The sequence below is a fragment of the Nicotiana sylvestris genome, chromosome 2 (assembly GCF_000393655.2).
Source record: "Nicotiana sylvestris chromosome 2, ASM39365v2, whole genome shotgun sequence".
In the NCBI taxonomy this organism is placed as follows: domain Eukaryota; kingdom Viridiplantae; phylum Streptophyta; class Magnoliopsida; order Solanales; family Solanaceae; genus Nicotiana; species Nicotiana sylvestris.
In genome coordinates, this window is record NC_091058.1 from 77,303,347 (window position 1) to 77,375,435 (window position 72,089).

General features: G+C 37.7%; 3 protein-coding genes across 3 annotated transcripts; all 3 read right to left on the reverse strand.

Moving 5' to 3' along the window:
• Positions 1-39,176: 39,176 nt before the first annotated feature.
• LOC104241037 (pathogenesis-related thaumatin-like protein 3.5) lies at positions 39,177-42,084 on the reverse strand. The gene is made up of 3 exons (XM_009795942.2): positions 41,730-42,084; positions 40,930-41,638; positions 39,177-39,785 (listed from the first exon to the last, which is right to left on the reverse strand). Exons 1-3 carry the CDS (start codon positions 41,788-41,790, stop codon positions 39,632-39,634), a joined length of 924 nt encoding a protein of 307 aa, XP_009794244.1. The 5' UTR covers positions 41,791-42,084; the 3' UTR covers positions 39,177-39,631.
• A 6,032-nt stretch (positions 42,085-48,116) lies between these two features.
• Positions 48,117-49,262, reverse strand: LOC104241036 (cold shock domain-containing protein 3-like). The gene has a single exon (XM_009795941.2). It carries the CDS (start codon positions 49,102-49,104, stop codon positions 48,316-48,318), a length of 789 nt encoding a protein of 262 aa, XP_009794243.1. The 5' UTR covers positions 49,105-49,262; the 3' UTR covers positions 48,117-48,315.
• A 732-nt stretch (positions 49,263-49,994) lies between these two features.
• LOC104241035 (ferredoxin--NADP reductase, leaf-type isozyme, chloroplastic) lies at positions 49,995-52,915 on the reverse strand. Its single transcript, XM_009795940.2, has 9 exons — positions 52,612-52,915; positions 52,293-52,527; positions 52,073-52,206; positions 51,692-51,770; positions 51,434-51,525; positions 51,260-51,337; positions 50,751-50,813; positions 50,418-50,652; positions 49,995-50,285 (listed from the first exon to the last, which is right to left on the reverse strand). The coding sequence occupies exons 1-9, from the start codon at positions 52,714-52,716 to the stop codon at positions 50,218-50,220; spliced, it is 1,089 nt and encodes a 362-aa protein (XP_009794242.1). The 5' UTR covers positions 52,717-52,915; the 3' UTR covers positions 49,995-50,217.
• Between the last annotated feature and the right edge of the window lie 19,174 nt (positions 52,916-72,089).

Sequence of the window (72,089 nt, forward strand, 5' to 3'; positions counted from 1 at the left end):
CATTTGCGGAAGAAGAACTAGAAGGTTTAAATCACTTCTGCGATTGATTTACCGTATCTGCGGTCGCGCTTCTACGCTTGATGTTCGCATCTGCGTTCCCGCTCCTGCGCTTGGATGTGCGCTTCTACGGAGTAGCCAGTCTTCACCAAAACTCGCTTCTACGAGCTTTCGTCCACATCTGTGGAACCGCACGTGCGAGTATTATTCCTCAGGTGCGATCAACGGGCTTCAGCTATGGACAGTCCTGGTGTTTCATATTTTCTCCATTCCAAACCCACAAATACATGACCTAGCTTATTGGAAACACATCTTTGGATTAATCTTCAGTCTCTTGACTAGAGAAGACAAGTTTGGAAGCTAGGGTTCTTGCACACACACTTGGGTCTTAAATATTTGAAGCTTTTGGTTGAGAATTTCATACCCATTTATGTTTATTTCTTCATGTTCTTACTTTATATTATATATCTAAGTGTGTAGTATTTTTTCCAACACTTGAATCTTGTTTATGGAAATATTCATATTTAAAGTGTGGATTAAATATCTTGTTGTGCTTATGTATTGAACAGTTTTTAGTTATATTAAAGTGAGTTATTGTTTTTTTAATTATTCTTGTTCTTTAATGCTTCCAAAGGGATTATCTAACTCTAGGACTCGCCCATTTACTTCGAATTAATTTTGGGAAAGATAAATTGGGGTTGGGAAAGATTAATTAACAAGAACTTGAGGCTTTAACCCTAATTTTATAGATTCTACCTAGGGATAGGATTCAACTACTTGTAACCATAATCAGGTGTGCTTAATCTCTTAATTATTTTAGGAGTAATTCAATTAGGAAGTTTTGTTAATATTTGGAAAAAGCTAATATAGAATTATTACCCGAGGCTAATTAATATAAATTCGCTCATATTTGTAAAATCATGAAATACCTTGGATTGTTACATGGGTGTAATTCCCAATGTATTCATGCTTGTAGCCATTGATCATTTTACTTGCTTTCTAGGTTAGTTTACATTTTCGCAATTAGTTATAAATATTTTTTCAAAACTTTCCAAGTGTTTGGATTAGCATAATAAATGATAATTCTCTTACAAGCTTAATCGCCTACATATTGTTCTCTGTAGGATTCGACCCCGACTCATAGTTGGGTAAATTATATTGCATGCGACCATGTCCATTTACTTTTAAGTAGTGGATTTGGACATCATCAAAATTGGTGCCGTTGGTGGGGAACAATTTGGCATATTTAGGTTGTTTGAGAAGTAAGTGTACGTGCTTTGGTCCAACTTATGAATATTTGTGTAATTATTTTCCTTATCTTGGTTTATTTTTCTTGTTTGTTTCTTGTTTATTTTCTTATTTTTGAAAAATGGCATCATGTAATAAAAATTGGTCGGATGGTAGTTGTTCATACTTTGATGACCCTCGTACTTATTGTGGAGGATCACACTCTTGGAAATATTATTTAAATTCTCCAGGGGGCCGATTGTGCACACAATCTCAAACCCATGAGTGGAGTATTTGTGATAAGTATGATCGTTAAAATGGTCATTGGGATCATTGTGCTTATTTGTCCTTCCCTTCCCTGAACCCCCACTATGATGATTATACTTTTTGTGACAACAAGTACAGGGATATGGAAGTTGAAGAAAGTGAGCACGGTCAAAATGGAGAGTTCAAGCTCATCATAGAATTCCTACTTGAAGGAGGAAACAAAGAGAAAAATGCCTTGGAGGAGCTTTTGAAAAATAGTCTCCAAAATGATTTGGCGCTTGAAAGGTTAAACTTACAAATCAGATAAATGCTTGAAGCTTTAGAGGTCCAAAAAGGCTCGAAAGTGAATAATAGCCAAGAACCTTCCTTAGAGGTTGAAGCCAAAAATCCTTCTTTGGCACTTGATCCAAATCAAGAAGAACTCTCAAATGCTCAAAATGAGAGGATGTTGCTCATGTTGGAGGCCATTCTTGAAAATAAGGAAAAGCACAACTTTGCACTCGAGGACTTGAAACAAGTTTTGACTCAGAATGATGAGAATATCTGCATTTTGGAACATCAAATGAAAATATTGGTTGAGGTTCACTATGCCCACCAACTTGAGAGTGTGGAAAGAGGTCAAGAAGAGTCAAATTTCGAGGAAGAACGTGAGCTTTATTATGAGGAATCAGAAATTGAATATCCGCCAACCGACTTCATACATGTTAGTGATGCCGAGAAAAAAAATGAAATTAGAGTCAACCGATGTAATTGAAAATATGGTTGAAGTTGACTCTAGTTCGGGGGAAAAAAAGGATGTCAAAATCCGGAAAAAAAAATTGTAATTTGGAGACTTGATGCCACATTCCAAGCATTTCTCAACACTGGAGTTATGTGATGATATGAGAATTGAACTACACGAATCAATGAGGGATTGCAAAGAGGAAAGGCAAATGTCATACATTTTACAATTTGAAGGCACAAAAAGGCAAAATGACATTCCTCACATGAAAGCCAAGAAATGCAAAATGCAAAAATTAAAGTTTAGCTTGATCATCTACTTACCACCCCGTCACTCATGGTCACAAGCTTGATTCCAAGTTAGGTTCCCAATTCATATCATCCAAGTGGCAAGAAAAGTGATAAAGTTTATTCGAGCCGTGCCACAACGATAAATGCGGTGCTTGGTTGGGAGGCAACCCATCGTTTTCAAAATTTTTAGTAGTTTTTGAAATTTTCTTTTTTAGAATAGTTTACTATTTTATTTTTGACTAATCTGTGAAGTTTCATATTTTTTGGAGTTTAATTTAGGAGTTTGAGGTGTTGGATTGCATAAAAACAGTGGCTGCAAAATCTGTGCACCTGTCATCTGGTGAAAGCGTATCTGCAGAGTAATACTCACAAATGTGGCCGCACAGAAGTGCCAATTGGAGCGCATATGCGAGAATCTCGCAGAAGCGGTTCACTAACCGCAAAAGTGCAGGCATAGAGGCGGTAAAATCCCCCAGAAGCGACATGTCGGGTGAGTTTAAAGAACCAAACCCTCATTTCATCAGGTAATAGTCTAACTCTAATTTTTTCTCAAAAATAAAAACTTCCTCTCATCTCTCACATTCATCTCCACTGCCCGTGCACTCTACTGATCTCACACAAAATAACTCAGGTAAATCTTTATCTCTACTCTCCTTCTCTTTTCTTCTTCTTCTTCTTCTTCCTGATATTTTCTTTTTCTTTTTCTTTACTCTCCATGGCTTCTTTTCGCACAGTCCCGCTTCCCCCCCCCCTTTTATTATCAATGTTAGTTTTAGGAGTGAGAGATATTGGTTGAGAGTATATTATTATGTGTTGTTGATGATGAAAAATAATTTTGGGGGAAATCTGAGTACCCAATTTGTTTAAAGAAGCATAACTTCTCGTTGCTTGTCGTTTGTTCGACAAATTGTCCGAAAGAAAGTTTTTTTCTAAGTACCATAAAATCAGGGTTAATAGAGTCGTATGTTCATTTAGTGCACTAATTTAGAATTCTTGAGTATAAATTATGTGCTAAAATCATGCTTAGAAGCGAAAAGAGTTGAAACTTTCTGGGCTTTTGAACCCTCTGATGAACACCGCAGATGCGGCATCACACCTGCTATGTAAATTTCGCAAGTGCGATATTTGGTCAGCTAGGGAAATTTTGCAGAAGCGAATGAAATTTCACAAAAGCAGAACCGCACTTGCATTGATTTTTTCGCAGGTGCGGTAACTCGCAGATTTGGCAAAAAATAGTGGCTTTGCAATTTTGGCTTGCTGGGCCCGTTCAGCTTGATTGTCTGGCCTACTTGCATTGTTTTGAATTGCTTAACATAATTATAATTCCCGAATAACTTGATTTTGATTTTTAGGTACTTTAAACTTCAAAAGTGGACCCCAACTTGAACGAAAATGCGATGTTTAATCATGAAATTGAAGAAGAAGCTTTAGAGGAACACTTTGACAATGAACGCTTCATGTCTGTTGATTGTCATCACCGGCATTATGACAATCTTATCACAAAAAGATCGTGCTTGAAAAGGGGATCTCCAAGGATATATTGGCCAAGCTACTTCTAGATTTTTATGGCCGTCTACAGACCACCGGCTGGTCTTGTTTCATGCCTGCTCCATGCAAATCCAATGAGGAGTGGGTTCTTGAGTTTTACGCAAACCTTAAGCATACAAACTTCGACGACCCACAACTCACCATAAGAGGAAAAATAGTAAGGTTTGGGACTGAACAAATCAATAATATTCTAGGGCTTCCAGACCATCCACTTGAGCCGGTGCGAGAAAAGGATCATTACGAAAATGGAGATTGGCTAGTCTCTAAATTTTATCCCGCATGCATGAGAGCAAAGTGGGCCAACAAGAGAAAGGGTTTGAAGTCTATCGACTTCACAACTGAAGCCAAGATGTGGCTTTACATCATCTTCAACAGAGTATCACTATGTGGAAATGTTTTGGATGTTTCATATGGCAGGGCCTTGATGATCGCATGCATACTTGACGGCATTTATATGAATGTTGGCTATTATATCATTCAGGAGCTGAAAGAGTATTTGCTAGACGACAGTTCATGCTTGATGTTTCCTTCACTGATTACAGAGTTGTGTCGGAGGGCAGGTGTTGAGGTGCGTAACACCAATCGTTGGTTACCGACCGACAAACCCTTTAATCCGTTGAGAGTAACAAATGAGGGTAGTGTAGTAAAGAGTAAGAAGATGAAAGTACACTGTTGTCGTACTAGAGTCATCCTCACAGGGAGCATTGCCTGAGGGACTATTTGGGATTTTAAACTCGTAGCTTGGCGCTATCCATTACTTAGTGTCACAGCTCTCTAGTGGACCCTCACGCCCCCAGCGTAGGCTCGAGTATTTTACCAGGGAAGAAATATAGACTTATCAAGATTCACAGAAAAGCAGGCAGAGTCTCATGAGAAATTGGCAGCTTTTGTTAGCAGACTCAAGGCAGTTTATGGAAACATGGCCAAGGCACATGTAGATCTTTAGACGGACTTCCAAAAGGAGAAAGTGAGAAATAATAAGAAGGGAAAGTTTATGACAAAGATGTGGAGAGGCATCAATGCCATCTTCAAATGGGGGCAGCCAAACATGAAGATACCAGTCGAGGACAACGATGATAGCGAAGAGTATTCCTTCATGTCGAATGTTGCTGGTGATGATGCTGATGATACCGATGATGATGAGGCCAAGAGTTCTTCACGGAAGTGATTAGCCTTTCTCCCGCAGTCTGCTAGTCTGATGCAGACCTCAGGGAGACCCTTAAACTACTTTTATTTTATCTTGATATTGTGCAATGAGGACACTGCAGTGTTTTTCGTTAGGGGCGACTTTAGGGAGTATACTTTATTTGTACATTGATGCTTGACTTGTGCTCTTGCCGGGCTTATGCTTTTGTATGGATATTGTGTCCCTTTGTCGGGATTGTTTTACTATTGCTTATCATGTGCTCTTGACGAGCGTAGTTTGTGATTGGTGATATATTTGTGGATTAGTCGCTTTTGTTATTCTATTTTATTTTTCTTTATTTTTTTTCTTTAGTAGTATTTAGTTTATGTTATTTTTGTTCCTTTAGTATTAGTTGCTTTTGTTATTTTATTTTCTTTAGTAATTTTTAGTTTATATTATTTTTATCTCATTAGAAGTAAGATATTTTTCAATAAAGTTTCTTGGGTTTTCTTTATGCTACGGATCCTTTCCGATGAATATTTTTTTGTTGAACCGGGCGACTTTCCCTATGATGGATGGCGTGATGACTTTCTTAAGGGAATCAGTCTTATTTTGTTATGTGGAGAGTTTTGGATTGTATAAATTAAGAGTACCCCTCTGAACTTTGATTGTAAATTGAAAAAAGTAAGTTGCATGGGAAAGAATAATTTTTGTGATAACTTTTTAGCTCATTTGGTGACTCTATGCCCACTAGTTGGCATGATATTGCTCACTAGTTGGCATAAATAAAAGTAAGTTGCATGAGAAAGAATAATTTTTGTGATAACTTTTTGGCTCATTTGGTGACTCTATGCCCACTAGTTGGTATGATATTGCTCTTATTGTTCTTATTAAGAAGTGAATTGATCCATATTGATTAGTTCATGTGCCTTGTGTGTTAGTTTTTGTTAAAAATAATTCTTGTGCTTACTTTTATCATCTAGAACTTGTCCAGTTGGTCTTTCAATGCTAATGTTAATTATGTTTGGTTGGAGAGATAACCTTAGGCATTTTTGTGATCTTTGAAAAAATCTCTCTAGCCTTTTGAGCCTACCACTGCATAAATATTATCACTAGTATACCCCATTTGCGCCTTTAACTTTTTCTTTGGCTACCTCATTACAAACATTTATCCTTTTGTAAAATAATTCCCTCTTTTGAACCCGTCCCTTATTGAATGATTAAGAATGAGGTTAAAAGCCTAAGTTGGGGATGTTGGTTTTAATTGAAAATTGGTAAGGTTATATATTATGTGTAGAAGCAAATACCTCAAAGTTGTTTATATGAAGATATTCAAGCTCCAAAAGAAAAGCAAAAGAAAATATTTTTATATATACCAAAAAAAATGTGTAGAGTCTTGAGAAAATTTGAGCGGTAGTTTAAGGTGGTTCTATGTTGGTAACTAGAGGTCAATAAGGGCTATGTGGTTTAAAAAGAAGCAAAGTGCAAAAAGAAAGACAAATGTGAGTAGTGTTCAAGGAGGGTGTAGTCACTTGTATCCAAAATGCTTATCCTACCATTCCCTAAACCTACATTACAGGCTTAAAACATCCTTATGTATCTCCAACCGAATGTTCTTGAATAGGCGACGAATTAAAATAAGGGCAAGCTTATGGCATGATATTTTATAACACTTGAAATTCTTTGTTGAGAGTGAGTGTCTTTGTGCATTTGTCCCTTATGTTGTTAATGTAAATATGGTGATTTTGAGACTTTCTTTCTCGTGAGGGCATATGGATTGGTGATATTGATGTATTCCTAATTGAGTAAATTGAGCATATGTAATAGACTAGTGCTTTTGAGTCACTTTTTGAGGCTTGGTTTTTGTCACTTGATTATTTTGAAACTCCATTGTGTTCTTGAGATTGTTTTAAATGAGGGAGTTATTTGGTTGAGATTCACATGCTTGCGCTTAATTATTAGTACCAACCAAATCCATAAGTATGGTGCTTGATTGGAATGTGATTTGTAAATGATAGCAATGCTACTTATACTTTAAATGGTAAATCCTAATTGAATTATTGGATTTGATTTGCTTGAGGACAAGTAAAAGCTTTAAGTTGGGGGTGTTGATGAGTGGTGTTTTTACCATTTATTTTAGTATCTTTTCTTTAGTTTTCATATCTGTTAAATATGATATGAGGTTGTTTATGGTGTGCATTGCTTGATTTTCAAGTAAATGATACCATGAAGAGAGTTGAAATCAAGTGAAGTGGAATTAAGCAAAAAAGATAAATAAAAGTATAAATTCCTTCAATGATTCTGCATCTGCGGAACACGGTGTGGTTTTGCGACCTCGCATCTGCGAGGAAATGGTCCGCATTTGCGGAAGAAGACCTAGAAGGCTTAAATCACTTCTGCGATTGATTTACCACATCTGCGCTCGCGCTTATGCACTTGATGTTCGCATCTGCATTACCGCTCCTGTGCCTGGATGACCGCTTCTGCGGAAAAGCTGGTCTTCTCCAAAACTTGCTTCTACGAGCTTTCGTTCGCATCTGCGAAACCGCACGTGCGAGTATTATTCCACAGGTGCGGTCAACGAGCTTCACTTATGGACGGTCTTGGCATTTTATATTTTCTCCATTCCAAACCCACAAATACATGACCTAGCTTATTGGAAATACATCTTTGGCTTAATCTTCAGTCTCTTGACTAGAGAAGACAAGTTTGGAAGCTAGGGTTCTTGCACACACACTTGGGTCTTGAATATTTGAAGCTTTTGGTTGAGAATTTCTTACTCATTTATGTTTATTTCTTCATTTCCTTGCTTTGTATTGTATATCTAAGTATGTAGTATTTTTTCCAACACTTAAATCTTCTTTATGGGAATATTCATATTTAATGTGTGGATTAAATATCTTGTTGTGCTTATGTATTGAACGGTTTTTAGTTATATTGAAGTGAGTTATTGTTTCTTTAATTATTCTTGTTCATTAACGTTTCTAAAGGGATTAGTTAACCCTAGGACTCGCCCATTTACTTTGAATTAATTTTGGAAAAGATAATTTAGGGTTGGAAAAGATTAATTAACAAGAACTTGAAGCATTAACCCTCACTTTATAGATTCTACCTAGGGATAGGGTTGAACTACTTATAGCCATAATCGGGTGTGCTTAACCTCTTAATTGTTTTAGGGATAGTTCAATTAGGAAGTTTTGTTAGGCTTTGGAAGAAACTAATATAGAATTATTACTCGAGGCTAATTAACATAAGCTCGCTCATATTTGTAAAATCATGAAATACATTGTATCGTTACTTGGGTGTAATTTTCAATGCATCCATGCTTGTAGCTAATGATCATTTTACTTGCTTTCTAGGGTTAGTTTACATTTTCGCAATTAGTTATAAATATTTTCTCAAAACGTTTCTAAGTGTTTGGATTAGCATAATAAGTGATAATTCTCTTGCTGCCTAATTGCCTACAAATTATTCTCTGTGGGATTCGACCCCAACTCATAGTTGGGTAAATTATATTTTATGCGACAGTGTCCATTTACTTTTTATTAGTGAATTTGGACGTCATCATCACCTACAGTGTTCGTTTACGCTTTGGAGAAATTCAGATCGAAAGTAAAGTGGCTGCCAAAGATTAGATCAAACCCGAACACTAGGAAGTCCGACGCCCTATGTGAGTTCCACCAAGAATGCGGGGAAAACACAACATTGCATTGCCCTCAGACAGGAAGTGGTAAACATGTTACGGCAAGGGAACCTCAAAGAACTTTTAAGCGATAGGGGGGGGGGGAGACCAACTTCGCCAGAGTATGTGAACGTCATGGCCCACCAAAGCCACCATCACCAGATCGTACCATCAACATGATCATCGGAGATGGCGATGATGCCTCTGTCAACGGTGTGAAGTTCATCACCACTCACAAACTTAAGTGATCGATCACCCGCGAACGGTATGATGGACTCGAAGAGAGTATCATCTTCGACGAATCAGATACCGAAAGTTTGACTTTCACTCACAATGACGCCCTTGTTATTACTTTATGTATTTTAGATACCGATGTCAAACGTATCATAGTAGACGATGGAAATGGTGTGTGCATTATCCATCCCCGAGTCCTTACCCAAATGAGGCTCGAGGATATGATATACAATGCCATAGTGGAGTGAAAGTAACTCTAGAGACAACATTCCACATCATGGACCAGGCCACTGCATACAATGCCATAGTGGGTCGAGCATGGATACATCCTATGAGAGTCGTCCCCTCCAGCCTATACCAAGTAATTAAATTCCCAACTCCATGAGCAATATTCAGTATACATGGAGAACAACTCACATTCTGGGAATGCTACAGCATTGCCTTAGACAACATGCTCACCTGACAAATAAAGGACAAAGAAAAGGAGGCATGTCAATCAGCAGGGTCGAGGTCAGAGCATGATGAGATTAGGGACAACATCAAAGATCCCAACATGGTCGAAGTTGCAGGATCGACCATAGAATACCTCGACTCCGTCAATTGAACCCCAACGACCATAGAAAAAAAGACTACATCGGGTGTAAAATTCAAGAACCAGATAAGTTCAATCAATTCTTAATAGCTAATGCATTTGCTTTCAACCACGCAGATATACCAGGCATCCCAAAGAAAATCTCCACGCACAAATTAAATGTCGATCAATTCCACCCCCAGTGAGATAGGTTAGGCATAAATTCAACTCCATAATATACGACACCGTGCACGAGGAGGTGGAAAAACTATTAGAGAAACGCTCCATCAGGGAGTCTAAGTACCCCAAGTGGATTGTCGACGTAGTAATGGTCAAAAAGAAAAATGGGAAATGGCGGATGTGTGTGGACTTCACAGATATGAGCAAAGTATGCCTGAAGGATTCGTTCCTATTACCTCATATCGACCAACTCATCGACGCAATAGACGGGCACGAATTATTAAGTTTCTTGGACACTTACTCGAGTTATAGACAAATCTTGATGGAAGAAGAAGATCAGGGAAAGACCACGCTCCTCACCCACTAAGGAACGTTTTGCTATAGGGTCATGCCGTTTGGTCTATTGAACGTGGGGGCTACGTATCAAATATTGGAAATGAGGATGTTCAAAGACCGGCTCGGTACAATCATGGAGGTATACATAGATGATATGCTGGTCAAATCCAAAAGGGTAGAAGATCACATCGATCATTTGAAAGAAACTTTCGACATACTCAGACGATACGAAATGAAGCTGAACCAGGAGAAATGCAAGTTTGGCTGCCTCGGGAAAATTCTTGGGTTTCTTGGTGTGGTAGCGAGGGATTGAGGTCAACCCCCACCAAATCAAAGCTATCGAGGGGATACCTGACCTCTTGACCACCAAAAAACAAGTCTAGAGATTAACTGGTCGCATCTCCACCCTATTAAGATTTATCTCGTGGTTGTCGGATAGATGCCATAAATTATTTGGCGTATTCAATAAAGACAACAGCCTCGAATGGACTTCCGAGTGCGTCCAAGCTCTATGAGAACTAAAGGCATACCTGTCATTGCCGCCCTTGCTTTCAAAACCCGAACTTGGGGAGCAGATCCTTGTTTATCTAGCCATATACGAAGTACCACTAAGCGCAATCTTGATCCGCGAATACAAAGGTATGCAATCTTCTATCTAATACATTAGCAAAACACTTGTTTATGCAGAGACAAGGTATCCACACCTTGAAAAATTGGCTCTGGCCTTGGTCGTAGCTTCACGAAAGCTTAGACCATATTTCCAATGTCACCCCATCTCGGTCGTCACAACCTTCTCCCTGAGGAGCATTTTGCATAAACCCAAGCTTTCGGAAAGGCTGGCCAAATGGGCCATCGAGCTAAGTGAGCATGATATCATGTACCAGCCGCGAACAACGATGAAGTTACAAGTGCTCCCCGACTTCTTCGCCTACTTCAGCGCAAAAATAATGCCCGAAGCCAAAAGGGAAGCCGTCCAAAATTCCCTAAAAACACAAGAACTCTGGGTCCTATACACCGATGGAGCATCCAACGCATCAGTGTCTGGATTAGGACTCGTACTCGAGGTCTCGACAGGCGAAGTAATTTGACAGTCCATAAGGTGCCCGAATATAACTAACAACAAGGCCAAATATGAGGCCGTAATTGTAGGGTTAGGGCTAGCACTCAAATATGGGGCAAAATGGTTGAAACTCCACTGTGACTCCTTACTTGTAGTCAGCAAAGTCATAGGGACTTTACAAATCAAGGAGCAAAGATTGCAAAAATACAAATAGAAATCTGCAAGCTATTATCTCAGTTCGACAAATGCCATCTCAATCAAATCCTACGAGCACAGAATGCTGAAGCAGACGGCTTCGCCAAACTAGCCGCAATGACCAAAAACATCATAACTGGAGAAAAAAGCGTAGTCCACCTCCTCAACTCATCACTACACCAAATCGAGGTAAGAACCATAAACTTAACTTGGGACTAGATTAACTGTATTATAGTAGTTTTGCAGGATGACTCACTCCTAGGCGACAAAAAAGAGGCCAAAACATTAAGAATGTAGGCGGCCAGATACAACCTCCTCCATAACGACCTGTACAAGAGGACTTACGGTGGCCCTCTAGCAAAGTGGTTGGTCCTGAACCAAACCCAGCACGTCTTTGAAGAAGTCCATGAAGTCTATTATGGAGCTCACTTCGGCAATCGAGCACTAGTAAGATGCCTCATACGAGTAGTATACTACTGGCCCACCATGAAAAAGGATAACACAGATTTTGTGAGGAAATGCAAACAATGACAAAAGTACACACCAATGATTCACCAAGCAGGCGAGCATCTCCACTCGATCACTTCCCCTTGCCATTCATCAAATTGGGCATGGACATCATGGGCCCCCTCCCAGTAGGCCGAGGTAATGTACGATTTCTTTTGGTTTTAACTGACTATTTCTCTAAGTGGGTAGAAGCAGGAGCATTCTCCCAAATATGGGAACAGGAGGCAATCACCTCTATAAGGAGAAACATCATCTGCCGGTTTAGCCTTCCCAAAGAAATCAACTGTGACAACGGACCCAGTTCACAGGAAAGAAAACTGTCAAATTCTTCGAGAAATGGCATATCAAGAGGATACTCTCGACCCCATATCACCCTATGGGTAACGGGCAAGCAGAGTCCTCCAACAAGTCAATACTAAACATCATGAAGAAGAAGCTTGAAGACACCAAGGGATTGTGGCCGAAAATACTACCAGAAGTATTATGGGCCTACCGAACAAATCTGAAAGCAAGCACAGAAGAGATACCCTACTCTTTGTTTTATGGTACTGAGGCAGTAATACTGGTCGAGGTCGGGGAACCTAGCCTAAGATACTCCCATAAAAGTGACATTAGCAACAATGAAAGCAGAAGGCAATATCTCAACAAGATAGATGAACAGAGAGACATGGCCTATATAAGAATGGTCGCCCAAAAACATCAAGCAGAATGCTATGTTAATAAGAAAGCAAAGGTTCGGCTGATTAAAGTCGGGGACCATGTACTGAAAGCCAAAACTCTAGCGAGCAAAGATCCCCGAGAAGGAAAGCTGGGAACGAACTGGGACGGCTCGTAAAAAATTATAGCAAAAGCAAATAAGGGTTCATTTTGACTAGAGACAATGGATGAAAAGATACTACCAAACAACTGGAATATCAGCCACCTCAAATACTTTAACTTCTAAGAGAAAAAGTATCCCCCAAATCGTACTCTTTTTCCCTCACTTAAGTTTTGTCCCATTTGAGTTTTCTCAAGGAGGTTTTTAACGAGGCGACAGAGGGAATGCTTCGAGTCAAAGTATTCAAAGGTTGGGCTGTGATTACCATTTCATTACCTGACCTCTCAATACACTCCAGGTCAACCAATGGAGGGACTAGATAGACATGGACTGGGAGTAGGACTAGAATGCCAACCAACCCCCAAAAATTTGTAAATTTCTCCAAGTATGTAACCAAAGCAACAATGTCGAAGCAATAAAAAATTTACGCTTATCAGCACCCCTCTTCCATGTTAAGGTTGCGTTTGACTCCGCTCGAACAAACACCTATCGGCCCTCGGCCGCCATCTAATAAAAGTTTATGTTCGACCCCGATCGAACAAACACCTATCAGCCCCCGGCCGCAATCTAATAAAACATTATGTTCGACCCCGCTCGAATAAACACCTATCGGTTCTCGGCCATTATCTAAGGAAAGGTTACATTTGTCCCCGATCAAGTAAACACCTATCGAGCCTCGTCCATGCTTTAATAAAAGGTTATGTTCGACCATGCTCGAACAAACACCTACTGGCCCTCGATCGTGATTTGATGAGAGGTCACGATCGATTACAATCAAACAAACACCTATCGTCCCTCGGCCACATCTCAACACAAAAAATTTAAAAAACAACACATAATCGGCTACAAGGCCACGACCAGCTAAAAGACAACCCCACTAAAGGAAAGAGCGAAACAGGCAAACAATAGAAGCAAAAAACATACAAGTACAGAAAGTAAACCACATGATGGGAAGAAGATGCAGAAACAACTTTGATATTTCATACTTAAACATTTTACAAAGGCTCATGAAGACGCCAGCAAAAATACAAAAAAAATTATAAGGAAAAAATAAAACTACCAATTGCCACCATCATGATCTTCAGTGACTTCACCATCTTGGCCACCGATGCCCTTTCCATCTCGGTCCCCCTCACCATTGCCGCCTTCACCCTCAAGATAAGCGGTATCATATCAGGCGTCCTCTTTAGGCCAGTCTACGCCCTTATCATCCCCCTCACTGGCCTTAGGTAAAGTAGGATCATACCCGCAAGCGACTAGAGCTTCAAGAGCCTTAATACGAACACCAACTGAGCCTCAGTGTGAATCCTTTCCTCATATGATTCCTGAGGAACATTGGGAAAGTCAGAAGTATGGGAATAAGATGGTTGTACAAGTAATTGGGCCTTCTCAGCTTCCAAACTCCTCTTCCCTACTCCTCAACATCCCCTCAAGGACGCTACACTTCTCGATGGCTTTCACCAGCTCATCGTCTTTCTCCTTCAACTCATCACAAAGGTCCTACATATCGCCGCCTTCATGAAGGGACACTACACTTCTCGAAACTCTCAGTACTTGCCGCGATACTCGAAGTACTTATTTTTCAACCTCACAAAAATTTCTCTACGCTTTTCTTCCCTCTAGGTGCTCTCAATCTCTAAAATCAGCATCTGCAATTACGAAAACAAAAGAAGCAAGTCAAAAATGACACACGCTAAGAAAAATAAAGACAAAAAAGAAAAGAAGGACAAAACACCAAACACTCACTTTGAGAGCAAGACCGTCAATGCTCCTCGACAAATTGTCGTCATCTAACTCTTTGAGGGCCTTACCCTCTATCTCAGAACAAAGAGGGCCGAGGTTAGGGACTATATCGTTTTCAGCAAGTCACGATCCATAGGGATCGCAATGGTTCTCGTAGACCCCTCCAACCTTATCTCAATTAAGTAAACCCTTCCCCCATCATCTTTAGGTCGTCTGCGTCAACGTCCAAACCCGACTTATCACCCTCCTCAGTGACACCTTTGCCTCTCTCGTTGTCCGGCAAAGAAGTACTAGCAACAGGTCAGGAAGTCGATGGTTCATCTCGCCTCGAAGTATCGAGAACGTCAGTGACCGGTCCTTCTGCCTCCATCATTGTAGAAGGAAGAGTCCTACCTACATCGACTTCTACCAACCTCGAAATCTCGGGCCCTAGCCCGATATCATCTCTGATGAGAATGGTCGTTGTCTTGCGGAGAGAAAAAATCACCCTCTCTTAAGTCAATGGCTCGGGTGACCCCGCCGCCTACATCTATAGACCTCCTCTTACGAGGCACCAAATACCTATCACCATGAAAAGGTCCATCGTCCTCACCGATAAGACAGAACAACTGAGGAGCCGAGGTTTCCACAGCCGAAGAAAGGAAAGATTCAGAAGCAGTCGCCATTAAATAAGGGACCGGGGCACGAATAGAAGCTGTCATAGTAGAAGAAGGGGTGGGAGCCGAGGACGTAGTGGCTTTCCTTTTCCGGAATAGGGGTGCAGGAGCTTTCGACCTCCTCGAGTATCCCCTGGCCAATGCTAGGAAAAACAGAGGGAAAGGGGAAGGTAAGCAAAAGTAAACCAAAGAAAAAAGAACTAAGACACTAGTAATAAAGGGAACTTACCATTCAAGGGAGTGTAGGACTGGACTTCTTGAAGAAATCGGACCACTCACGGAACCCTATGATGTGAGGGATGAGCCGACCAACCCAGTCAGAAATGTCTTCCACCTAAGGAGGAGGCGAGGTCTTAGCTGCACTAGGAAAAGACAAGAGGTCAAAGACCGCGATCAAGTACTGGAGAAAATTCAAATACCTAAATATAAAGGAATTAGGTACTTATGAGTTTAATTCCAAGCTTTAGGAAAATCGTCAATGTTGGCCATCACGTTCTCGGTTCTGACGAAGAAGAAGTTTAGCCACAATTGGCCATTAGCTTTGTCATCTATCTTCACCACCAAGCACTTACCTCCTCAGTGGTGATGGTTCAACATCATTCCCCTATAAAAGCTAGGGGCGAACAGATGTATTAAATGCCGAAGAGTTAGTTCAATCTTGGCTAGCTCGACAAATTTGGTAAGCATTCGTATAAGCTTATAAACGTACATCGCAAGCTGAGCTGGCCAAACACCGTAATAACGATAGAATTCCTCCGCTAATGGAAGGAGAGGAAGAGTGTAGCAACCTTTGAAGGGATAGGCATAGAAGGGGCGGTACCCAAGACGGTATACCTGCACCGCATCCTACCCAGCCGAGATTAATTCAACGTGATCGGGAAGGCCGAACTTGGAATTAAGATCTCCCAATTCCTTCTCCGTCATCACTGATCGAAAGACACCAAGGTCAGAATCAGGTGATTTGGAGAAATCAGATCTAGTATCAGGATTGCGAGGAATTATCTCCTCCACCAACGGGAAACTTTCGTCCTCGACAATGGTGGGAGAATTCTCCCGTGGGGGGGGGACATCATCTCCAGAGGGATTCCATCACTTCCCTCACTAGACTCAGAAGGCATATTAGACATGTTTTGAAAAAAAGAAAGAGAAGTATCGAGCGATGATGAACTAAGGGCAATACAAATCACTGGAGTAGAGAGGAGAGGTTTAAATCAAGGAAAGAGCAAGAGAGTGATATAGGGTTTCGAAACAACAGAAAACTTAAAACTTCAAAATCACGCCCAAATACCTCTATTTATAAGGATCTTGCCACCAGGATCATTAGTAGCACCGGAACCAAAGTGCCAGGATCAATCAGGAGTCACACGCGAAAAAAAGAAATGCATCGGGAATATACGTCATAAAAACACATGATGTCATCCTAATTAGTGGACAACATTACTCCAACGAATCGATCGGGAAAATCGAAGCATTTGAAATGAGCGGCCCGTATAGGGCCATGTTGCCAGTTCGCCATAATCACTATGACCTACATAGCTCCCTCGATTATTTTGACCATAACGAACAAAATCCGCTCATCAAACCCGCCTGAAGCTGGCCTCAATAAGCGGAGGGACTAACTGTATGGGTCAAAATATGTCTTTAGAATATTTGAGCCAAGAAAGCAATAAGGAAAGAGTTCCCAAATCTTCATTTATCCAAATGGCCCGAGAAGCAGCAAAGTCTGTGGTCGAAGAGTCAATGAGAGTCGTAGTATCAACAAGGCTCGAGGTCGAGATCGAGGACCGTAGATGAAGCTGTAACAACTCGTTTTCAAGATAAGATATTAAAGAGAATATTCTAGTGGATATTCTCAAGACTTGTACTATTAGGGTTTCTTAGGAATATGTCCCATATAAATAGGAAAAGAGATAATGATAGGGGACAAGGGATATTCATTTGTAAAGAACACACTTTGACTTAAAGATTCGGCTTTCATTTGCTAAGATACAAACATCACCTTCTTACTGAGATTCTTGTTCATACTTTTCCATCAGATCCGAGAATAACACGAATATTCAAGGATTTGTCTATCATTCATCATTGTTAGGAGGAACATCCACTTATACCCTCCTTTCTTGGGTGACCCATTCACTGTATTTACTTAAATGTCATTTATTGCTATTCTTTATCATTAAATGCTATTTTATACATCCGGTTTCTAGAGTATTTATTGCAAGTTATCGCTATTATTGGACCAGATCAATGTAATATATGTTGTTTCTTTAAAATTTTCTTCTAGGGATATTAGTGTTAGCTAAGATTAACCCTTAAAACTATAAATTTAATTATTTGAACCAATTTATATTTTTTGGTCAAACAGAGACCATTACTAGTAACTAATGAAATATTGCCGCCTCCAGCATACTGTTCGCCAAATGTTATCTGTTGCGACCAAAAATACTCACGCAAGTATACGTGGTCGTCAAGAAATAGAGTAGCGAGTAGAGTATCATTCCCACAAAGACTTATGATTAACTTTTGACTGATTCAAACTCAAACAACTTATCGATTCAAGAGATTTCTCACAAAATATATAAGTTACTAATTTACTACCTAAAACTATCAAGCAATGAAATAACCAGAAATAACCCAAAATACTTAAGCAATTTAGGATAACTATCAGTAGAAGGGGATATTCCAGGGTCACACGTTAGCTAACAATCATGTTATGTTCTTGGCTTAAAATGACTAATTGATTCATCTGGATTGTTGATTGACAGGATTGATATAACTAATAAGAATCTGTCGAGTTCTTACTTGCTTATTCAAGCTAACTTAATGTCTATATGTCTATGGAATTAAGATTGACAAGAATGCATTTACAATTCCTGTATTTCAACCAAGCAAGGCAATTAGGTATATGTCTATCCTAATTGCAAATCTGTTCCCTGATGCCCATGTTCAAGATTTTGCTATACTTAATTCAATATGCAATCTAGAATTCCTACATTTGAGTTCAACTCTAGATCTGTAGATAGTATTTCACTGTTAGCTACTCAGTAAAATAATTTAAACAGAATTAAATGAACAACCCAATATGATAAACTCAAATTCGTCAAATTAAACTTCAAACATCACATTTATGTAGCACCCATGACCCCAGAATATTAGGGTTCTTAGCCACTCATGTTCGCACAATCATCAAAAATAATGTTTTCAAACATAAAATCAATGAATACTGAAAATGAAATGGAAGAATTTATCAGATCCGTGCTCCCGAGTATTTCGCACTTTTGTTTTCCTCTCCAAGTTAGGACACCCCCTCAAAATCGTGTTTATTTGTGTATTTATATCGTGTAGAAATAACCCCGGACGAATCTACCCTTTCCAAGACAAAGTAGGAAATACACTGTAGTTTATTTTGCACAGATGCATCGCACCCTGCAGCACGCCTGCGGAGTTTATCTGCAGGGGTGCATTTTTCTTTGTCATGCCATTTTTACACTACCGCGTCGCGCCTTGCGGCGCCCCACGCAGCACGGCAGTGTTAATTTCTCAAAGTGAAATTGTTTCATCCCCTTGTATCATCCAGACTTGGTACACAACCACCGAACACGATCCTGGCTTAATTTATTGGGCTTTTACTCAGACTTTAAAGCTCCAAATTGATAGATTTATCTCCAAATTAACTTTTGAACTCGGAATCACTTCCTGCAAGGCATAAAACACTTACTAAGTGTAATTCACTATTATTTAAGCTCAAACACACATAAAATGCAATAATTAGAGTGTAGTACTACGGCTAAAATACGGGTTTCTAGTCTAGCATCAATACCCCACACTTAGACCATTGCTCACCCTCGAGCAATTAAACTACACTTCACCTAGGGGTGACTTTTTCATCAAACAACCTCCCTAATGCGCCATGTCAAGAATATTTAAAGTAGACTAAGCACCATATCATAACATCCCACCCTCAAGACTCGACTCAAAAGTACCACGCATTTTTCATAACCTGCTCACTTACTTTAATACAAAGGTCAAAGACGTTACCTTACCTTCGCAAATCATGTGCCCTCTTGCAAACAATAAAGAGTAGTTCCACACACAATATCGTTCAAGAACAATTAGGAAGTCAAGATAGAAAGAATTTACTCATTCTCAGAATCAAAATTCATGTGCAACAACGTATCATAAGTTTATCGGTAGTGTAATACTCTACTGATCGAGCTCATTCAATAAAGGATCAAGTAGGACTTTAATTGATTGTAATGTAGGCTGAAGGACGGCAGGATACATATAGATATAGTGGCTACACCTCCCTGAACACTTTGATACATATACAATTTCACCATTTAAATCCCACTCTTATGTCAAACCATAACTCCACCTTCACATTAATATACATTAACTCCCTGCTTCTTTAAGCACAATACATCAAGAGTTACCACTATCAAGGAATTTTTTTCAAAACAATGCAACTTTTTTTCCTCCTTTTCAATTCCAGTGGCTCTTACTTTTTTTAAAACAGTGCACTTTTCTCCTTATTTCATTAGTTCCACTCAACAGCCAAACCAACCACCCACACTTTAACTTTTACAAAGTTCATTTCAATTCAAGTGCTCACAAGAGGTACAAGGTTCAAACATATGGTCAATTCAAACAATTGGGTAAGGCTTGTAATGTGGTTGCCAAAAAAACATGATTATAGGCTCAAAAGGGTTAACTAAGATACATAATAATTAGGTGAGTAACGGACATATAACTGGTTCAACAAAGAAATTTCTATATCACTTCCTAGACTGAATAAGACTACTATTTTTCTTTGCACACACACGGGGCAAGGTCTAGACATCAATTGACATGCATAAAATATCACAAAAACCTTACTCACACATTGGCACATAACACACTCAGTATTGGACTCATCAAAACACTCTAGTCAAAGTAGTTAAGCACAATTAAGCTCATACAATTTAAGGCACTTATTTAAGAGTCAAGAATTGAACATAGATATCACAACTAAGGCACTTACCAATCTCAAGCCATATGCACTCAAGGAAAATTGATTCTTTAAATTAGCACTCTGACTCAAGATTCTTTATTCCTATAAAATAAAAAGATTTAACTACACCCGATTCAAGAAAAACCCTTGAAAAAGAACCGTGGCACAAAGAAAAACCAAGGGGAAATTGTTACACTACCTAAAAAATATAAAATACTAAAATAAAAGACATATTTTTGGATTTTCAAAATTTTTTATTTTTTCTTATTTGACTTCATCTCCCTTAAGAAACCAGCCGACGAAATCCATCGTGGGAAAGAGTCGAAACTTAACACTTAATTACTAACTATTATAGGCCGATAGAATTAAGAATTATAGTTTACAGACCATATTATCTACGAAAGCGAGAAACAAATCAAACAAAACCAACTGGCAAATAGGAAAAAAAACATACAACTACAATCAAATAGGAGCACCCCACCCCACACTTAAGATATTGCAATATCCCCAATGCAAAACAGTAAAATCAAGAGTGAAAATATGACTCCCTAAGGCCCGTGGCCTAATCATCGGCACCCTCGAAGGTGCACAAATACTACTCATCATTGGAGGGAACAAATTTCACATCCTCATCTGTTGGCAACTGTCCTCCTCTCGCCAATCCCAACCACTTTTGAGTGATAGCAGAAAGGGGTGATCTTGCTGCAACTCCTCCAAGTCGGTCTCCCCCCTTTCAGAGTGAAGGCGCAAGTCAGCAAACAACAGCTGCAATGTCTCCGCAAAACAAACAAGTATCCAGTCCGAATTAATAGCAGTAACGGGAGGATCTATCACTAACGTGACATCATAGGCCTTGATAGGATATGTCACTGGGATGGTCCGGTCATAGTGAAACTCCTCCTCTACAAGGTGCACCCCTAACAATCGAGTGATCATACTTAGGTAATGTAGACGGCGGGCCCCAAATGGTCACACTTTAGCCATGTGCTCCAGCATGATTTTTCCAAGATCCAACCGCATCTGTGTCAACAAAGCATAGATCAAACACACTTTCAGCCGTGAGACATCAGTGTCACTTTGGGTAGGCATAATTTTGGCATTAATTAACTGCAAAACAACCCTGGCCGGACGTTGGAATGTTCCCTTCTTAAAGTCCGTGTGGAATTCATTCGCATCCCGTGTCCATGTGGCAGAAGAGTTAGCGCCACATAGTTGTCGGCGGATAGCCGGATAGTTTGGCCGACGAAAAAACCTCTAAAAGAGCTTGTGGGAATGATCTGTGAAGCCCATAATCCGATTGATCACTTGGAAAGAGAATGGAATCACTTTACCTCATACCCGTACTTCGTACACAACATCCAAGCTAGCCTCAGGTTGCTAGTTGGCATAAAATTCCTTGACCAGGTTCACGTTCACCACATTACCTTGACGGAACAGACTATTGAAACCCAAAGCCCGAGTGTTGTTGTATATCTCACTATATTTTCGGGCCAACTTCCCATTTATAATAGCCACCTCAGGCTCCAACTTCACCGCAGGGACAAATGTTTGGAACTAGTGTAGAGCATGGGCTTGGACAACCCGAATACCATATTTGTACTCTGGCACCACATCTATATCAGGATCAATGCGCTCCTCTTCCTCCTCCACTAGGGAGGGGGGAAGTGCCCGCCTACCTCCTCGACGGCTACTAGAGGTAACCTCGGAAGAACCAGTGTTAGATCATTTGCTCAGGCAGCGAGACATGGTACCTGCACAATATGAACAATATTAGCCACAACACGTAAAACAAAACAAGATCAAACGGGGTAACCACCCCACACTTATGTTATTGGCATGTTCACAAGTAAAATGTATATCGGGGACTCAGACTACCCCATTGGAAGTACGCCACAAGCAATCAACAGTCTACTCAACCACCAACACAACATTCCAACACAGAACCACGAACAACATTAGTGTAAGAGACAAAATCAATAAGCTAGACTAGTAATCACTAAAATAAAGAAAAACAAGAATTTAGTCTTCACTACTAACAAAATTAAGATACAAAACAACATTACACAAGCACAATAGCATGAATCGGACACCTCATTTGGCACCTAGCAACACATTAGCATGGGGTGATAAATCAATTAGTACTTGGGGCTAACGAGTAAAAGTTTCACAGCATAAAATATGGCATCCCACCCACACTTATCATCAAGCATTACTTCCAACAAAGCACTTTGTTTCTCGATTTTGCAACACTACACACACTACACAATTTGTTGTCACTAAAACATTTCAACAAACACATTATGGGCACATCTTGAATCTTTTTATTTTCAATTAAAAGTGGGGTAAAATCACCATAGAACCAAAGCAAATATACCTCACACTTTCACAATAGCATCAACTGATCCAATTTTTCACCAAACTTTACTAAATTCGGCCACATGAGCACCCCCACCAAGCTACAACATAATTTAATTCATACCATCAAAGCACACCAAGGATCTCCCACAATCACAAGAGCAATAAACACCTCACAAGTTAAGCCCCACTTTCGGTCATGATATGCAAAGAAACTAAAAAAAATTGGCATAACTAAATCTACGTAGGGTTTGGTTCAAAATAACTAAAACTAATTAAATACTTCAATCAACTACAAAAAGAAAAGAGAATAAATGAGAGGAAGACTTACCTTGAAGATGAGTAGAGGGAATTGGAGGTGTGTGTGGAAGGAAATTGAGAAGAAGGAGAATGTGGGAATTGGGAAGGGGTTAGAGAGGGGAGAGTTGAGAGACAGAATGAAAGAGAAAGGGAGGGGGGATAGATATCTCTGATTAAAAGACTTAAAAAATATATTTTTTAAATTAATTTGCACTGACGCATCGCAGGGCGCGATGCCCCACGTGGCGTGGTAGTGTGTTTTATTAGAGGCTGATTCCTTTTTATCCTGAGAGCCATTTGGCATGACAACCCACGCGGAGCGCTAGGCCATTTTTAATAGAGTTCTCCTTGTTTTTTGATATTTAAATCACGGGTTGCACCCCGACTCTATTATGTACTTATTTTATGTCCAATTCATGCTTGTACCAGCCTATACAAGTCTCAAAACTCCTAAGCTCTAATAATCCTAAACTATAATTATCTAAACTATTCTAAAAGGGTTAGAAGCATAAAAAACAAAAAAAATAGGTTGCCTCCCAACAAGCGCCTGATTTAACGTCGTGGCCCGACTTAACACATTTTCAAGCATCGGCCAGGTCCACCGAGGTCTTGTGACGTGCAATGTCACCACCCAATTATATTTTACTCTCTGCCCATTTACCAAGAAGGTACCACTTGAGCTCGTATCACGCAATTCCACTGTTTCATGAGGCCTCACACTTACCACAATGAAAGGACCTGCCCATCGAGACTTAAGCTTTTCGGGGAAAAGCTTCAACCTCAAATTAAACAAGATAACTTCTTGACTTGGCTCAAACTCGCGATGTTGGATGTGCTTGTCATGCCACATTTTGGTCTTTTCTTTATATAATTTGATATTTTCATATGCGTGCAATCGAAAATCATCAAGCTTGCTGAGTTGTAGTAACCTCTTCTCACTGGCCAAGTCCATATCCAGATTTAGCTTTTTAATCACCTAACAAGCTTTGTGTTAAAGTTCGACAGACAAGTGGCATGCCTTCCCATAAACCAACCTGTAGGGAGAAGTACCTATGGGGGTCTTGTATGCAGTTTGATATGCCCATAATGCGTCATCCAGTTTTCTGGCCCAGTCCTTCCTATTTCCACTTATTATTTTCTCCAGAATCTGCTTCACCTCTCTATTTGACACTTCCATTTGACCACTTGTTTGGGGGTGATAGGTGGTGGCAACATTGTGCTTAACTCCATACTTTGCTAGAATATTATTCAACAATTTATTACACAAGTGAGTTCCTCCGTCACTTCACAGCACCCTTGAAATCCCAAAGCATGTAAAGATGTGCTTCTTTACAAAGTTTACCACTACCTTTTCATCACTAGTAGGAAGAGCAATGGCCTTCACCTACTTAGATACATAGTTAACCGCCACAAAGATGTACCTATGACCATTAGAGTATGGGAACTGGCCCATGAAATTAATCCCCCAAACTTCAAAGAGCTCTACTGCCAGAATGTTTTGCTATGACATCTCATGCTTCTTCGTGATTGTTCCGGTTCTTTGGCACCTGTCACACTTTTTAACAAAGGTGTGTGCATCCTTAAACAATTTTGTCCAATAGAAACCCAATTGCAGCACTTTTTGGGCAGTTCTGTCCCCCCTAATGGTGACCTCCATATGGAGAAGCATGACAGTCATGCAATATTGCATTCATCTTCTCCTTTGGGACACACCTTATATATGCGACCAAAAACACTCACGCAAGTATACATGGTCGTCAAGTAATAGAGTAGTGAGTAGAGTATCGTTCCCACAAACACTTACGATTAACTTTTGACTGATTCAAACTCAAAAACTTATCGATTCAAGAGATTTCTCACAAAATATTTAAGTTACTAATTTACTACCTAAAACTATCAAGCAATGAAATAATTAGAAATCAACCAAAACACTTAAGCAACTTCGGATAACTATCAGTAGAAGGGAATATTCAAGTGTCACAGGTTAGCTAACGATTATATTGTGTTCTTGGTTTAAAATGACTAATTAATTTATCTGGATTGTTCATTGACAAGGTTGATATTACTCATAAGAATTTTCCGAGTTCTTACTCACCTATTCAAGCTAACTTAATGTATATATGTCTATGGAATTAAGATTAACAAGAATGCATTTACAATTCTTGTATTTCAACCAAGGCAATTAGGTATATGTCTATCCTAATTATGAATTCATTCCCCGATGCCTAGGTTCAAGAACTTGCTCTATTTAATTCTATATGAAATCTAGAATTCCCACTTTCGAGTGGAATAATTGATTAAATCTGTGCTCCCGGGTATTTCTAATATTTTAGACTTCAATACCACACAAGAGGGTGGTGATTTGTATGGTACCCAATTTTCGCTTAACTTGATTATAGAAGGACCTGGTTCTTCTATGTGTTCCAACTACTACTGTTGCGGAATAATAAGTACGGAAAATAAAGAACACAAAGATTTTTACGTGGAAAACACCTGGCTCTAAAGATGAAAAAACCGCGGCCTACCTTCCAGTAGGATTTTCCCAAACTCTCCACTAAAATCACTGAGCCAAAAAAAGCATTTACAAAAACTCTTTTGTAAATCTAGGATTAATCTTAATCCCGTTGTGGCACACAGCCTCAACTGTTGCGACAACTTCAAGTTAACTCTAACTTGAAAACTCAAAGTACCTAATACAATTGTTTCTATAAAAGCTGAAAGGTACAATGTAAAATCACCTACTACAATTGAATTATAATAAAAGATAGACACTTGGAATTGGTTCTTTTATCTGGTTCAAGTAGCTTCAGGATTGCACGCTTGAATCACACATAAATTGCTTGCAAAATTGCCTTGCTATTTTGCTCTCAATTCACGTTTAACTTCTACTTATGTGCATTACCTGTAAAAGAGAACAACAGTGATATTTAAGGGGTTAGTAATTAGAGATTGACTAGGATACAGATGCTACTCTTCCATGGTGGAAGAGTTCTAGTTAATCTCATACTCTAACTCTATCCTTTCCTAAATTGTGTTCTCTTTGTGTAAGGAGTCTTTCTCCTTATCCAATATGCAACCGTTTCTATCATGATCAGGAGATATTACTTCTGATAAGTTAGATTTATCTCCTTCACATGCATCTCACATGTTTGGGTTGATCACGATTGTGCTTCACAAGAAAGACCTGGTCCATGTCTTAGTTCGTTTGTCAGTCTTCAAAACTTCACATTAACTTGGGCCAACAAATTCCCCCTTTTTGTTGATGACAAACTCTGTGCTTTTCACACACTTAGGCTCTGTAAGAACTCAGCTTATTCATTAATACAAAGTTTAGAAAAATTCACTTATCATCAAGGACCAGGTTAATTAGGTTATAAACATCATATATTTAGAATATGTAAAGCACAATATCTCTTCCCCCTTTTGGAATTATCGAAAAGTTGCATAAACAAAGTGTGTGTCCCAGATTTTAATAAGTACTCATGGCCACTGGGGCAACTACAAGTGCAATGATGGATTAATCATCAGTGATCAGGCAAACATATTTAAACTATCAAGGAAATATCAACAGTCAACAAGAGCAAAAACAGTAGATATCATTAATAGAAGATATGTTGCTACCACAATCCACAAACAGAAAGCAAAAATATTCAAAACATGAGCAAAAAGAAAGAGAAATCCCTAATTTGGGTCACTGATGGTACTAGACAGGTTTAGGAGATAAAGGCTAGAATTGCTAAGGCTTGGGGGAGCTAGAGGGTTGGTTTTGGGCTTAGAAAAGATTCAGCATATTGTGAAGAATCCCATCATTCTTCTCATTTTCCTTGGTAAGCTCAGTTTTGAGAGCATCCCTCTCAGATTCAACCTCTGCTAAGTGAGCCTTCAGCTTAGCTATCTCAGCATCATTGGCCTCACTTTCGTGAACTGAAACCCCGACTTTACTATTGATAACTATCTTCTTGGATGAACCAGGTTCATTTGGAATGGCATTGACTAGATTGTCACAAGCAATCAGAGTATTAATGCCAAAGTAGTCCTTGCTTGTGGCCATTTCCTATTTCTTCATAGGCACCTTGCATCGATCAAGAACAGTAGTTAGAATAAATCCATAGAGGGTGTCATGGTCCTTGGAGCCATTTATGACCTTGTCTAGTAGCTTGATGATGAATGCGGGCCAGTTGATTTGTCTTCCACTTTCAAGGCACTCTATCAGAACTAAGTCCACATGGTTAGCAATATGCCTTCTTTCCAGCCTGGGCAGTAGGCATTTGTTGACAAACTCAAAGAGGACTTTGTGTTGTGGCTTCATTTCACTCTTGTGCACAAACTTGGCCTCATTCACTTCTTCAACATCACATAATCTCCTAGTGATTTCAAGGGCAGGAGGAAGGGAATCCAGACTTTGCCATCTTTGCCTAGTGTAGTAATCATATCCCTCTGCAGGGATGTCAAGAATCTCTCTCAGCTTCTCTGCATCGAAGGTCACTTGAACTCCTTTTACTTGGCTGGTAACTCTGCCATCTTTGACCTTAGCATTTGCCATGAATTTAATTATCTCATTCTTGGCTAACATTCCATCCATCTGAAGGACCATGTCCTTCCAGCTCTGAACAGCTAGGGCATCAACCAAACGAACCAAACCTGGTTCCACTAAGTCTTTCAGCAATCTTCCCTTCAAAAAATTTTTTTTCCAAATATGGCCAGCTTGTCTTGTTCACCACCAGACTCACTTTATTCTTCACCACTCCATTCCTCATCTTCAGAAACTCTAACTTATTTGATTTTCACTGCATACCTTGTCCTCTTGGCCAATGAATGTTCAGCAGCCTTAGACACAAATGAAGACTTCTTGGAAGAAGTCTTGGTCTTTTTGGGCTTGGGGGTCTAAACCTCCATTGTTGTATGGTCCTCCTGATGGACCCGTTCCATCTCCTCAACATCAACAGCTTTAGAGGACTCTGCAACCTTACCTTTTCCTTTATCTATCCTCTTCTTCTTACTTTCAGCCAAAGCCTTTTGTAGTTCACTCTCACTCTGTTTCACCCTACTTCTTGTGGATTTCCCTTTGTCAAGGGAATTTCAGTAGTTGTTGGGGAGGAAGCCTTTCATTTCTTGGAAGGTTTTGCAGCACTCGGGGCTTTTGGTGTTGGAGTTCTCCTTCTCTATGGATCATAACTAGCACCTACTTTCTTCAGAAGGTCTGCTAGGGTCTCCTCAATATATGAACCAGGTTCATCTGCCTGTGAACTTAGATTAACCAACCCTTCATCATCCTCCCCTGAACCACTTCCCTCTGACTTCTTGCCACTTTCTTCCACAGATGCATGTTCGACCCCACAAATAGTTGGTACCATCACTTCAGAAGTGGGTGAAGAACCAGCCACTCATTTTCCTTTTTACCCTCACATCAACAAATACACCCTCTTTCTCTCTCTCTTTCTTTTTCATTTTTATTTTTACCTCTTCTTCTTCCCAGTTCAATCAATTCATATTCCTGACAGACCCAACCAAAACAAACCTATTTTCTAAATTTTTAGTCAAAGCAGAACTTACCTTAGAAGCGGAGTTTGGAGCCTTCTTAGAGTCAGAAGACCCAGTTCCTTCCCCCTCACAAGAAGATTTGAATGAATCGTCTGAGTTCTCAGAATTTTGGGCTTGGCTTGACTTCAATTTTTTGTTCAATTTCTTTGAAAGAGCACCAGTTGCCACCATTTTTCGAGCAAGAATTTTTACTTGCCTTCTCCTAAGTTGAGTGGTTGTGGTGGGTGGAGGTGGTGTGGAGGAATCAGAAGGGGAGGGTGGTGGGGGAGTGCTTGGATTATCTTGAGGGTTTGACATTGTAACTGACTTCTTGAGAGAATTTGTGAGTTAGGCTTTTGGAAGAGAGAACACTTGAGAGTGAAATAGATTTTTGACGGTTTGGAATAGTGAGGGCGACATAAGGTGATGATGGGTATTTAAACAAGGAGACCTATTTAATGACTAACACTAGTTTTTAGTAGTCAATTAGAGGTCTAATCAACCTGAAATTGCAGGTTGAATGAACGGTTAAGCTTCACTAGATTTAGGCATTTTATGTGGTGAGAACTCTAGTAGAGACGGAATTAGTTCAAAAAATAAACGGATAGGATTTTCTGATGTGTTTGAACATAGGTAGGACTCTGCTCATGATTTAAATATTTATATTTATAATTGTGCAGAGTATAGAAAACATACCTCATTTTTCAGATGACCACTACTGATGAACCAGGTTTTTCATTTAGAATTTTCTTGATCATGCCTCAAATTACCATAATAGAAAACATTTTGTTAGAGATCAGTGAGTCATATCAACACATGTCACAGGAGTATATTATTTACAGTATGAAATTGAGTAAAATTTAATCTAGGTATTTACACAAGTTCCAAATTTCCTAGCCAATTTTTTTTTCATTGTGCATTCTTAGCTGGTCCCATTAGGTGATCTTAATCATCCTTAATTCTAACCTATTCCTTTAAAAGCTTTCTCTACTCAGTGCTTTAGTAAAGATGTCAGCAATTTATTTATCAGTAACACAGAATTCTATGGTAATCAATCATTTCGCATAGTTGTCCCTTAAGAAGTGATGTCTAACATCTATGTGCTTAGTCCTCTTATGATGAACTATGTTCTTTGTCATACTTATAGCACTAGTGTTATCACAAAAGATAGGGATGCAACCAACGTCAATGCCAAAATCTATCAGCTGATGTTTGATCCACAGCAGTTGAGCACAACAAAAGGCAGCAGCAACATATTCAGCCTCATCAGTGGAAAAGGCCACTGAATTATGCTTTTTAGTGGCCCATGATACCAGACATGAACCAAGAAAATGAGCCACACCTGAGGTGCTTTTCCTATCCACAAGGAAACCTGCATAGTCAGCATCAGCATATCCCACTAGATTAAAGTAACTACCTTTAGGGTTCCAAAGGCAAAGATCAGTAGTGCCTTTCAAATATCTCAGTATCCTCTTGACAACAGTCAAGTGAGATTCCTTAGGATTTGCCTGAAAACGAGCACAAAGCTTTACACTGAAAACTTAGGTCTGCTAGTAGTAAGATACAAAAGTGAACCAATCATACCCCTATACAACTTCTGATCAACAGATAAACCAGGTTTATCTATGTCTAATTTAGTAGTTGTTGCAATGGGTGTGTCTATTTATTTTGATTCATCCATTTTAAGCATCTTAATCAACTCTTTTGTATATTTCTGCTGATGGATCATGGTTCCGTTTAGGTTTTGTTTGATCTGTAAGCCTAAGAAAAAGTTAAGCACACCCATCATACTCCTTTCAAACTCACTCCCCATTAATTTGGCAAAGTCCTTACTCAGTTTGTCAGTGGTTGCCCTAAAAATTATGTCATTAACATATATTTGTACTACAAGAAGATCCTTACCTTTCTTTCTCAAGAATAGAGTACAGTCAATTTTACCTCTCTTGTAGCCATGTTCAAGAAGGAATTTGGACAGTCGTTCATACCATGCTCTAGGAGCCTACTTGAGTCCATAGAGAGCCTTGTCTAATTTGTACACATATTTCAGACACTCCTTGCTCTCAAACCCTGGAGGTTGTTTGACAAACCCTTCTTCTTTTAGGTAGCCATTTAGGAAGGCACTTTTGACATCTATCTGATGAAGAGTAAATTCCATGTGTGCTGCAAAGGCTATGATGAGTCTTATTGCCTCCAGTCTTGCAACTGGAGCAAAGGTCTCATCATAATCTATGACCTTCTCTTGTCTATAACCTTGGACCACCAGCCTTGCCTTGTTCCTTGTAACTGTTCCATCTTTATCAAGCTTGTTTCTGAAGATCCATTTAGTGCCAATTACTGATCTGTCCTTGGGTCTTCGAACTAGATGCCAAACTTGACTTCTCTCAAACTGATTGAGTTCATCTTGCATTGCATTTATCCAGTCTGCATCTTGCAAAGCTTCAGCAACATTTTTAGGTTCAATAATAGATAGGAAAACATCAAAAGCACACAGATTCTTTAATTGTGATCTAGTTCTAACTCCAGATGTTGGATCAGTAATTATGTTCTCAATAGGATGAGAACTTTGATACTTTTAAGGTTTCACAACCAACTGGTTTCTGTTTGATGTTTCTCTCATGTTCTTTTGCTGAGGAACAAGCTCATGGACAGGTTCCATTAGGGGATTGGTTTTAGTTCTTCTTTGTTAAGTTCCCCTTGTCAGGTTGCCCTGGATGGAAGAACCTGTTCCATCACCTGTTCCTTCTTTTGGTGCATCTTCAGCTTGAGCTGTGACTTCAGTCAATTCTTTTACCAGCCTAATGGCTCCATCTTCATGTTCCTATCTCTCAGAAAGAATGTTAGTTTCATCAAAAACTACATGTACACTTTCTTCTAGACACAAAGTTCTTTTGTTGTACACTTTATAAGCTTTGATATGTGAAGAATATCCCAAGAATACTCCCTCATCACTTCTGGGATCAAACTTACCTAGGGAGTCCTTTCTATTATTGTGCACAAAGCACTTGCATCCAAATGCCCTAAGATGGGATATATTTTGTTTTTTCCCTTTAAGTAACTCATAGGGAGTCTTCTCTACAAGAGATCTAGTCATGCACCTATTAATGATGTAACATGCAGTATTTACAGCCTCTGCCCAGAAGCTATGGGGCAATTTACTAGAAAGAAGTATAGTCCTAGCCATATCTTCAAGAGTCCTATTCTTTCTTTCAACTACTCCATTTTGTTGAGGAGTCCTAGGGGCAAAGAAATTATGATCTATACATGCTCATCACAAAATTCAGCAAACTTAGCATTTTCAAATTCGGTTCCATGATCAGACCTAATTGATGTAAGTTGATTACCTAGTTGTTTATGAGTTTTTCTAACAAAGGTATTAAACATGTCAAATGTTTCATCCTTAGATGTTAAAAACAAAACCCAAGTAAACCTAGAGTAATCATCAACAAGTACCATCACATATTTCTTACCACCTCTGCTCAGTGTTCTCATTGGACCACAAAGATCCATATGAACAAATTCCATCATCCTGATCGTGCTTACCATTTTATAGCTTTTAAAAGATGATATTACCCGCTTCCCCCTTGCACAGGCCTTACAAACTTTATTTTCTTTGAACTTGATGTTAGGGAACCATATCACCAGGTCCTTAGAGACTAATTTGTTGAGTTGATTCAGACTTGCATGACCAAGTCTTTTGTGCCACAGGAGGGGATCATTGTCCAACATACTCAAGCAAGTGAGTTTATTTTCTGAAACAATGGACAAATCTACAATGTAAATATTGTTAACTCTTTTTCCCTGCAAAACAATCTTGTCAGTGGTAAGATTAATCACAAAATATTTGGTAGAGGTGAATGCTACCATGTTACCTCTGTCACACAGTTGTGATACACTGATTAGGCTATATTTCAAGCCATCTATCAAGTAGACATTCTCAATGGAATGTGAGTTTGTCTTACCTACTTTTCCAACCCCAATAATCTCACCTTTCTTCCCATTTCCAAAGGAGACATTACCTCCTTTTATGTCCTCAAGTGAAAGGAACTGGTTCTTACTTCCAGTAATATTCTTTGAGCAGCCACTATCTATATACCAAATTTGGCTACTTCCCTTCACTTGGACCTGCAAAAAGAAATAGGGATTATTCTTAGGAACTCAAACTAGTTTGGGTCATTTTCTATATGTAAATAGGTGAATTAAATTCCTTTTGGCCCATCCAGGCAGCCTATTTTTCTCTTGAACAAAGGTTTTGTTCTTTTGACTGGCCTTTTCTTCTGCATTACATTCACTTTTGTAATGACCAGTCTTGCCACAGTGTGTGCAGATTTTATTTTCAGGAAGTGTGTGTATTTGCTTTTGGGATCCCACTTAGGTGCTGGGGTCCCATAGCCAAGTCCTTTCTTGTTGCTACTGTGGTGCTCTATCTAGTTCATGCTTCACCTTGCCTAGATCTTCTTTTAGGAATCTTAACTGCTCATCTTTCTTGTACAACTCATCCTTCATTTTTCCTAGATTTTCTTCTAAAGTGAGATGTGTGTGATAAGCTTTCTTCTTACCTGTTCCTAATTCAGTTTTAAGTTTTCAGACCTAACTTCTAAGACACTAGTTCCAAGTTCAAGAACCTGGTTCTTCAACTCATCATTTTTACTATCACTTTCACTAGCCCTAAATTCCAGATTTTGCACTTAAGATTTTAGGATCACACATTCCCTAAACAGTTGTTCCTTCTCATTGTTTATGACCTCAGACTCATCAATGAAGTCTAGCAATAATTCAGATAGTCTTTCTTTAGATAAAAAATTAATCTTGTCTTTGAGATGAATAACACTTACCTCTTGTTCATCGTCTGATTCTCCAATGGCCATAAGTGTTTATTCATCTCCAGCTTCATCTTCTAAATCCTCATCTGAGTTCTCTCCCCAAGCAGCAACCATAACCTTTGTTGATCATTTGTTCATTTTGGGTTGAACCTGTTCCTTCTTCCTGTTTCTTCGTTCAGCCCTTTCCTTCTTCCATTCAATTTCCCACTGAGGACAATTCTTGATCATGTGGTCAGTCTTACCACATTTGTAGCAGCCCTCGTTGGTTTATTTTTAATGAGCCCTTGGTTTGTTGAACGTTGCACCTCTTGAAGAACCCTTTCCTCTCATTAGGTACTTCTTGAAATCCCTTGTGATCATAGCCATTTCATCATCCTCTAAGTCTGCACCTTCAGCTATTCTGAGAGCTAGGCTTCTTTACTTCTTGGGTGCATCCATCTTCATGGTTTACCTTCTCAGTTCATAGGCAGTGAGATTTCCAATCAGCTCATCCAACTTGAGGGTAGCAATGTTCTTTGATTCCTGAATAGCCATGATTTTGCTTTCCCAAGTTACTGGCAAGACCATTGTCAAGATTTTTTCAACCTTGTCTTCTTCAAGGATAATTCTTCCAAGAGACTTAAGTTCATTTGTTAGTGTTGTGAACCTTGTGTATATCTCTTGGATGATTTCTCTTTCCTTCATGGTGAAATTCTCATATTGAGAATATAGCAGTGTTCCTCTTGATCTCTTTACTTGAGGAGTTCCTTCATGGGCCACTTGTAGAGTATCCTATATCTCCTTAGCAGTGGTATAACTTTGAATCCTACTGTACTCGTCTAGATTTAGTCCATATACAAGCCATTTCTTGGCCTTGGCATTCTTTTCTCATTTCTTCAAATCTTCAGCAGTACAGTCAGCTCTTGTCTTTGGCACGTCCACTCCTTCAACATTCTTCTTTGTAGTAGCCAGGGGACCATCAGTAACTATGTCCCAGAGTTCATAGTCTTCTCCTATGATGTGTGGTCTCTCATCCTGTTCTTGCACCAGGAATAGTACTGGCCATTAAAGAGTGGAGGCCTAGCAGTGGATTGCCCTTTCCAGTTTCTAGGTGGTGCACTCATCTTGATCTGTTCCTAAGGTTTTAGCCTCTTCAAGGATAACCTGCTCTAATGCTAATTGATGTTTTAGACTTCAACACCACACAAGAGGGGGATGATTTGTGTGGTACCTAATTTTCGCTTAACTTGATTATAGAAGGACATGGTTCTTCTATGTGTTCCATCTACTACTGTTGCGGAATAATAAGTACAGAAAATAAAGAACACAGAGATTTTTACGTGGAAAACACCTGGCTCAAAAGGTGAAAAAACCACGACCTACCTTCTAGTAGGACTTTTCCAAATTCTCCACTAAAATCAATGAGCTAAAAACTGCATTTACAAAAACTCTTTTGTAAACCTAGGATTAACCCTAATCTCGTTGTGGCACACAACCTCAACTGTTGCGATAACTTCAAGTTAACTCTAACTTGAAAACTCTAAGTACCTAATACAATTTCTTCTATAAAAGCTGAAAGGTACAATCTAAAATCACCTACTACAATTGAACTAGAATAAAAGATAAACACTTGGAATTGGTTCTTCTATCTAGTTCAAGTAACTTCAGGATTGCACGCTTGAATCACACATAAATTGCTTGCAAAATTGCCTTGCTATTTTTCTCTCAATTCACGTTTAACTTCTGCTTATGTGCATTACCTGTAAAAGAGAACAACAATGATATTTAAGGGGTTAGTAATTAGAGATTGACTAGGATACAGATGCTCTACTCTTCCATGGTGGAAGAGTTCTAGTTGATCTCATACTCTAACTCTATCCTTTCCTAAACTGTGTTCTCTTTATGTAAGGAGTCTTTCTCCTTATCCAATATGCAACCTTTTCGATCATGATCAGGAAATATTACTTCTGATAAGTTAGACTTATCTCCTTCACGTGCATCTCACATGTTTGGGTTGATCACGACTGTGCTTCATAAGATGGACCTGGTCCATGTCTGAGTTCGTTTGTCAGTCTTTAAAACTTCACATTTACTTGGGCCAACAGTTTCACACCTTTGTTTTCCTCTCAAAGTTAGGTCACCCCCTCAAAATCGTGTTTATTTGTGTATTTATATCGTGAAGAAACAACCCCGAACGAATCTACCCTTTCCAAGCCGAAGTAGGAAATACTTTGCAGTTTTTTTGCGCAGACGCGCCGCACCCCGCGGCGCGCCTGTGGAGTTTATCAGCGGGGGTGCATTTTTCTTTGTCAGGCCATTTTTACACTGTAGCGTCGCGCCCTGCGTCACCCTACGCGGCGCGACAGTGTTAATTTCTCAGAGTGATTGTTTCATCCTCTTTTGACATTCAGACTTGGTACACGATCTTGGCTTAATTTATTGGGTTTTTACTTAGACTTCAAATCTCCAAATTGATCGATTTAGTTCCAAATTAACTTTTGAACTCGGAATCACTTCCTGCAAGGCATAAAACACGTACTAAGTGTAATTCACTATCATTTAAGTTCAAACACACATAAAATGCAATAATTAGAGTGTAATACTACGACTAAAACACGGCTTTCTAGTCAAGCATCATTATTTGACTGCAAAATTATAGGAACATTAATGTAACACCAATATACATGCAACCACTGATTTACTACGTATTAAAGAACAAAGAAACATATAATTAATGTCGTACTAGAGTATTAGTGGAGTAGATAGCCTGTTTGACCGAGCTTCTCAAGACAAAAAAGTGATTTTTTCCCCAAAAACACTTTTTTTCTAATTTGAGGTGTTTGGCCAAGCTTATTTGGGGAAAAAGTGCTTTTGGGAAGAAGCAGAAGCAGTTTCAGAGAAGCAGAAAAAAGTAGCTTCTTTTCAAAAGCAAAAGTAGAAGTAGTTTTGGTTTTTCTTCTTACCTAAAATACCCTTAACAAAATATTGTATATACCAAAATAACTCTTAAACCTAATACTTAGGATATTAATTTATAAATATTTCTTCTTATTTTTAGGAAGCTTTCTAATATATAGTGACTTTAGGAGTGAATACTTTTATATTTGTTGAAGGAATTTTAATATATTTAACTTATATTTAAAGAATTAAGTACTTTTTAATTTTATTTTCATATTTTACTTAAATAAAATGAATTTTTTTAATTATTGCATGTAATAACAAAATTTTGATATTATTTATTTACTTATAATATTAATTATTAAGTAAATCTATTCATGTCCTTATTCGTAATTTGACACTTAAAAGCACTTTCTAAAAAGTTTGGCCAAACACAAATTATTTCGCAAAATTGTTTTTCAGATTAATTAGCCAAACACAAATTGATTCTCTCCAAAAGTACTTTTTTCAAAAGCACTTTTCAAAATAAGCTGATTTCTTCGGCTCGGCCAAACAGGCTAGTAGTAATATTAAAGGTCCCCAGATATAACAGTGATGGCTGAGCATGGACGGTGCCTTGTTAGGACATAAATAAGCATTATGAATCTATGTGACGTGAAAATCATAGTTCCTGTTTTTGTTTTAATAGTGCGACACAACAAACCGACTATGAGAAGCCAAGATGTAAGCATCGAAGTTAAAGTATGATGCACATGGTTGTCTCCCCAGATCAAACCCCACCATTTTGGAATTAATTTCATTTATTTTACTAAATTCTAGTAATTAACTATAGGAAAGCCACCAAACTTATCTTTGTTATGTCAATTAAGGTAACTGAATAATCAACTATAATTACAAAGTTACTAATCTTTACTCATCATATTAATAAAGTCACCAAATTATTTTTTGTCACATTAAAGTAACTAAATTGTACTTGCGATGACGATTGAAAAGCTAATGAAGACAGACCGTGAAAATAAGTCATATTGAATTCATGCAAACTTAACAAATAAATAGTGCTCGAACTCATGCAAATATAGCAAATGAATATGATACAATCAAGCTAAAGATGCATATATACAGGCAACAAACATCAAGTATAACAACCATAAATGGCTATTTTTTCAGCTTTTTTGGCTCTTCTTATCAGATAACCACTTCCAGTACAATGATAAAACCAAAGCTAAACAAATAAATCAACGGCATGGGCTGCTGATGGAATAAGCAAAAAAGTATGATGAATTACTTTAGTAATGGATTATCTACGGCAGAATATATATATATATATATGTGTGTGTGTGTGAAGTGGCAACTTGGCTTTATAAGCTGACGTAGCTTTTCCATCTATTTTCTTGATCTCTTCATGTTAGATCTAGCAACGTGAAGATCAAATTGGGAATGCTTACTTCAGAGTTGAGAGAAAGTGGCGCGACTAATCTCCAATAAGACTATCTGCAATTAGTGTGGATGCTTTCACGTGCTCTTTTTTCTTTTTTTTTCCTAATGGGAATTTGATCATACCCTTTTAGTCTTGCGGCATGAAGACAAGAATTCTACTTCTTATCCATACGTTAATTGGTGGAGTCTGTCTAAGAAAATTTGACTTTGTTAATGAGTTACTGTTATTGCTATCTGCTGTTTTGAAGTAGAAAATTTCCTCTGTTTCGGCTATGATCCAGTATTTAGTTCATATTCCGATCTTGCCGCGTGCAGTTAAATGTTTCGTTATCACGGCAAGCTAAGCTAACCCGAAATCATACTAAATTTCCAATTAACTAATGATGCCATATTTTGAAAGAAAGAGATCATAAATGGAGGCAGGTTTTATTATGACTAGTTCACTTAACTTTCAGTATTAGTAATGTGGTCATCCAATCACCTTTGACTTTTCGTAGTACGCAAAAAATGTAAGAAAATTTGTTTGATCGAGGATTCATTTGAATGCTCACTAAGTACTCATCCCCCCCCCCACCCCCCAAAAAAAAAAAAACCCCACCAATTATTTTAGTAGTACGTAACAGTACGTATAAGATTCAATTAAATTCTTCATTCTTAGGCTAATTAAAGTCTCCCTCGATATATGGAAAATTACGCGGCACAATTACTTTAGTTAATTTACCATTGGTAGCTATATTTGAATTTTATAGCAAATTCATGAAATACGAGATTAATTGTTTTGACTGAAATAAGAAAGCAACAAGTTCTCGTTTGGTTAGAGTGCTTGTTGTTGGGCTTTTTAAGCTTGGTTTAGCTTAAAGATGGTGAATGAAAAATGGAGGAAAAATGAAATATTTGAGTTTCTCTCCTTGGCAAAGGTATATTGTCCCATATTGGAGGAAGAAAAGACTTTTGATGGGTATATATACAACCTCTTTTTCTAGCTCTTAAAGAGTCAAGAAGAAGACAAGCCTCGTGCAATCGTCGCTCGGCTCGGCTTCGGATTTGGTCAAAGATTGATTGATTAATCTTTCTGGATAAAATTTCTTTCAATTATTTAATTAATTAACGAAAATTCAATCCAAAAAAACCAAGACCCCACCTCGGGTACTTGAGGGGAATAATTTTCTTAAGGATGCATTGTGCATTCAGTGGGCTCGATTTATTCCGAAATTATTTTCAGATATTATTTCGACGTTTTGTTGCTACTAACTTTCTGTTTCTGTTTCTATTTAAGAAAGTTTATTGTTTTTAATTATTTATTACAGTAATGCAGATTTACTAATACTTGCTTAGTCAGTGGAGGTCTTGAGTTTAACTCTCAACAAAAATATTTTATTTTTTCTATATTTCACTTAGTTGTTTTCATTGCTTGCGTTGCGCGTTTGAATACAAGTGATATGAATCGTAATTAAGCAAACTATAGTTACCAAACTCAAAACTATAATGATTTATGAAAATTCCTCTTAATTTTTCCTTCACTTTCTTTTCCTCTGTCCTTGATTCCGGGTAGTAATAAAATGGGGGTTTAACATTTTGGCGGGCGTATTGTTTTTCCTCTAAAATTCCTACTTACATCATCAAAGCAAACAAACTATGGCGGCCAACTTGACCTACTAGGATAGATTACAAAAAGCTTATGTCAAAATGCACACATAAATTACAAGACATAAACCAGAGGAACTATTCAACCCTTCTTAATATGTTGTCATTAAAAGCATTACTTGACAAACAAAAATGATATCTCAATTCATGCCACTAAACCCTGTCCACACTTTTCTTTTATTTTATATTACAAAAAACTATTTGAATGCTAATCTCAACCAATCATCATAATTAAGTAAAAAAAAGAATCACTACGTCGGCAATTTACAACTTGGCCTTCCCTTTCTTCTTGTTCTTGTGGCGCTTTTTGTTTCCCTAGCTAGCTCTTCGTGCTGCTGCTTCTTTTTATCCAAAAAAGAAATAGAGATTCCCACGTCACATGGATACCACTTCTTCAAAGACTCCAAAAATGCAAAAAAAAAAAAAAAAAAAACTCTTACAACTTTGAAGAATCGTGGGGCAAAAATATGAGTGGCCCACTTCAAATAGCTAGCATAATCAGGGACCAGAAATCTTTTGTAATAGTAACAAAGATCAATGGAACTGCCTCAATTGCCGAAGGGCTGCTAAAATGGTGATCATCAAGCTTGTGTAGAACGGTAATGGGGCAGAGGTTAACATACTACCACTGCTACTGACCAATGAAACGTTGCTCCCACCAGCGTACTGTCCTCCAGATGATTTCTGACTGCAACATTAATGTTATGTTAGCACCATTATTAGATATAAACATATTAATTAATTAATGTCGCGCGTATTGGATTATTAGCAGTTGTAATTTTATATAAAGGTGACATGATATAACATTTATAGTTGAGCGTGGACGGTGCCTCAATTTGTTAGGACATAAGCAAGCATTTTGAATCTACGTAACATGAAAAGCATAGGTTCTTATTAAAATGACACAACAAACCGACTATTAGAAGCCAAGATGTAAGCACTAAATTATGTAGGGTAGCGACGCACATGGCCCCAACCCTCCCCCATCCTATTCTCAACTTTTGGAATTTCTTAGTTTGCTTAAAATCAAGCTAACACTCCTTTGAGCTTCACTTCTAGGTGTGACTCATTATAAGATCAAAAGGTAGTGTGAGACAACTGACAACACATATGCTCTCATTTCCGACACACATGATGGACAACTTCCATCACCCTCGAACATATATATTTGCATTCCATGTTACTTGTTTAACAAATCTCACCAAATAACCGCCCTTTTGCATGCATATGACTACTTCTTAGCCTAACCAAACACATGCTTTGCTAATAAATAATTCTATTAGAATGCACTAACGAAAAGATTTAACCTCTAAGAATTATTATGGTGCCAGACATATTAGCTTATTAAGTAATTACTCCATACCTTAGTTGCCTCTAAAGGTCTAACTAAAGCTATACCTCAACGGCGAAAAGTTACTTTTCATCTGTATCTAAATACAATTTAGATGACATATTTCGTTTATCGAGAGTCAAAGTTTATTGAGAGCCAACTGTAAAATTTGACCAATATCTTAAAATATATTTTATTATCATGAGAAAAATTATAACTTATAGTAGTACCTTCCGTGTTGGTTTTATATATTTAAATTTTAATTTTAAAATATTAAGTTGAACTAATTTAATTTAGCTTCAAAGTTTAGTTAAATTAGCTTTCGATAAGTGAAATTAGTCATCTAAATTGAGATGGAGATAATATTTAAAACACAAAACCTATTGGAGAAGGGGAATTTAATTGGAAAAAACTAGAAAAGAAAGAAATTGATAAAGAGACATTAAATTGAACCAAATTGAGAAAAGAACTTGCTTGATAAGGAAAACGGCGAAGTAGGTACCTGGCAGCAGGAGCAGGACAAAATGTGATGACATAATCAGCAGAAGCACAAGTGAAGGTGCTGGTTCCATCATCATATGCATAGCTGTAAGCGCGTGGGCATGAACTCTTGAAAAACTCCGAGTAATCCGTCGGCTTGCATGTATCAGGCGTAGCATAGGGCCCACTACAACAATATCTGGGATCCCTAAACGCTTCACACGCGCTCTTGCATGCCACGCACTCGCCGCCGCCTCCGTCGCTGCCGGTACTCATCATCTTCAGCTCCGCCGGACACGGCCCATTAAGGTCCACAACACACCCAGTTGCCGAACAATTTCCGGCGCCGGTCCCACCTTGTGGGCTCACTAACATAGGCAAGTTATAACCATCCACAAGGCTAACGTCATAGAAATCAAGGCCACCGGCGCCGTTGAGAGTGAACTCTGCTAGAGTCGCCGGCGGTGCAGCTCCACCGGTGCACTCAAGTGTTCCGGAGCCACAATCACCTGTCACGCAAGTGAATTTACCCGTAGTAGAATCTTGGGAGCAAAAAGTCCGACCCCATAAACGACCCGACCAACCCGCTGGAACAGAAATAGGAATGGCCTGTCCTGGATTTAGCTGAAGTCCAGTAGGAGAAAGCTGGGTTGTTCCTGCACCTGATAATATCCCCGGCCATACTGTATAACTGCACTGGTTTACTAATGTAAATGTTGCTGATAACACCCCTGTTTCATTAAACCAACAAAAATGAATAACAAAGCTCTAAACTTTACCACAAAAATGTAAATAACAAGAATACCAGAACCAAAAACTTACCAGAAACAAGGAATACGGAACATAAACAGAACAGGGCAAGAAAAACTTGAGGTTTCGCCATTGTAACGTTTCTCTGTTTTCACTAAGTTGTTTGAAGAGAATGAGAAATGAAGAAGTTTGGCAATGTGGAGTACTGAAATGAATGTCAGAAGGATCACGTGGTCGGACTAAGTTATTTATAGAAATTTTTTGGACCGACGTTGGAGGGGGAACAGAACACCGCCACAGTATAAGGTCGGCAACTGTGTCGGATCAGGTTAAAATGGCTTAATTAGAAATTAAGAGAAGAGAGCTTTGGGATTGGAAGAGCTAAAATTCGTAAGTTTCAGGATTAGTTTAAAGCTTTGGGAGTAATGCTTAGGCGGGGTTGCGGGAGGATTTAAATAGAATGCGATTTAAGGAGAGATGCCTCTAATTACTGTATCTAAAATTACCAGAGGGAAAAAAAAGATAAAGTAACTTTGGCGAGGGGAAGGGCGGGTAAAAATTGCGTGGGTAAGTGGTATTTATATTTTATTCAACATTTCCATGCTTAGCAATAATGGCCATTAGTATATTAAAATTAATATTAAAAAATTGTATTACCCTCTCTTCTATTTTTTTCGTGTTAGCGAGAAGAACTATGCCGCCGGTGAGAAGGAGACTGCCGTGGAAGACATAAGTAGGTACCCAGAACCGTTTATGCTTTTCCCAGAGCTAATTTGGGAAAATACAGCCCAATGGCCGGTCGGCCATCTAGTTTAGCCCATTTGCAATTTCAAGCTGCGATTGAATCTTTTGACTTTGTTTCTTCAGATTTATTGTTCTCCTTTCTGAAAATTTTAAATTGTACTTAGCTTACAAAATTAATTTTAATTTTTCTAGAATCTAACTAACTTGCAAATTCTTGTCTCTATTCTTTTTATAACTTGGTCCAGAACTTCGAGTTTCAAGTTCAAAAGTTAAGGAGACTTGATCCTGAACTTAGACTAACAAGCTCAAAAGTTAAGGATAATAGGTCCTAAAGTCCTGAACTTAGATTAACAAGCTCAAAAGTTAAGGATAATAGGTCCTGAACTTAGGCTAAGAAACCCAAAAGTTAAGGACAATAGGTCCTGAACTTAGACTAACAAGCTCACAAGTTAAGGACACTTGGTCCTGAACTTAGACTTACAAGTTCAAAAGTTAAGGACAATTGGTCCTGAACTTAGACTTACAAGTTCAAAAGTTAAGGACAAGTAGCTCTTAACTTAGAGTTACAAGTACAGAAATTAAGAACAGGTGGTCCTGAACTTCGAGTTGCAAGTTAAAAAGTTAAGGACAAGTAGTCTCGAAGTCCTGAACTTAGAGTTGCAAGTTCAAAAGTTAAGGATACTTGGTCCTGAACTTTATGAGCAGAAGGGTGTTTTCGTCCGGGCAGGTAAAATTTATTAAAGCAATAGCTAAAGACTAAAAATATTTTAAATAATAGCTTAAAAGTAAATGTATGTGTTATTAGTGGCTTACCGTGCACTTCCCGAAAGGCGGGAGTTAATGACGGTTAAATTCAACGGCCCTATGGGCCTTGGGAAGATAGGTATGGGACCCCCTTGCAAATGGCAATAAGGCCCAATGACAGTTGGTTCATCACTTGCGGGACCCATCTCTATGAAAAGGTCAAAATTGCGTAGATTCTTGACAGTGGCAAGTTGAAACCAGTGAACTGAACCTCAGCCGCAAACACAAATTAACACGTAATTATATTTTTATTTTCTCTAATTCTTTACTAATCAATTAATATTGATGGCATATAGTCCTGGGGCTCCCTTCATGGCTAGAACAAAAGGGAAAACCAAGAGATCGGCTCATTTAAACCCAATTCAGCAGCTTCCAAGTTACAAACCGCAGATTTTGCAAAATTTGGTGCCGTCATGCTCATTATGAGAGGGAGTATCAAATTGTTTGAAATATAAAAGAAAAGAAAAACAAGTGAGATACATTAGTAGTAGTAATAGGTGTTGACAGAAAATGAAACTGTCGTAGTGCAATCGAAATGGGGAAGATGGTTGTTGGCCGTGGTCGAACCAGATATTTTACTTAAGAGCTGTCAAAAAAATAAATACAGAAAGAAAATTAAGGGAGTTAAATTATATTGTATGCATAAAATAAAATTTTTGACCAAGCTAAATATTATAACTTTTCGGCGAAGGAGAGCTAAATGTTGTAACTTTTCGGCGAAGAAGTATATGAGGTCGCTCTGCCTTTGGTTGTTGGTTGATATACTCTTCTGTTCGCTATATTAGCCATTATGATAAATCGAAAACGTTGCAAAATATTGAAGTTTTGAAAAATTAAGAAGTTATTTAGTAGTAATACTTTTTCCCCTAAAAGTTCTAATTATTTCAATTAATGAATTATAACTAAATGAGATATTTAAGGAAAAGATAAAATGTAGTTTAGACAAATAATCTAATGATTATATTATTAAATAAAAAACCCACTTCTAAATATGCGAAAACCTGATATTATAGAGAATAAAATATTAATATCCAAGAAATTACTCAAAAGCTTTTCACGGTCGCAGGAAAAAAAATCAACTTCAAAAGATGAAGTAAATCTAAAAAAAAGATGTGTCTGCCTTGCAAAGTATGCATATAATCCAAAAAGAAAACGGCAAAGTAGTAATCGAGTTGCTTACCCTAACTATAGGCAGTTTATTGTAGGGGTTAACTACTAAAAGCTGTAATTATTTTTTTAATAAAAAAATTATCGAAGACGACCACATGTGATTCTGATTCCTCCTGCCAGTATGGGTTAATTTTTGGGTACGATGCAAAGGAAAGGAGACTGGCTATTAACACACAACAAGAGTTGCGTCACATTTTCCAAGGAATAATCAAGAAACCATTCAATGGAAAGTTTTACCATTATTCATTAAGCATTTGCTATGATACACTGTTACAGTCAATATTCCATTAAGCTCTCTTTAAATTGATGGCGCAAGCTCCTCGGCTATGCCGCATCTTAATACAGTGCGAGTTTGCATGATGTTAAAGTTAATAATAGAAAATTATATTACTGTAAGAAACTTAAAAATCAATAAAACGACACAAGTGATAGAATAGAAAAAAGCCTTACATATACTAGGCTTTTCTTGAACTCGATGGTCTATTGGAACCAACCTCTCTATCTTCACAGAGTAAAGGTAAAGTCTGTATACACCCTACCCTCCCCAGACCCGCTTGTGGGATTACACTGGAGTGTTTTTGTTCTTATTTGAATCCTCGTCTGTTTTTCTTATGACTAGAAAAACTAATAGATTATCCTAATAAGCGGACTAATTTAGATCGTTTGCTGCATTGGGCTTTCCAATATTAGCCCCTAACGTCTGTGGAGACGTTCAGTAAAAGAATGAAATACTAACGTGTAAGAAGTTTCAGCTTCAGCTCTCCTCCAGTATTTGAATCTAGAGAAACTATCATAAAGTTCTGCTTAAGCAACAATAACTGCTCGACTAGAACAATCCAAGTTTTTCTTAACCTTCTGCTCATTTTAGTTATTCATGTAAAAGTCATGATCAGGGTAATCTTTACTCTTTCTACTCTTCTGAATCTTTAACCATTTAGAGTATATCCATTTGAAACGTTCAAACATTCAGATGCTCAACAGACCCAGTAATATAAATCAGTCCACTTAACAGCTCAACGCCACTCTCAGTAGACATTGTACACATATTCACCTCTTCCCATACAAGCTAAGTCAATTTTAAACTCTGATAAGTAGGGTATCTCATCATATTAGAGTAAAGAGATGAAGGTGCTTCTTGCTAGTTGCAGAAGTTTCCTAGTTTTTGTCTTAATGAAGTATGGCACCTATTCATCCTAGTTTGGAGCTAGGTGTTTATTTGGGGGAAAAAAGTCAAATACAATTTACACTTCACGTAATAATATGAGGGTTCCAGGATCTAACTGATCAGCCGGCTCCACAATGAGGAGCAAAACTTGGTTAAAATAAAGTCAACAGGAAAAGCTGTCACATAGGAGTAGAAAGCTGAGAGGAAATTAGGGGAGTTTAGCCAGAACACAAAGGTTCTTTGAATTTCCTCAAGACAGGGATTAGATAGACTATCACCGTGGAGGAAGAGAAGTCGTTTAACATTTTCCACTGGGAATTTTATGGGAGTAGATTTGCGAGATTGGTACTTCATTTTATGTTGGCATTAGACCAGATTTTAGCTCGCTGTTTGTCCTGCAAAGTTTCAAAACTTGGCTGAAAGAACCCTGATAAGTTCTATTAACTAAAACTATATGATTTCTAACTCGCTATCCCAACTTCTAACTCCCACTAACCCACTAGCAAAATTCAACAGCTCAGTTGAAAATTCGAATTGCATGCTTAAATCATCATAAATACTAGACTAACTAATATTCCCAGATAGCCATTTATTACCAGAAAAGGTCATAGTCATTATGTCCCAGAGAGACACACGGACAGATCAGACCGAGGGTACAGCATAAAGTACAATGTAGTCCTCCATGGACTCAAGACATGATGTGCTCGAACTCTAAGCCCCATTACCTCATTCCTTGTTCTCTGAAAACAGAACTACTGACTCCATAATATCAACAGCCAAAGATCATGAGATTTCTTTCACTAAAAAACATCATTCAAGTCTACATTAGTCCTTGAACCACCATCCTTTTCATATGATATGAGAAAGTAAAATAAAGTAAAACCAACCTAATGAGCTATTTGGAAAAAGAAGAGATTATTAGGATGAATTGTCTTTTGTCTCTCATGATCCCTACAATATGACTAGAGAGCTATGGTAAAGATTCAACAATAAAAAGAATGTACTTGAAACCACAAGGTCTGCCATGACTAGAGAGCTATGGCAAAGATTCAATAATAAAATGAACGTACATGAAATCACAAGTTGGGGTCTCAGCTCAGTAGCACAACTAAATGTAAATAATACAAAGGCCATAACAATAAAAAAAGATAGCAATGGCCTAAATCTCAACCAAACATCCCGACCAGGGGTCATGTAACTCCCACTTTTTCAAGTACAATTCACCATATGACCGTATTAAAAAAGTCTAAAGGGGGACAATATTTACATATCAAGTGTTCCTCCGGAAACTACTCAGTCAATCAACTACTACTCAATCTCAAGCTAGTTAAGATTAAATGTTATTTCAAAACAAATATTCGCAAAAACTTATCCAGCCACTCTTCAGAATTTGATTCCCAAACTTATACGTCAACTGACACTATAATGTCACCAACAAAATAAATTAAAATAGAATCACAAGAAAAAGGACACTTCAAATTTCCATAGGTGAGTTCTCAGAATTCCCAAAGACCTCAAGGGTTCCCTTCCCAACCAATTGCCTCATGCTCTACCTACTACCCCATGTCGCCCAAATCTTTGTACACCGGCTGCCTTGCCAATAAGTCATTCTTAGCTATGCTATTTCCATATTACCTCGTCCTTCTATTTCAATCCCTTATACTTTTTATTTGTTCAACAATTCAATTTTTTCCCAAAAGTAGAATGGCAATAACATGAAAATTTTCTAAATTCCAATAAACTAGGGTGCACTTAAAGTTGGAGTAGCTAACGATAATAACTAAAGTGTCTGAATAGTGCAAATTATGGCTAGGTAGAGGGTGTTGAATAGGTGAAATGAGTCAGTGTAAAAGAGATTGGAACTGCAAAGGAAGGGGAGACAGAGAGGTGTTTGGAAATAGAGTCTACTGCAAAGGAAGGGAAGACAGACTTGTGGGTTGTTGCATCTTCTTTTTAAAAAAAGTGTAAAGGAAAACTAATTTTTGCAAAACGATCCAAATTCCTGCTTAAATAGAACTGTTAAACTTAGGAAAGTTTTGCTAGATTAATTGTTTAAAGATAAGATTCTTTTTATAAAAGGAAAAGATCAAGAGCACCTTTTTGCTAGATTAAAGATGATGCTAATTTGGAAATTAGTTTTACAAAATCTTAGAAGAGATAGTTTGGGAATACTTCTTTACGAGAGAACTAGAAATTCTTTAATTACCTACTATTAACCTGCTATTGAATGTATCCCAGCATATTCCAACAAACAGGTATAGTTCAAACAAACTTTAAACAGAAAGCATTAGTTTGAATATTTTGCTGAGAGGACCATCAATGATTCCCAACAAACAAATACAAAATAGAATTATAAACACAGGCAGAAATCACAACGATTCCCAAATAGACTGCATATCATAGGACATGCTTACTATCAAGCTCACAATTGAAACCGCACAAGTTTATCAGCTTCATGCATTATGTGGGTTCTCAAGTTTTTCTGTAAATGTGTGTGTGTATTGTATATAGTGCATTAAAATTGCACAACAGATACATATACATAATTATGATGAGCATAAAAGATTTGCTTAAAGTGCAAAAACTGAACATCCAGCATTTTATATACTTGTATATCAACTACTAACCAAAAGTATGCATCCGAGAAACATAATTCTAAAAGAACATCCAGTCATATAGCTAACAAAATAACAACTGGGTAAAAACATGTCCAATGCTAACAAAAATGGAATATTACGAGGACTGATAACAAAAAGGGGAAGACCATGTACATGATCAGTTGACGGATTGGCTAGTGCATTCCCTAGCAAAGTGCCCCGCCTCTCCACAGTTGTAACACTTGCTTCCTCGTCCACTACCACCACCACCACCATATCTCCCATAACTAGCGCCACCAACCCCACCCTCACGGGGACAGTCTCTTGCCATGTGTCCTTGTGCACCACATGTGTAACAAGCCCCACTACCTCCTCCACCACCACCACCAAGACGTCCACTACTTGGGCAGTCTCGAGCCATGTGGCCATACCCGCCACAAGTGTAACAACCATCATTGCCACTCCTCCGATAACCATCACCACCACCACCACTGGCACGGTCACAATCCCGAGCTAAATGCCCAGTCGCACCACAGTTATAACACCCGCCGCCTCTGCCGCCGCCACCACCGCCTCCACTGCTACGATCACAATCCCTAGCTAAATGTCCCGTCCTCCCACAAGTATAACACTCACCACCGCCACTACGATATCCACCGTCACCACCGCCGTTCCTGCGATAACCGTTACCGCCATAGCCGTAACCACCACGGGTATTGTTACGGTCACTATCGAGAGGAGCACCATCAGGACCAGTGACATCATTAGCCTGATACTTATCACCCTTCACAGTCATGGTGAACTCCACTTTCTGGCCTTCGTAGAGAGAACGGTAGCCGTCGGATTTGATCTCAGATTGATGAACGAATAGATCCTCGGATCCATCATCAGGCTTGATGAATCCATAGCCTTTTTGGTTGTTGAACTTGGACACAACACCTGTCATTCTCGACGTCTCCGCCGCCATTGTTAACCGATGGCAAATCCTTGAAAAATATCTAATTCTACCGAGAGATTCTTATAGCTAAAGGGGAAACCCTAAATAGAGTTTCGGCGCCTTAAAGCGTTTTAAGGGGGGCGTTTGCGTTAGGGCTTTTCGGTTCCTGATTTTTGTTGGGTTTGGTTGTAAATTTGTTGCATATTTATCCAATCCAATAAATATGGTAAGACCAAGAGTTTACGTTGTAAAATTTGTATTCTAGAATTTATTTATCTTGTATTTTGAATTTCTTTCTTAGAGAAATTATATGTGCCTACCACTTATTACATTTTTTATTTTTAAACAAAACGCCCCAGAAGAAAAGTAAAATAGATAAGATACGTCTTCGAGTTCATTTAAAACAAATTTAAAGCAAATATAGTTGTAGTGTGGATTAGCATTATGAATCTTTCTTTCGTTTATGTGTATCCCAACAGGTTTGAAAGATTTAAACTCAGTATCAATCTACTTTGGCTGGCTAATAACAGGAAAATATTAATGTTTTTGGTCATAATATATATTACTAAATAGAAATCATAGCTCACTAAGTTAAATTTCTTTCCTCAAACTGTTAAAGCCTCTGACTAATTCTTATGGGATTTGGTTTTTGTTCTAAGTATCTGCTGTTTTCTCCTTTAATTTCTTATCAAAACACAACCAAGAGTCTTGCCTTTCTCTATCGTTTTTTTTTTTTTTTTTTTTTGGTTAGTGTGTGCGGAGAAGGATCTATATTGCAAAATGTTCGCATAACGATTAAGATTAGAAAAAATAAAAAAAATAAATGAAAACACATAAAGGAACTAGTCAATTGAATAGGCATCATATGCTTATCCCGTGTAATCAGAAAGCAGAGACAAGTAGAGATAAAGAGACTGCGATTGAGATTGATTCAGCTATATGTTATTGATCCATGCCCCTCAAAATACAACTTTTAGAGGGCCAATGCCAATACACTGATTCATTTAAAGTTGAAATTTCAGAAAAGGGAAAATCCAAAAAAAATATAAAAATAAATTTCAAAGGAAAAATTTACCTATCTACAATGCAGGGGAGAGAAGCATAAAGTTGGCTCATATTTGTACAAAGGAAAGTAAAAAATATTTAATAGACTTCCACATTCCATTGCTCTGCCTTCTTCAATTGCTTCTTGTAGTCCGCCCATACAATACCTTCAATAGCACAGCAAAATGTAAGCCTCAGATTGATATTTATAGTGAATAAAAATGATTAAGGATTTTAATATTTTATCAGTGTGTGTGTGCGCGGAAAAAAATGACGACATAGTTTGGACATATGTTTACCATCTCTAGCAGCAAGTGAAGTCATAATGTCATCAATTCCGGACTCCATGCCCTTGAGTCCACACATGTAGACAAAGGTGTTGTCTTTCTGTAGCAGACCCCATAGTTCTTCTGCATATTGTGCCATTCTGGTTTGGATGTACATCTTTTCGCCTTTTTCGTTTGTTTGCTCTCTGCTCACTGCAAAGTCCAGTCTAAAGTTTTCCGGGGCCTTCTCCTTCATTTTCTCGAATTCCTACAATACAACATCAAGAAAATTTCCATAGTTAAAAATCTTAATCAGTAAAGTGCACAGTGGAGAATCAAGAATCACTGAGTAAGGTTGATATTTACCTCCTTGTAAAGTAGTGAGCTGCTGGTGGGAACGCCCAAGAAAAGCCATGCCAAACCGTTGAACTGTACGATAGCAAATCCATATCATTCAATTGAGTAGTGAGAAAGAGAGAATGACATTGAAATCAAGTCATATACTAAAATGATATTCTATCGTAAGCTGTTTCTGTAGTTCAAAGCCTTGCAATAAACTGATGTTGGCTATTTAAGTGTTTAACGTCAGTCATCTTTGGCTCAAATAGCACTTAATAGTTCACTATTTTGAAGATTCTACAACTCAAACTTTTGTGCTTAACTTGACTTCATTAGATAGAACACTTTGATGGTTCATAATATTGGACGCCAAACTCCTTGAGGCTTGAGTTTTAGTTCATACAAGAAACAGTTGTTGCCTATGGCCAGGCATTTTCATCTTTTAGTTCTTTTCTTTTCACTAGCATGTGCAGTGTGCTGAAGCCAAACAACTAAAAATGAAGAGAAACAATCAAACAAATGGTTATTTTGTGTACCTTGTAATCCTCATGTTTCTCAAAGAACATTTTCCACAAGAATGAACGGAAAGGAGCAATTCCAGTTCCAGTTGCAAGCTGATTGACAAATTCCAATTAGCAAAAAATGCATAGTTAACTAAAAGGCAGAAGAAATGACTTAGATGATAATAAAGTAGTTAAATAAAAATTCACCATAACAACGGTGGCATTTGGATCCTTAGGCATGAGCATTTCTTTCCCAACAGGTCCAGTAATCTTGACTTCTGCTCCAGGCTTCAAGTCACCTGAAATATGAAACATTTGAAGTTACACAAGTAAGCAAGGCCAAACCTTGATACTCCTACTGTACATTAGGAACAGTCACTCTTAATCCAATCTGTAATGGATAGCTAAAATAAAACAGATAAACAGTGACATCGTCTAAGAAATTAGGGAGTCGTTGATTCTTACATAAGAAGTTTGAGCAAACTCCTTTAACTTCTTCCCCTTTGTCATTGGTGTAGATAAGCCTTTTGACACACAGAGAAACCTGTATGAAACCTCAAGTTCAGACACTTACATTTGTGTAATGTATGACCTATAGTTGTTGGTAGAAATGATGATTGCCAATATTAATCACACTCTAGACATGTTTATTGATCTGTTAAGACTGAACTGTAATACACTGATAACTGGTTAAGTTGTTGTCATGTGACCAGGAGGCTTGAAGCGTTCAAGCAGCCTCTTGCGGATATAGAGGGTAAGACCTTGGTCCGGTCCTTCCCCGGACCCCAGACATAGCGGGAGCTTATTAGTGCACCGGGCTGCTCTTTATAGGAATTGAAAACTTACGGTTTTGGAGTCGCCGAAGTCACCAAGGGCACTGCTAGCAATGGAGTACAATCTGAGTTTGTGAGGCTTCCCATTGGCATCAACACCATCAGCAATCACACCAATGGATTGTCCTTCTCTGTATGGTACCTCTCCTGATAAATCCAACAAAAGTACTTCAGCTCCAACAAACTTAACTAAAAGGAAGAAAAAAGAAGATCGTATTTGATTAAGGCCATACCCTCAGTGCTGAAGACCATGTGCCAAGTTTCACCAGGAGCATCATCACCAGTGATCTTAGTGTTGAGTAGACATCTACCAATGTAAGGTTCCTTTGGCCTGAACTTGTTCACAACTACACCCTCATCCTGTTTCTTTGAAATCTTCTCAACTTTAGCAGGAGCCTCTGTTGTCACCTGGGCTCTGATTGAAACCACTCTGCTACCAGCTGACACATTTCTGTAGTACAACGGCACCTGTCACAAACCAAGAATAAATCCATGGTCAATATATAACAATTTCTAAGAAAAAGAATTAACTGAAAATAAGTTGAATTTTACCTTGTTGAAGTTGATCTTTTCTGGGGAGATGATGGAGGTTCTGGTGGCAAAAGAGGTAGACTTGGATGATGGAAGAGAAACTGCAGCACTTACTGCAGCAGCCATGTTTGAGATAATAAAAAATGGAATAAAAAATTAAGAGGGAATTGATAATAAGGTAATGGTGAAGAAGGAAAAATAAGGAGAAGGGGAGTTGGGATCTTTTTAGAGAGGGTATCTAGTGGATTAAAGGATTGGGTGGAGGAGATTTGAAGGGTGGGAGATGTGAAGATAAGAGAAGTGTATGATTCTTGAGCCTCTAGCCTCATGTCTTTTCGCGATTGTGTTTTTATTGTGTGATATGTGGCCAAAAACGACGTGATTGATATTTATTGGGCAGTCCGGTACATTAAATACCATTATGTGCGGAGTCCGGAGAAAGGCTCGATCGCAAGAGTCTATTATGCACAGTATTGCCCTGTATTTCTGTAAGAGGTTATTTTCAAGGCTCGAACTCATAAACTCTGGTCATATAGCAATAACTTTACTAGTTACACCAAAGATCTCGATTGATATTTATTGGGCAGCTCGGTATACTAAACACCATTATGCGCTGAGTCCGGGGAAAGGCTCGACCATAAAAATCTATTATGCACAGTCTTACCCTGCACTTCTGCAAAAAGTTATTTTCAAGGCTCGAACTCGTGAACTCTGATCATATAGCAATAACTTTACTAGTTACACCAAAGATCCCTTCGCGATTGATATTTATTGATTCGTACAAATGAGAGTTCCATATACGAATGGACATATATGCGTGCTACTATAATAGCCTATTTGGCTTTTGGCCAAAAATTGAGGTGTTTGGCCAAGCTTTTGGAAGGAAAAAAGTGTTTTGAGGAGAAATAGAAGCAGTTTTGGAGAAGTAGAAAAAAGTAGCTTCTCTCCAAAAACACTTTTTTGAGAAGCACTTTTGAGAAAAATACACTTGGATGTGTTTGGTACGAAGGAAAATATTTTCCGAAAAATGCTTTCCAATTTTCTCATGTTTGGTTGGCTTAAATGTTTTGGAAAACATTTTCCTCATTAACTCATTAAATGATGTTTTCCTTATCAAGGAAAACATTTTCCAAAACTCTTTCTTAACCTTCCCCACCCTCTCTTCAAAAGGTTTTTTTAAAAAAAAAAAAAAATCAGTGTTTTCGTTAACACCCACCCTACTACCCCTCCAACTACCCCACCCCCAACCCCCCACCGCAAAAAAATTATTCTTTTTATCTTATTTTTTTTTTTTTGCAATTTTAAATTTTTGTTTTCTTATTTTTCTGCACCACCCACCCCAACTCCCCCCCCCCAAAAAAAATATATTTTTCAATTTTAATTTTTTATTTATTGGTTTAAAAGCTCAAAATTTTACAAGTTCTAAAATTATGAGTTTGGAGGTTTATGTGTTTGGAAGTTTACGGGTTTAGAAATTATAAAGTTTATGGGTTCGAAATTCGCGGTTTTGAAAGTTTAGCGGTTCGAAAGTTTATGAAATTTGTGGGTTCGGAAGGTTGTTGGTTTGAAAGTTTATGGCTTCATGTTTATTATCTCTAAATTATTTATGAATACTCTTGAGAAGTCATTTTCCTTAATTTTTGTACCAAACACCGGAAAATAAATAAGATTACTACTTGTTATCCAAGAAAACATTTTCCTGGAAAACATTTTCCTTTATACCAAACACACCCTTAGAAACAGTTTTTTAAAGCTTGGTCAAACACTAATTATTGCTCAGATGTGCTTTTCAAACTAATTAGCTAAACACAAATTGATTCTCACCAAAAGTACTTTTGAAAAAAATACTTTAAAAAAAAAACACTTCTCAAAATAAGCTTATTTTTGCTGCTTGGCCAAACGGGCTATAAGTCTACAACAGCCCCCAGCTACGAAATCTGTATTCTGATATAATATCTTGCATAACTAGAAAAATCTTGATATTATAAGTGATGTAGTGTTTTGTTTCTACTACATAAATTGGTGGAGTTTAATACTACTTTTTTTTTTGTTTTAAGTTTAATACTACTTACTACTGAATACTAAACAATGTATTACTTCAAAGTTATATGGAATATTATTTTATGAGAGATAGAATATCGAATAATAATATGTATATTGACAATATGTGAATTAGAGTATTTAATGATAAAAATACACTTAAATTGAGCAATCACTATATAACAATTTCTGTATTTATATTTATTGCACAATAAATCCTACATTATTATTCACCACATAGCTAATTCCTGCAATTTAACTTCACGCATAACTTGACATAAAGCCAAAGGTGCGCCAAGGCTGCCAACTTGATGCCCAATTGGCAACGGATATTATGTTAGGATGAAGGAAGAGAAGTTGTGGTAGCATATAAGTGTGCACTGTTTTCCTTTCTTTAGTTAAGAGGTACTTAAAAGGCAAAGACATCAATATCGAATTCATGACACTCTTTTTTCACTTTTTTAAGAATTAAATGCAGAGTAAGACAAAATCTCTTTTGTGTTAATAAAAAATTAATGCAAAACTTAATGATGGAAAAATTATGCAAATTTGAGGTTGTGTTAAACAGATCATGTTCAGTAACTAGTTTAAGTAAATCATACGTATTACTTATGTAATCCGTCATCACTAGATGATGCACCAACAGCCTATGAAATCATCAATAAATACTTATTACGAAACAATTACTTTACCTCAATGAAATTAACCTACTTTTAAACCAGATCAAGTTTTCAATATTATTTTCGCTGGATGTAACCCCATATTTTCATTAGCAGGTTAAAACTATTCAAGAGCAAATTGACCTTCCTTTTCGATATGTCTACATTCTAAAATATTTCACCATTTCAATGCGTTATTTGTTGAGTCAGTCTTTTCAGAGAAGATTGGAAGAAGATCTTTCGAACATTGTTGAGATCAAACAAAAAATTGTGAAAACCAGAATGTAGAATCTGTTGAGTAAAGTAAGTAACAGACTGAAAGTCTGAGGAGATTTGTCTTTATGGAGCACAACAGACTGAGAATCTATGGAGCACAAGATTTTTGCTAGATATTCTTAACTTCATTAATTAATAAACTGAAGCAAACATTGCCTTTATATAGGCTTACAAATAAATAAACCACTAAGCCACTAAACTAACCATTACTATCACTAATAAAGTAATAACTGTCCACTATGAGTAAACCATAAAACTATACTATAACTACTGCTAACAAATCTAATCGTCAATATGCCCCTTGATCCAAAGTTACGGACACCAAGCAAAGCTCTTAAGTGTTTAACCAAAAAATAGAATTTCAGTCAAAGCTAGAATTTAGAAGAACGCGGGTTACTGATGATCAAAAGAATATATAGAAGAGAGTAATTTGGAGTAACCAGAATATAATCAGGAGAAAAACAAGTGAATCAAAGTATATTTCAATTGTGTCTTGCCCTTACAAGTGACTAGATACCTCCCTTTTATAGGTATCTTGAAGATATGCGTTTCCTTCAAATCATAATGAGGCTATTATGAATAATTAAAGACATTGAATGCTACGTTATACAATTATTGTAATCAATACAAATTCTCTAACGTATCCGGTATTTAATGCCTTCGAATTCCGTATCTGCGCTCTTTATTATGGTCAGATCTGTTCCTTTTGATAAATGATCTAAATAGGTACGGGCGCTGAATCCTTCAAATGTCCTCCCGTGCCTCTTCCTTTGCCTTTGCTCGTTTTTATTGCTGCCCGTGCCTCTTGACTAATTATAATTCTTTGACTATTTGGCCAGTCCACGTGTCTCAACATATACAAATTCAATTTTTTCCAATACAGATAGTCCCCTCACTTTCCATTTATTCATCAATTGAATATTTGGGAAGTGGATTTCATTAAAACGAGAATTTTTGTCACCATTAATGCTATGACAAAATTGATGCTTCAATTGTCACTTCCATTTAATATTTCATGCACGTGTCAATTTTCCATTGGCTCTGCAGTTTTTGCAGCCTTTTTCAAGGTTTTTACGGTTCCATTATTAACGAAGTGTCAGTTATCATAATTATGGTCTTTCCACCTCTGCACTTTTACCTTTGGCGGTTGCTTATCGGTATAAATATAATTTTTTCCTTTGTCTTTTATCATATAAAGCTTATTGAACACTTATTTCTCCAAATCTTTGTTGACTTCTTCCTTAGATCATTCCTCTTCGATATGTCTTCTCCAAGCCCTAACCCTGAGAGAGTTTTCATTACTGACTCCTTCCCTAATGCCCCTGTTAGGTACAGAACGGGAGGTAGACTTCGTAGTTTAGGATCTACTTGAGGAGGTGGTTCGTCTATGCCTTCTTCTAGTTCTGGTCCTTCCTCTAGAACCAGAGGTTCCCTTTTTTCAAAAATCTTCTTCTAGGGGTAAAGATCATTCTGACCCTTTACGCGAACCTTTAGTAGATGAGATAGTCCCTTCAGAATTGTCTTTTTACCATGACAGGGAATCTCTTAGAAACCAAATTTCCGCATTAGATCGTGTCGATGCTTACCCTACTCAAATTACAGAGGTTTTGACTCCTGTGGTTCGTAAGGACTGTCATTGGAGTAATGATTTTCCCATTATTATCCCTAATCCGAATCAGAGAATTACTTCCTATTTAACGGGGTTCTCTTTTGTTTACACTTACCCTTTTACTTTAGGGTTTAGACCAGCAATTGACCCAGTCATTATTGAATTTTGCTATTTCTTCAATGTCTGCTTGGGTCAAATTGGCCCAATCATATGGAGGGCAGTTGCCTGTTTAAGGCATTTAGCCACTAGAGCTGAAGCTCCTTTTACTTTCCCTCACTTGATTCATCTTTACTCACCTAGGCTTTTTCGTAATGGTGTTTTTACACTAGTAGCCGAGAGTAAGAGGGTTTTGGTGAGCCCTGAAGATGACAAGTGTCACACCTCCTTTTTACATACCCGCGAGGGTACAAGGGAGTTTTTTCCAATTAAAGGACAATCGAAACGGGATTCGTTTATTTATTTCAGAGTCGCCACTTGGGAGATTTAGGGTGTCCCAAGTCACCAATTTTAATCCCGAATCGAGGAAAAGAATGACTCCATATTACAGTCTGCGCACCAGAAATCCGGATAAGGAATTCTGTTAACCCGGGAGAAGGTGTTAGGCATTCCCGAGTTCCGTGGTTCTAGCACGGTCGCTCAACTGTTATATTCGGCTTGATTATCTGATTTTATACAAATATGAACTTATGTGCAAAATTTTATCTTTTTACCGCTTTCTTACTTATTGTTATTATTTTACGAGAATTGCAACGTCGTGGAAACATATCTCGAACCACGTTACATCAATGCACCCGTAGTTGTTTGGCATATCTCGACTCGGTTGAGATTTGGATTTGGGTCACATAAATGTGCACCCGAGTTAAGGAAAATAAATTATTAAAGGCGCGCCTAAAGCAACTAGCGTCTTGTTATTTTGGGGAAGGCCGTAAAATTCGCTAAACGGCCTGTCCTCGAATTCTAAGTATTTTAATATATACATTTAGAGGGCCCCGCAGCTTGTGCATTTTTTGTTTGTCGAGGCTCGTCTCATTCATTATTAAAAAGAATTTGCAATGTCATGGAAATACATCTCAGACCACGTCACAATCAATGTACCCGTGATTAGAGACACATTTCGATTTCGTTGAGATTTGGATTTGGGTCACATAAATGTGCACCCGAGTTTAAGGAGATAACATTATTAAATACGCGCCTAAAGCGACTAGCGCAGGGTTATTTTGAGAAAAGGCCGTGAAGTTCGCTAAGCGGCCGATCCCGAGTTCTAAGTAATTAACACATACATTTGTGAGGGCCCCGCAATCTATATATTTTACTAGGCGAGGCTCATCTCATTTATTTTAAATGGACAAATCCTAAAGCGACTACATCTTTTCTATTAAAATTAGTCTCTAAAATAAATAAAGAAAATCCTAATTAATTACGAGCTTTTTTTTTATTTAAGAAAGCATGGCATACTAATTGCTATATTAATACAAATATTGATGAACAAGAATTTTACTAAAAAAATTCGAAATTATAAATAAAATAAAAATTTGACAACTAATATTCAAAAGAATCAAATATAGTTAGATTGAAGCTCGCATTGTTATATATAAAAAAAACTATTGGAATTAATTATTCACAACCATTTGAAACTGGATTTAACCATAATTACTAAAGCTTAATAGAAAGTTTATTAGACTTAAACGTTCTTCTAATTTTGTTTGAACTCAAATCATGCCTTAATACCTAATTCACGAAATTTAGTTCAAATTCATGTCTTAGCTAAATTTAAGTACTTGTTCACAATTAACCTACTGTTGATAATCTTAGAACCTTCATAGCTAGTGAATTAACCCGTTTTGCCAAGCCGATTCATTAAAGACTAACTTATGTTATTTTCTCTTATTCCAATTATTATTCAATAATACATAAAATAGCCTAAATACAATCAATAAAAGGAACAGAGAAAAAGCGAAATTAAAACTTCAAAATTCGATTCTTCATATGTATTCATGCTTCCACATTTTTAGCTTGCAATAACTAGTATTACATTCGTGTACCTGGTATTGGAAAACAAGAGAAGATGAAGCTGAGAAGCAGCAACAGTAGTAACAATGTAGCACAACAACGACAGTCCAGCAACACAGGAATAGACCAGTAACAGTAGGAATAGTAGAAAACCCAGGAGACTATAAACGACTCCAAGTATAGAGAAGAAGTAAAAGGCAGGAAGGTTCTGACTATTTCAGATCTTAAGCGAGGCAATGAAACAGTAACTATTCTTTTTCAACTTCAAAACTCTCCAAAATGAATTCTGCCCCTGTATATTCAGTGTATCCAGAATGTATATCGGGTGTATACTTCTCACTCCGCCCCCTCTTTTTTTCTTCTCTCTATCTAGTTTTTCCTCTTTTTTTTCCACCCCTTCTTCCTAAATTTTCTCTTCTATTTATAGCAAAATTTTCGAAATTTTCAGATTTGTTTTTTTATTATTTTATTATTTTTTTAATTAAAAGAAATCCCACTTACAAATTGCTTTTATTTTTTTAGAAAAAGAAATCCCACCTTTATTTACTTTTATTTTTAAAATTCCAACTTTAATTACTTTATCTTATTTAAAATCCCACTTTTTATTTTTTTTAAAAGAGAATCTCACTTTATTTAACTTTTCTTTAAAAAACAAACCACTATCTTTTCTTTTTCTTTTAAAAATGCTACTTTCAATTACTTTAAATTTTTTAAATTTTCAGATACCTTTATATTTATTTTTTAATTCCAACCTTATTTTACTTTTAAATTTTTTAAAACTTTTTACTTTTTTTTAAATTTTCTACATTCTTTTACTTTTTTTTTATTTTTTATTTTTATTTTTTTAAAATCATTTCCGAAATTACTATATATATATATTTTTTAAAATAAAAATAATAAATAAAATAAAATATTTTCGGATATTTTTTATATATATAAAAAAACAAAAAATAAAACTATTAATAGTGATAATTCACTTTTTATTTTTTATTTTTTCGGTTTTGTTTTGTGTTGGACAAAAATGAAGAAGGGGTGTTGGGTTAATGGAGCGGACCGGATCGACCCGGTTTGAAACGGACCGGGTCATGGGGAAAGTTGGGCAATTATTTGGGCCTGTGGTTTGAAATTGAAGAAGTGGCCCAATCCGATTTTTCTTTGTATTTTTGTTCTCTTTTCTTCTTTTATTTTTCTAAAACTAAATTATAAAAGTACTTAAATTATTATTAAGAACTAAATTAAGTTATAAAAGTGCAAATTAACTTCCAATAACAATTAACGCACAATTAAGTAATAATTAAGCATAAAATTGTTCATTTGGACATTAAATGCTAAAAATGCAAAAGATGCCTATTTTTGTATTTTTTATTAATTTAACAAATAAACATGCATAGACAAACATACAAATAGTTACACAAAATATCACAAAAATTGCACACCAAGAAAAATTATTTTATTTTTGAATTTTTTGGGAGTAATTCTCATATAGGGCAAAAATCACGTGCTTACAACAAGGATCGTGGCTGGTATGCCCGATTTGTTGCTGCCCCCACTGTTGGTTTAGTGGGTGAAGATAATGCTCCCTTCCCTGAGAAGTGGAATTTTGCACGTAGGTCTTTTATCCCTCTCGTACCTTCTTCTTTCAAGTTTATCAGCTTTTCTAATTTTACCCCCCCCCCTTGTTTTTTTTAGCACCCATGGGAGTTATGGGGGATGTTCCCAATTTCCATGGTTGGGTAGATAAATTGCTGAAGATCGCGCCAATGGATGATAGATCTTGGAAAACACTTTCTAACCGCTTTGGTTGGAAGGTTAAGACTCATGGTAAGAGTTCACATTTTGTTCTTTTCGTGCCTATATTCTCCTTTATTGTTTTAACTTTTATCCTTCTTTTTGTCAAGATTTGCTATTCAAGGGGTTACTGCTGAAGCAGTTGCAGCCTCTCGTGTCTCTTCGGGGACTCGTACTCCTTCGGGAACCCGTATCTCTCTAGAGAGAGCCCGAGAAATAGTCTTGGGTTCCTTTTCTGCGAAAAGGAAGGCTACTGAAGAGGAAAATGAGAGTCTGTTGGTAACGAGGCCACGAGTTAGGAGACGCATTGTTTCCGATGACGAAGCTGAAGTCTCGATTTCTTTTACCGAACTTGTTGAAACCCCAATAATAATTTCTGATGATGACGTCACTCCCTATGATACTCGTGAGTCTATCGACCAACTTTTTGTCGGTGGATTTGGTCGTGAAAATGTCGGGCCTATTTTAGACGAAGTACCTTTATCATCTTTTTCATTACCCGTGTCTGTGATTCCTTCTTTACCGGCCCAGCTATTTTCGTTCCTTCTTCTACTGCTCTTACCTCTTCTCCAGCTCCTCCTTTGGCTATTCCCCCCCTATAGTTCATCATACTGAAACGGGCTCTTCAAGTAGGAGTGCCGCTATGAGGCGGGTAACTATTGAAATTCCTGTTGAGAATAGCCTTTTGAGAAAATTAGGTCAGGCGGATATATGCTTGGAGCCTCTTATTGGCCCAATTGAAAAGGCAAAGCTGGAGAGCCATAGTTCCTTGATTTTAATGAATGATATCATGCATGCCACTCTGAAGGTATTTTCCTTCTCTCCCTTTTTTACTTTGCAAAATTTTTCATCTTTGAGATTCTTATTTCTTCTCTTTTCTTTTTTTAGGCTAATCTCATCGGCACAGAGTTGATGAAAAGAATTGCTCCTTTGGAGAAGATAGCACGCGACTCTCAATTGGAAGCAACCAATTGGAAGGGGCAATTTGAGAGTGCTCAGCTTGATATAGAGAGCTTACAAGAGAACAAGAATACCTTAGAGCAGCGAGTATGGGCGTTAACTTCAGAATTGGCGGTTACAAAAGTTTCTTCACACCAAGCAGAGAAAGACAAAGAGCGTCTCGAGTCCTCCTTCTCAGAGCAACTATCTAAAGCTAGTGAAGAGATCAGAGAATTACTCTGGGAAGCTTGTGCAAAATTTGACTCAAGCACAAGAAGACCTCAGAATATCTGCTGATAAGGTGCGTGCTTTAGAATGCTCCCATGCCTCTCTTCAAGCTTCCCACAGCTCCGCCTTGGCTGAAAATGAAGAGCTAAAAAATGAGATCGCTGCTTGGGAAAAGGATTATGAGATCCTTGAAGAAAAATCTGCTATTGAGGCAAGTTGGGTTTTTTGAATTCCCGTCGTGATACCCTACTTGAAGTTGGCCAAGAAAACTTCAACCTGGAGTTAGAGTTAGCTAAAATCAATGAAACCATTGAAAAGGCTCAACAGACTCAGGACTTCCCTTCTCCTGTGGATGAAATTCCCGTGGCTGAAGCTCTTATGAATGTTGAAGCTGATACGGGTATCATGACTATATCAAACCCGATCGAGCCCGTTGCTGCAAGTCAAGTTGAAGTCGCGCCTGCTGATGCACCTGCCCAAATTGAGCCTGCTGCTATCGACGTTCCTGCCTCAATACCACAAACTTCTCAGTGACCAGTTTTAATCATTCAAATGATTTTATTTTTGTTTTGATTTTGGAAGATTGTAATCAAACCCTTAACTTCATTTGAGGGTTGATTTTAGGAACGTCAGTCCCCAAGTTTTTAAATGGGGTAATCTAAACAATTTCGTAGTTTTATGACTAAGTTCGAACTTAGTCTTAGATTTTTTTACATATTAAGAAGTTTTTTATCTTAAACTTCTGCTTGCTTTATTCTCGCCTTTATTTTTAAGGACTTACAGAATAATTTGCATTTTTGTTTTCCGAAAAATGCTTCTGTTAACCTCATGATTAATTTAAACATGAGTTTTATAAAAGAGGGCTCTTTTATATTCAAATACTTAATGAAGAAGACGTCTCAACTTCATAATGGTATTATCATACGACAAAAGAAATAGGAATACACATGTTTCTCTGAAATAACTTGGATAAGTTTTTATTTTTGAACCTTGTCTAGTTCTGAATAAAACTTTACATGTATTTGAATTACATCTATAACTTTCTCGTAACTATTTTTCTTGTAACAGATTTAAAAAAAGAATAATAGACACGGGGTTTTTCCTTATAACCCGTTTTAGTACATAGCCTTATCCTAACTATAGTGCGGTTTTTCTTTGGCCTTAGCTCGTGGCTTTATGACTTTTACTCTGCACTTGACTCTTTTAGGCTTGATTTTTCCTTAATCTTCTTTGCCTTCTTTATACACATGTCCGTGTATATTATGTAGTCCCCCAAGTGTTTGAGTGTTGAAGTATGAAGCCTCGAGCACTTGATACTTTCTCTCATTTAGTCCTTTTCCTGAAAAGAAAAAACATACGGGACTCAGAGGGACGATTATAGATGAAGACTGCATAACCCGTTTGCATTTCTATCAGAATAATTGTAACCCTAGGCCAGGAATTTTAGGTTACTCCATGTGCCTTGCAGGTCGTGACTCATCATTTAGTACGGGTTAGCGTTTTGCCTATCACCTAAAATCGTTAGTAAAATTTTAACAATTTAAAAATAAGATTTAAAATGGTTATACCTGACCGTGGATTTTCCTTAGAAATAGTATCTCTTTAAATGAACAGCATTCCAATGCGAAGGTAGTATCTTGCCATCCATTGTCTCCAGTTCATATGCTCCTTTTCCCGTAACATCATGCACTCTGTAGGGTCCTTCCCATGTTGGACTTAATTTTCCTGTGTTAGCTACCTTTGTAGACTGGAAAACCTTTTTAAGCACGAAGTCCCCAATTTTGAAGAACCTGAGGCGTGCTTTTCTATTGTAGTATCGTTCTATGACTTGATTTTATGCTGCCATTCTTATTAAAGCAGCTTCTCTCCGTCCCTCGAGTAAATCTAGGTTGACCCGCATCTCCTCGTCATTAGACTCTTGTGTCGCCTGTGTGAACCGTGTACTTGGTTCCCCTATCTCAACTGGAATTAAAGCCTCAGCTCCATAAACCAATGAGAACGGTGTTTCACCTGTACTTGTTTTTGCAGTTGTGCGATAAGCCCATAAAACTCCAGGTAACACTTCAAGCCAGTTTCCTTTTGATTCCTCTAGCCGTTTCTTTAAATTGTTGATAATGACTTTGTTCGTTGATTCTGCCTGTCCATTACCCACCAGATGATAGGGTGTTGACTTAATCCTTTTAATTTGCCAACTTTGAAAAAATTCTGTGATCTGAGCTCCAATAAACTGAGGACCATTATCACGTACGATCTCCTTTGGTACGCCGAATCGACATATGATATTCCGCCAAATAAAGCCTCTGACTTCCTTTTCTCGCACCTGTTTGAATGCACCTGCCTTAACCTATTTAGTCAAATAATCAGTGAGAACAAGCAAAAATTTTACATGTCCTTTTGCTTGCGGTAATGGTCCTACGATATTCATTCCCCATTTCATAAATGGCCATGGTGTAATGACTGGATGTAATAATTCCGCAGGTCTATGCATATTGTTACCGTACCTCTGGCATTTATCACATTTGGCTACGAAACTTTCTGCCTCCTCTTCCATTTTAGGCCAGTAATAACCTGCCCTAATTAAGGTTCTTACTAGTGATCTTCCACCTGCGTGATTCCCGCAATGACCCTCGTGTATTTCTCTCATTACATACTCTGTTTGTGAAGGTCCAAGGCATCTTGCTAAGGGTCCACCAAACATTTTACGATATAGATTGCCTCGTTTTAAGTACCGAGCAGTCTACCTTCGAAGCGCATAAGCCTTTTTCTTGTCATCAGGGACGGTTCCATACTGTAAAAAAGCAATAATTTCATTCCTCCAATCCCAGGTTAAGTTATTAAAATTTACCTCATTCGCATCAGGATCAAGAACTGAATGAAATAAATGTATCATTGAGGCATTTGCACCGTTTGCCACGTCGGACACTGATGCGAGATTTGCTAGGGCGTCTGCTTCAAGATTTTCGTCCCTGGGTATTTGTCTAATCTTCCAATCTTGAAATTGTTTTATCAATTTTCGTACCTTTTCTAAGTACTGCTGCATCCTTGCTTCCCTGACTGTATAAGTCCCCAACATTTGATTAACTACGAGTTGTGAATCACTCTTGATTATAATCTAATTTATGCCAAGTTCCCGTGCCAGTTCTAAACCTGCAATCATAGCCTCATATTCTGCCTCATTGTTAGTTATGGAATGATATTTAACAGCTTGCCGAGTGGTTTCACCCGTAGGTGGTACCAATAATATCCCCAAACCTGCTCCTCTCACGTTAGATGAGTCATCAGTGAATAAAGTCCAAGTTCCTGGGTTGGCTCCATTGAACACCTGTAATTCTTTTTCTGCTTCTAACTGTATTCCCTGACTAAAATCAGCCATGAAATCAGCTAATACTTGTGATTTTATAGCAGTTCTAGGTTGGTATGCAATTTCGTATTCACTTAACTCTATTGCCCACTTAGCTAACCTACCTGATAACTCATGCTTATGTAATATGTTACGTAAAGGGTAGGTAGTTACCACAACGATAGGATAACATTGAAAGTAAGGTCTTAACTTTCTAGATGTCATAATTAATGCAAGTGCAAGTTTTTCTAACTGAGGATACCTCGTTTCTGCATCTAACAAAGATTTACTTACGTAATAGATAGGTGATTGTTTACCTTGCTCTTCTCGGACCAAAACAGCACTTACCGCCACCTCCGAAACAGCAAGGTAGAGGAGTAGCTTTTCCCCAGCCTTTGGTTTTGCAAACAAAGGTGGATTTGATAAGTACGTTTTCAAATTCCTAAGTGCTTGCTGTCACACCTCCTTTTTCCGCACCCGAGGGAGTACAAGGGAGTTTTTTCCAATTAAAGGACAATCGAAACGGGATTTGTTTATTTATTTTAGAGTCGCCACTTGGGAGATTTAGGGTGTCCCAAGTCACCAATTTTAATCCCGAATCGAGGAAAAGAATGACTCCATATTACAGTCTGCGTACCAGAAATCCGGATAAGGAATTTTGTTAACCCGGGAGAAGGTGTTAGGCATTCCCGAGTTCCGTGGTTCTAGCACGGTCGCTCAACTGTTATATTCGGCTTGATTATCTGATTTTATACAAATATAAACTTATGTGCAAATTTTAACTTTTTACCGCTTTTATTATATTTTTTAAAGGAATGTGAACATCGTTTAAAACATGTCTTTGGATTGCGTCACATGAAATGCACCCGCGATCCAGAACATATTTTTATTCAATGTTTTAGGATTTGGATTTGGGTCGCATGAAATGCACACCCGAGTTTAAGAAGGTAAGATTATTAAAATACGCGCCTAAAGCGATTAGCGTATTATTATTTCTGGGTAAGGCCGTGGAACTTTGCTAAACGGCCGATCCCGAGTTCTAAGTAATTAAAGCATACATTTTGTGAGGGCCCCGCAATTTGTGCATTTTATTTGGCGAGGCTCGTCTCATTTTATTTAAAAGGATAAACCTACAGTGACTACATTTCTTCTATTAAGTTTGTCTCTAAAAATAAAAGAAAATTTCTTAATTAATTACATGCTGAAAACGTAACTTATCAGTTATTAAGTTACGACTAATGTGAACGGAAAATTGCGATCACGTTTGTACAAGGAAAAACTGCTTTCATTCTACATTCTATTATTTACTAATGCTAGAACATGAGATAGATACACAATAATATCAAAACAAATTACTTATTCTCCGATTAATTTAACTAACATTATTAGATGAAGAAATTATACATATGCAACCTCATTACTCATTAATCATTCAACTACATCTTTATACAAAGAAAGAAAAATTATATTCAACCACAAATCTAAACAAGAGGAATTCAACAGGAACAAAGCCTGATTAATATTTCATTTTTTGCTTCAAGCCGAGATTGTACAAATGTGTACCTGGAAATGGCAATACAAGAAGAAATGAAGTAGGAGTCAACAGCAATAATACCACAGCAACAGCAGATTCAGCAGCACCGCAAAACCAGCAACAACCAGTAGAATAACCTAGTAACAGATTTGAAAACCCAACAATACCAAAGTGCAATCACGGTCAAAGCAGAAGAGCAAACGACGCAAGATGCAGTAGTTTAATGATTTTTGAATAACACTCGAGAAAAGCAAACGGAAATTATTCGAGTGAAAGTTCAAATTGCATTTTTCTTTTACTCTCAAAATGTTTCAAGTCTGTCCGCTCTCAAGTGTAAAAATCTGTTTTCTTTTAATGTTCAAATCGGGTCCTCTTCCCTCTTAATGTTCTTTTTCAAGTTCAAGTCCTTTTTAATGTTTCAAATGACCCTATATATATAGCAAGACCTTATCTTGAATTCCCAACCCCAAATTATTCCCCCAATGGCATGCTTTGTCCCACTACTTAATGTTTTCTTTACTTTAAACTTTGTCCCCCATACCTACATTAAATAAATACCACATTCCCAACCCATTATAATTTGTCCCCCATGCTTACATTAAATAAGTACCACATTCCCAACCCATTATAATTTGTCTTGTCCCCCATTATATTAAACAAGTACCTCAAAAACCCCAACCCATTATATTGTGTCCCCCATGCTTAACATAAAGAATCAAAATAATGTTCAATTACCAAACTACCCCTCCGACCTTATTGCAATTACAAATCTACCCCCGAGTGCAATTCAATTTACCAAATTACCCCCATCAGCTCTAAACACTCAATTAATCATAACTTGACCAAAATATAGTCAAGATGACCAATTTCTCAACAAACTTCACCAACAATTATATGAACACGATGAACAACACAACTCCAAATTAATGGGAATAAATCAACCATATCGGGAACCAATCCTGGTTAATTTAGACCATCAATGGATGAACAAAGAGACAACAATATAAATAACAATATGCATGATTCAAATTAAATCAACAAATCACAAACAAACATAAACTCACATCAAATCACTGGATTTAAACATGAACTTCAAACAAAGATGAACATGAACTAAATCTATTTTTAAACAACAAAACATGACGGATTCACATGACTCAAACAACATTAATAATTTCTGGAAAATACATAACACATGAAACAAATTGAAGAAGTAATTAATTAAATTTCAATTTGAATCTAACAAACATTAAACTAACAAATATTCACTTAGACAATAATACAAACATGAAATAAACATGAAAAACAAACTAATTAAACTTCCATTTTGAAATATGAAAATTAATTTAACAAAACATATGAACATGAACAAAACCAAAAATCAAATATTTAACCATAGATATGAACAAAACAAACATTTGCCGATTTTAGATTCGAAAAATATCAAAACAAAATACGGACAAAATAAAACTCAAAAACTACTAACCGGAGATGAACAACGACGAATTCGATTGTATGGACTGTTTCGACGAACCTCAAATGGGAATAAATCTGTCCGGACTCAACGACTAACTCGACGACGAACTCGACTTTAAGAAGTACGTCGAGACAGTAGCGGCAGTTGACACGAAACAGAAGCAGCTGGGGTGCGTTCAGTTGTTCGCGCGAAGACGAAGCAGTCTCGACCAAACGAAGCAGTCTCGACATGAAATATCTAAACATTTGCTCAAGTTGAAGAAGACGAAGTGAGGCAGCAGCGGCTCGGAGGCAGGAGGAGAAACAGTGGCGACGACGGACTGTTTTTGACGGAGAAGATGAAGCTCGACCAAACGACGACGAACTCGAACCTAATTAGCAACTGAAGCAACAGCAACAGTCGACGCGGCAGAAGCAATACTCGAGCAGCAACAACATCCATGGACAACGACGAGAAATGGTCAGCCATGGAGTCAGCAGCGACGGGCTGCTGTGTCGACGAAACATGAAGAAGAAAGCAGTGGTCGGACTGTTGTTCACTGGACGAAGAAGATGAAGCAGAAACATAACGTGATGGGTCTGTTTGGACACAACAAAAGCAGCAAGAAACAGCTGGTCGTTGGCGAGGCCAAAGGAGATGAAGCGAAGCGGCAGCAACAACTCGGAGGAAGGCAGCCATAGCGATGAGCCTCGATGAAGAAACGAAGAAGACGAAGCAGCCATTACTGGTTCCTTGGGCCGTAGCAGAAGCAACAAGAAGCAGAAGGGTCGTAGCTACTCGTCGAGGAAGGAGATGAAGCAAGCAGCGATTGGGTTTTCCTTCCATTTTGGCCGAGGGTTTTCCGGCGACGCAGCGGCGAAGCAGACGGGGAGGTCGACGTGGATGGTGGTGACGTTGGTTGTTCTGAGTGGACAAAAAAAAGGTAAGGGCAGCCATGGGAGGTCATTATTTTGGAGATGGAGAAGAAGAAGCAAAGGGAAGGGGGGGGACCATTTTTTAGGTTTTTTAGGGTTTTTCCTCTTTTGTTTTTCTTTTGTGTTTTGAATGAAGAGGGGTGTTGGGTTAATGGCTTAATGGGGCGGACCGGATCGACCCGGTCTGAAGTGGACTGGGTCATGGGTAAGATTGGGCAATTATTTGGGCCTATGATTTGAAAATTGAAGAAGTGGTCCAATCCGATTTTTCTTTGTATTTTTGTTCTCTTTTTTTTCTTTCTAAAACTAAATTATAAAAATACTTAAATTCATATTAAGAACTAAATTAAGTTATAAAAGTACAAATTAACTACCAATAACAATTAACGCACAATTAAGTAATAATTAAGCATAAAATTGTTCATTTGGACATTAAATGCTAAAAATGCAAAAGATGCATATTTTTGTAATTTTTAATTTTTGTAAAACTAATTTAATTACTAACAATTGTAGAATTAAATCCTACATGCAAAATGCGACATATTTTTGTATTTTTTATTAATTTAACAAATAAGCAAACACAGACAAATACAAATAATTATCCAAAAATGTCACAAAATACTCAAAATTGCACACCAAGGAAAATCATTTTATTTTGAATTTTTGGGAGTAATTCTCATGTAGGGCAAAAATCACGTGCTTACAGTTGACATTCCTCATTCCATTCAAAATGATCCTTCTTCTTAAGAGCTGAGAAGAATTTAAAACACTTATCTGATTATTTAGAGATGAATCTTCCCAAGGCCGCAATTCTCCCTGTTAATCTTTGAACTTCTTTCTTGTTTGAAAGTATGTCAGGGATTTCCTCAATGGCTTTAATCTGTGCAGGATTTACTTCAATTCCACGGTTAGAAATAAGAAAACCCAAAAACTTGCCTGATGCAACACCAAATGCACATTTTTCGGGATTTAACTTCATATTAAATTTACGCAAAATTGAAAATGTGTCAGATAAGTGTGATATGTGATTTTTTGAGTACTGAGTTTTAACAAGCATATCATCTATATATACCTCTATTGTCTTTCCTAAATATTCCTTAAACATTTTGGTAACTAACCTCTGATACGTTGCACCTGCATTCTTTAGACCAAAGGGCATTACTTTATAACAATAAGTCCCCCTATCTGTTATGAATGAAGTTTTTTCTTCATCTTCCGGATCCATTTTAATCTGATTATAACCTGAATATGCATCTAAAAAATTTAACAATTCGTGACCTGCAGTTGCATCAATCAATTGATCTATGTGTGGTAGTGGAAAAGAATCTTTAGGGAAGACTTTGTTAAGATCTGTATAATCTACACAAACCCGTCACTTACCGTTTTTCTTTGGAACCACAACAGTATTGGCTAACCAGTTAGGATATTTTACCTCTCGAATGGAACCAATTTTTAGCAATTTTTGGACTTCTTCTTGAATCACCTGATTCTTAAAAGTTCCCTGCTTTCTTTTCTTTTGCTTCATAGGAGGATATGACGGATCTTCATTTAGTTTATGAGTCATCACCTCCGGTGGTATTCCTGTATGTCGGAGTGGGACCAAGCAAAGCAGTCTATGTTAGTTTTCAAAAATTCGATTAACTTACCTTTCTTTCCTTGGTCAAGATTAGCTCCGACATAGACTTTTTTATCAGGCCACTGAGCGAATAACACGACATGTTCTAATTCCTCTATCGTTGTTTTGATATATGCATTCTCTTCTGGTTCTTGAATGGTATCATGCCTTGAGTCTACATTTGTTCGCGCTTGTTCAGTTGAGGTTTGTGTTGTGGTATCCTCAACTGCCTTCTATGATTGCTATTTGCCTCCACTTCTCGTGCTTGTATCTGCAACGAGTTAATAGCCCTGGACGTATGTTTATCTCCGCGAATGTGACAAATTCCCCATGGCGATGGGAATTTGATAACTTGATGCAAGGTTGAAGGAACAACATCCATTTCATGGATCCATGGTCTCCCCAGAATCATGTTGTAAGACATCTCCATGTCTACTACCTAGAACTTTATATCTTTGACGACCCCTTCAGCAAAAGTGGTGAGTGTTACTTCTCCTTTTGTGACGATACTGGAATTATCAAATCCAGATAGAGTATGCGCCTTTGGTATTATTCCATCTTCATCTTGTATCTCACGTAGCACTCTTAGCAAAATAATGTTCACGGAACTACCTGGATCAATCAAAACTCGTTTCACATTAGTATCATGCACAATTAAAGATATTACCAGTGTATCGTTATGAGGGATTAATACGCCATCTGTATCTGCATCATTGAATGTAATATTGCCTTCTTTTAGAACATGTCGCACCCGTTTCCCTTGGGTTTTGTTAGCTGCAACACACTATTAGTGTCTTCACCCCCACTTATAACATTAACAGTTCTTTTGGGATAAGGTGGTTTTGGAGGCTCCTGCCTGTTCTTCATGTAAGCTTGCTTGCCTTTCTCACTGAACAACTCTTTAAGATATCCTCGTTTTAATATATGATCAAATTCACTTTGTAAAAATCTGCAATCTGCTGTTTTATGCCCGTGATCATTATGGAACTCGCACCAATGGTCAGGGTTGCGCCTATTTGGATTCAATCTCATTTCCTTTGTCCATCGAACCTTATATCCCATGCTTTTCA

What these genes read in the sequence shown, in the direction of transcription:
- LOC104241037 (XM_009795942.2), bottom strand. Translation starts at nt 41,790, where the DNA reads ATGGCGAAACCTCAAGTTTTTCTTGCCCTGTTCTGTTTATGTTCCGTA. An exon ending in TTCCGTATTCCTTGTTTCTG is followed by an intron (nt 41,639 to 41,729) that starts GTAAGTTTTTGG and finishes TTAATGAAACAG; the next exon opens with GGGTGTTATCAGCAACATTT. An exon ending in TGTCCTGCTCCTGCTGCCAG is followed by an intron (nt 39,786 to 40,929) that starts GTACCTACTTCG and finishes TTAATGTTGCAG; the next exon opens with TCAGAAATCATCTGGAGGAC.
- LOC104241036 (XM_009795941.2), bottom strand. Translation starts at nt 49,104, where the DNA reads ATGGCGGCGGAGACGTCGAGAATGACAGGTGTTGTGTCCAAGTTCAAC.
- LOC104241035 (XM_009795940.2), bottom strand. Translation starts at nt 52,716, where the DNA reads ATGGCTGCTGCAGTAAGTGCTGCAGTTTCTCTTCCATCATCCAAGTCT. An exon ending in AGAAACATGAGGATTACAAG is followed by an intron (nt 50,814 to 51,259) that starts GTACACAAAATA and finishes GCTATCGTACAG; the next exon opens with TTCAACGGTTTGGCATGGCT. An exon ending in TTCACTTGCTGCTAGAGATG is followed by an intron (nt 50,286 to 50,417) that starts GTAAACATATGT and finishes GTGCTATTGAAG; the next exon opens with GTATTGTATGGGCGGACTAC.